General features: G+C 41.9%; 1 protein-coding gene and 1 pseudogene across 1 annotated transcript; both read left to right on the top strand.

The window, feature by feature from the left end:
• The first annotated feature begins 25,961 nt into the window (after nucleotides 1–25,961).
• LOC108111858 (scavenger receptor class B member 1-like) lies at nucleotides 25,962–31,615 on the top strand. Its single transcript, XM_041818056.1, has 3 exons — nucleotides 25,962–26,117; nucleotides 26,173–26,317; nucleotides 31,466–31,615. Exons 1-3 carry the CDS (start codon nucleotides 25,966–25,968, stop codon nucleotides 31,613–31,615), a joined length of 447 nt encoding a protein of 148 aa, XP_041673990.1. The 5' UTR covers nucleotides 25,962–25,965.
• A 20,399-nt stretch (nucleotides 31,616–52,014) lies between these two features.
• On the top strand, nucleotides 52,015–52,984 carry LOC108104238 (annotated as a pseudogene).
• Nucleotides 52,985–72,089: the final 19,105 nt, after the last annotated feature.

The following is a 72,089-nucleotide window of genomic DNA, read 5'->3' as shown; positions in this document are numbered from 1 at the left end:
GTTGTCACTGTAAAGGTGCTGAACCATCCCTCTCCTCCAGATGAATCTATCCAGCGCCAGTAAAAAATGTTCCGTGGTGAGGCTTGTCACCGCTTCCAAATGCACTGCTTTTGTTGCAAGGCAAATGAAAATGGCGATGTACCCCTTGTAGAAGCTGGTGCCTTGAGCTCTATAGCGCCTGTTTAGTCAACTCCCGTTTCAATGAATGGTCGACTAGGGGGTTCACTCGATTGGGATGGAGGTCTAGACTTCTACAAACATAAATAAGCCAAAAATTGAGCATGGTGTCGACAAGTAAAATAGCTGGATACTAAACCGGGTGAACGGAAGAATCAATTCGGGAAAAAAAGAAAAGAAATAATCCAGAGTTTACAGAAAAGAAGAGAGATGTTGATCATTTGCGATGTCACAAATGTAAATGGACTCGCGTATTGTCTACCCTACCTTTTGTTACATTCAGATAGAGCAGAGCTCTAGTAACCCCTTTGTACACCCTACAACAAGGGAGTCATCAGTTTAGTTCAAATAGGAGATAAATAAAGTTTCATAATTCAGTTTATTTGTAAAACAGTATGTACAGTTGTGTCCCCTTTTATTTGACTAACAAAGGGTCATTGTAAGAGGGCAATCCCTGGCAATGCAAAACACTAAAAGATAAATTCACAAAATTCACGTTTAATAATATAGATATAGTACATATGTAAATGGCCTCCTGATTTAGATGCGACGTGCGTGTTCTCCCGCTTGCCGAAGTCGACTGCCTTAGCCCTCTCCCCGCTTTCGTTCCCTCTTCCCAAAGTGCGAGAGCGTTCAGCTGATCGCTCCCCGCTCCCCGCTTCCAGCTTCCAGCACACTGGGACAAGCAGTAACCTTAACATGCCGCCCGCCAATGCTAGACCTAGCATAAGAAACTTTCACTTGTCCGGTCCATCCTGGTTGTGGGGTAGAAGCTGAAAACTCGAAAAAACGCATCCGTCCCCGGGTGTAGCTCGATGACGCGCACCAGTCGCCATTGCGACGGCGGAAAACGGTCGTCCTTGATGATGACGAGGTAGCCCAGCTGGAGTCCTTCAGCCTCGCGGCACCACTGGGGCCTCTGCTGTAGATGTGCTAGCCAGTTCCGACTCCAAGCCTTCCAGAAATGTCGTACCATAACCTGCTGGATCAGGAACTGCTCCGCGAAGGACCTAGATTGTGGGCGCAACTCTGGAGGAGCATGCAGCGAGTCACCAATCAAGAAATGAGCCGGCGTGAGCACCTCTAGGTCGTCTGCGTCCGCTGTGATAGGACAAATCGGCCGCGAGTTAAGACATGCTTATAAGCACCGTACTCAACTCCTCATAGGTGAGCCGTCGATCCGCAATCACCCCCTGCAGGTGATGTTTCACCGACTTCACGTTAGACTCCCACAGCCCGCCAAAATTCGGCGACTGAGGAGGATTGAAGCTATAACTGGTCGTAATCTTCTTAAAGCTTACCCTAGAACTTCTTCATTAGATTGTCCGCCCCCACAAAATTGGTCTTGTTGTCACTGTAAAGGTGCTGAACCATCCCTCTCCTCCAGATGAATCTATCCAGCGCCAGTAAAAAATGTTCCGTGGTGAGGCTTGTCACCGCTTCCAAATGCACTGCTTTTGTTGCAAGGCAAATGAAAATGGCGATGTACCCCTTGTAGAAGCTGGTGCCTTGAGCTCTATAGCGCCTGTTTAGTCAACTCCCGTTTCAATGAATGGTCGACTAGGGGGTTCACTCGATAAAGCGGCAAGTCTCCCATAAGCTGAGCCGAAGCGGAGGGCTGTGCCCGGAAAAACTGGACACATTTCCGTACAACTCTTCGAACTGCCTGCCTTCCTATCACTATCCAGAACCGATGGCGTGTATGCGCTAAAGTCAGCCGCGTACCTCCCTGCAGAGGAGAGAGACTTAAGAGTATTATCGGATGCCGGCGCTCATATTGCAAGTTAGTATGGCGTAGTCGCCCCCGCACTCGCAGGATGCCTCCCGACAAGATCGGAGACAAGCTCAAAAGCTTACTTCTCGCAGGTAGCCGTTTACTATCTCTTATTGCAGCCAAATCCATTGGGAACGATTCCCGGTGCACGATGCGCACTATAGCCCCTAAAGCAAAGTCGAGCTTTTCAATGGTTAGGGACCCGATGCGCCTCTCCCCCTTGCCAACATCATTATGCCTGAACCGCAACGCATAGGCCGTGACTAGTACAGCCCGGCTGAAAGTAGAAAATCTGCCAACGAACGTCAGGAAGCGGGACTGCGTGGTGAACTCGTACTTTGGCCGCCTTTGCCTCTAGTGCGGAATCGTTGGTGTCGACCTGATCGAACTCCATAGAAGGCCAGTCGGACTCCGTGTAAGCCACTCAGAGCCTCGCCACCTCAAGCCAAAGCCCTTCATTTCTCCCCTCGTTGCACAGTACGCTGGATTCTCAGCCGTGCCCACATGCCTCCATTGCGAGGGCGAAGAATGATCCAGAATGAACGCGACCCTGTTGGTCAGTGTAAAAGGATTGTGGCATCCGTCTGGTAGAAAGATTCAATGGGTAGGTCGCTTAGCCATTTAGCCGAAGTAGGCCATTTCACCAACTTGACGGCCAAAACTGCGCCACTCATCTCCGTTCTAGGTATAGTCAATGGCCTTGTGGGAGTCACCCTTGACTTCGAGGCCAACAGTGAGCTATAGCATGCTCCGTCCTCGCACTCGAGCCTTAGGTAGACAGAGGCCGCATAAGATGTCGATGAACCGTCGAAGAACGCGTGAAGCTGAGCTGACACTATATATCCAGGGGAATAATGAATCCATCGGTCTATGCTTATGTCGTCGATCCTCGTCAACCCGTCCCGAAACGTTCGCCACCGTTTTACGAGGGCGTCCGGAACCTCGTCGTCCCACTCCAGCGCCGACTGAGTGCCATCCGCATGCACTTTCTTTGCCATGGTTACCTCCTTTAAAATCAGCTTTCCCACGATGATGACTGGTGTGATGAGACCCAGTGGATCAAACAGCCTAGCTATGCTCGATAGAATCATCCGTTTGGTAAACCTAGCTGGAATCTCAAAATTGACTTGAAATTTAAAACAGTCCTTATTCGGGAGCCAATACATCCCTAACGCCTTGATACGATCCGTTGTGTCCCAGTTTAAAGGAGTCCGGTTGTACTGATGCTCCGCAGGAATCGAGAGCAAGAGACTGGACTCGCAACTCCATGCACGCGGATTTTATCGCCCCCGATGTCCGCTTATCCTTTGCTTCCTCCAACGTGTGAATATCATCCACATATATTTCGCTCATCAACACCTCTTCCGCCTTGGGAAACGAACGGCGCTCGTCCTTCGCCAACTGCTGGATGACCCTGACCCTGTACCAAAGGTTAACGTTGACAACGCGAAAACGCTGATGGTCCCATCCGCCGCCCACCATAAAATCCGCTTGTATTGGGCGTCTTCCGGATGAACATCTATACAACGATACATCTTCTGGATATCCGCTGCAAAAACGAAACGATACTTCCGCCAATTCAGTATGACGTGCGACATGTCGTTCTGAAGGGCTGCCCCAGTCCACAACACGTCGTTTAGAGATCTTCCGTTGCTAGTCCTTGCGGAGGCGTCAAAAACGATTCATTGTTTAAGCGACTGCGGGTCTTTCTTAAAAACCGCATGATGCGGCAGCACGCAGGAAACTCGCAGAAACGCTTGAGCAATGTCTCGGTGTCCAAGACCACCCGATGACAGCGTACCTGGGTCGCTGCCCTCACTCCGTCCGCCAAGCCAGATAGGATCCACCCAAGATGAGTGTCCTGAGCTATAGGCTCGCCGGGCAGCCCGATTCTGGTGTGCGGCAATATGATTTGCGTCAAAGGGTCCACACCCAAGATGAGGTCGACTTGCTTCGATCATGAGAAGTTCGGATCCGCCAGCGGGAGCCCTCGTATATGGTCCCAACGCTGAGGCATGAAGCTGCGACCCGGAAGACAGGAAGTAACCGAACTGAGGACATACGCGGAATCAACGTCTACTGAAAAGTCAGGGTTAACATTACTATGGATTTCAAAATTGACAGTATACTTGCCCCGACGACCGCCCCAAGACCCATCCCAAAAACAGATGTTCGGGTGCTAGATCGCTTCAGATGCAAGGACTGTACCACATGCTCCGAGACAATGGTTGCCTCCGATCCTTGGTCGACCAGGGCGTTTGTGACAGCGTGCAGTCCGTTGACCGGGTTCCGCACGGTGATACGAGCAGTGGCGAGAAGGACATTTCTCAGATCCGATGACGTTGCTAAATATCATCTGTAAGATGTGCCGGGGTTCTGGTCTTTTGTTGGCCGCCTGCGCCGTTGAGATACGCTCTCCCTGTCTGCAGGTGCACTAGGAGTCGGCGCCACAGGCCGGCGGCACACCGCTCGGCGACTGGCTATGAGCCAGTGTGCGTTAGTGTGCTATGCAACCACAAACTTGACAGCCCTTATTACTCGTGCAGCGCGAAAGAGCATGTGCCTTACTTAGACAATTGATACATAATTTAGCCCTGCTTACTATGTCTCTCCTCTGGTAGCTTTCTAAGGCCAAAAACATTGAGCAACGACGCAGGCGACCATACGCCGCCGCAGTGGTAACAGGCGCCGCTAGGGCGCCTAGCGTGCTCCTGTGCACTGTGCACTCGCACTCGTTTGGTACGGTCTGAAGATCCTGGGCCAGCAGCGGAGTCGAAAATACTGACGGTAAGTGAAACGATTCTTTATACGCACGTCTCTTAATATTAATAAAAAAAAATGAATAAAGTAGAAATTAACTTACAAAAAAAGCAGAAAACTGTTGTTAAATTCCCTGATTCGACCAAGAACAAAAAAGAAGAAAAAAAACTCCTGTGGAAATTTAATCTAAAAAATGGAGGAAAGGAAAGAAGTTTTGAACCGTCTTGATGCTACCATTTCGGCCTTAACCACTCAGATGGTGGGCATGAAGGAAGAGGTTAGGAAAATAGGAAATAGAGTGAACGTTTTAGAAACTGACTTCGCAACCCGGTACCAGAGATACCGCTACCACTAATGCGTCCGCGTACAGAGTACGAACTCAAGGAGTCTTCGGCCGTACCGGATTGCGTAAGGGAGGTTGTGACTTTCGAGGGAGATTCCGAGAAATACAACTCTTGGATTAATAGGGCTCAATCCATTGTTAACGATTTCGAGGTCGTTCGGGAGAAACCCCTATATAGGTCAGTCCTTATTCAAATTAGTCAAAAAAATAGGGGCAACGCTGACATGGCACTCAGTGCCTATAACGTGCGGGATGACGATTGGGCAGAGGTCAAACGGGTATTGGCATTACACTTTGCCGATAAACGAGATGTTGGTACGCTTGAGTACGAACTAGCTCATATGACCCAGGGAAGCCAAAAACTCGACGACTTCTACCTTAGGATCAATAATCATGTCTCGCTCATAATGAATAAAATTAAGAGCATGAATTATTCTACGGAGATAACCGATGCTTTTCTTGCCGGTCAAAGGGACAAAGCCCTTAATGCCTTTATAAGGGGAGTAAACGGCGACGCTTCTAGGCTACTGATAGCGTGCGGACAACGACGAGGCATACTCTATTTGCCTAGAATTACAAAAGATAGAACCGAGGAACCCTGCGCCAAGGGCGCCCTTCTTTAGACAGGCCTTTAGCCAAAGTCACCAGAATTATAGACCTATCGCACCAAGGTTCCCCCAGACGAATCAGTTTAACAATAACCATCTAAACCATAAGGTACAGATTAATTCGGGGCACAACTTTGCTCCCAGCGGAAGCCCGCAGAGCCCCCCACGATTCCAGGGAGCTAGAGCAATCAAGCATGAGTCAAGCCATTCAGGCCAAAGTTATAGATCAAATTTTAACTCGCAACAGGGAGAGGCCGGTGGCATCAAACTAAGCCCGAGCGCTAATTCCAATTTAAATCCCTTCCGTAAAGCCCAAAGGCTTTACCATATCCAGTCCACTTCATCATCAGACCCCGTTCCCAATGAGTGTTATTAACAACATTCTGGTAATGAGGGGGAGGAGCTAGAACACCCATCGCAAGGGGTAGAACATTGCTCTCCCTTGGAGGAGATACAGTGTATTGGCGATGGTGAACAAAATTTTATGACCGATGCCTCTCTAGTATACCATACATAGAGTATGGGACTAAAACAGGCGCCAAGCTGCGATTTCTATTAGACACCGGCGCTAACAATAATTTTATAAGCCCCAAGAACTCTGCCGGCTCTGTAGCATTACCCTACTGTTAGATAAAAAGCACCCTGAGTCTGCAAAGGAAGCTTTAAACGCTCTTATTAGAGAGTATTTCAAAATCTTCGAGCCACTCTCACAAGGAGGGGCCGTACACACAAGCGTTAGGGCTGAGATTCGTACGAGCACCTCAGACCCTATATACACAAAGAGCTATCCCTACCCTACCAACATGAGAGGGGAAGCGGATAGACAGATAGAAGAACTCTTGCGAAATGGGATCATCAAACCATCTTAAAGTCCCTATAACTCCCCGGTCTAGGTAGTACCAAAGAAACCCAAACCGAACGGAGAGAAGCAATACCGCATGGTCATCGATTTTAAGCGCTTGAATGCTGTTACGATTGCAGACACTTATCCTATACCGAACACAAACAAATCTTAACAAATAATGGGCGCAGTAAAAATAGAGGCGACCCAAGTTCCTATGAACAAGGTGACACCGTGTATGTCGCCAATAAACAGATTAAAACCAAAGAAAAGCAGCGATTCAAGGCGGAGAAGGTTGAAGATGACCGAAAGGTCACTATCAAAACAAGGTCGGGAAAAATCTTTCATAAGTCCCATCTAAGAAATTAATTTTTTTTTTATCAACAGTGTAGTTTATATTTTTCTCAACAGGGAAGACTGGCAACAGAATAACATATTTTCTCAAAATATTGAAATTTGTCTAAACAAAAGTGCGTACTGAACGTTTCACTGACTCATAACCTCCTTCAAACACAAACAACCAAACAAATAAACACTAGACATAAACAAAAAAATTCAATATTTCAATTCCTAGTTTAAGTTAAGCAAAATCAAAAACCTCTCATAACAGGGGAACATTTAATCAGAATGACTTTGAACCACACCAAATAAAAATTTTGTTAGACGTTACACGTCCACAATCCACGTGGCGACAACCCTCCCCATTTTCGAATATGATGCACCGGTTGTCCCCTTACAACAAGGTACCGTCTGGAGGACCAATGGCGTTTTCAAACATCACATCAACAACCAGGCCACATGCAGCAACTCATCGACCAGGTGGCAAACGAGGCTATGGTGGTAACCGACCAACGTATCAACCTAGTGCGACCTAGTGTGACCACTATCTGCAACACGCTTCAGAAGGAATATCGCGCATGGTTGGCGCACCTACACGAAGACAACGCTCAATCGACTGGATAGGATCAGCCTGGAAATGGGTCGCGGGATCGCCGGACAAATCGGATTGGAATGCCATCTTGAAAGAGGAGGACAGCATGGCAAGAAACAACAATCAGCAGATTCGCATCAATACTAGGTTGTTCGACACAACACACGAGTCGCTCCAGAAGTTGAACGACGTCATCGGCAGAGTCAACGCAATAGATGGGGACTTCCACGTGACGACGGCCGTTCTCCATAAAGCAATTATTATAGCGGACCAGGTCAATGAAATACTGAGGGCCTGCCAACTTGGAAAAACTGGAGTGGTCAACACGAATCTCCTGGACCACGACGAGGTCGACACAATACTAGCGGAGGTGGACAGCCTCCCTTAACAAAACGTTGTCGAGGCGGTCGAATTCTCTAAACCAACAATCCTGACAAACGGCACTGCTCTCTTGTACATCCTGGCTATGCCCAAGGTAGTGCATAGGAGGTACAGACTAATGAGGATCTACCCAACGATATCCGATGGGAAACAAGTTGTTCTGAAGTACAACACATTGGCGATGGACCGCCTGGAAACATATGCCCTCCTCGGAAAGTGCATATCCATCGGCAACACAACGGTCTGCCGAGAAAAGGACTTGTTGAAATTGGAGGAAGACGGTTGCATACCCAGACTGTTAAAAGGAGGTCAGGCCGAATGCGACTATCTGATGATCAACCAGGAAAAGTTGGACCTAATCGATGACGGCACACTCTTCCTAACCAACTTCAATGGAACAATATCCACACCAGCCTAGAAGTACAAATTGGAGGGATCGTATGTCATACAATTTGACAACGAAACAATCTCAATCGGCGACCGGAACTACAGCAGCTACTCTTCAACACACCTTATGGCAATGCCCGCCGTGCTAACCCAGGTAAAGACAACGGGTTACGAGCTCTCGCTAAAATATGTCCACGAATTCAGCATGGAGAACCTAAAGAAGTTATCTGTGATGTCAGATGAGATTTGGATATCCTTTTCAGTGGAGATAGTCATAGCCCTCTCCATTATGACAACGGTATTCATCGTTTGGAAGAAGACAACGTCGACCAAAGGAATCCCTAAACTTCGAGACCCGCCTGCAAACCTGGAAGCGCAGGATACTCTGGAACCCGCAACCAAAGCCTAATAATCTGTGGGACACAGATCTTGTGGTGGGGAGGAGTTAACACCGGCCAAATGCCCCCTTCCCTTCACCACCTCTCGACCCGGATACCAGACACCGCGACTTCCCTCATCACCCCACTCAGCCAACCCGACGACCAGCAGAGACACACCAGCGGTAGTGCAAACACCAAACGTCAGCAGCGTCAGAGCGACAGCGCAGCGACAGAACGTCAACGGCAGAATTGCACGGGCAGAATTGCAACGGCAGTAGCGTGAGAATGGAAGAGCACTGACCGCCCGCTAGCTGCCTCAGCAATACCTGACGTTACCCCTTCCCATCGCTGCGGCCAACCCAAAATGCAGAACTAGCACCTGGAGGTTAGCAACTCGTTGGCCCAAATATCCAGAACCGCTGCTATCAGCAGCGCGACAATGGAAGAGCACTGACCGATCGCTAGCTGTCTCAGCCATAGCTTCCCCTACCCATGCACACGGACGGAAATGCAACACCAGCACCTGGAGCATAGCAACACTTTGGCCCAAAACCCCCAATACCGCTGCTGTCAGCATCGGACCGCTGCAACCGCTCTGCCAGCGTTATGCAGCCAACAAGCCAGCCAAACTTATGTTTTAGATTTACTTCGATTTGTACCCCCAAAGCCAGCACACCTTGATCAATTGTTAATAAATCCATTGTAACGTGTAAACACGATTTACTGTTTTATTTTAAAGTAGCATCGTTGAAATTAATTTGCAATTATCTGCAAAACGCTTCAGAGGGAATCTCGCGCATGGTTGGCGGACCAACACGAAGACAACGCTCAATCGACTGGCTAGGATCAACCGGACAAATCGGATTTGAATGCCATCTTGAAAGAGGAGAACAGCTTGGCGAGAAACAACAATCAGCAGACTCGCATCAATACTAAGTTGTTTGACACAACACACGAGTCGCTCCAGAAGTTTAACGACGTTATCGGGAGAGTCAACGCAATAGATGGGGACTTCCACGTGACGACGGCCGTTCTCCACAAAGCAATTATAATAGCGGACCAGGTCAATGAAATACTGCGGGCCTGCCAACTAGGAAAGACTGGAGTGGTCAACACGAATCTCCTGGACCACGACGAGTTCGACACAATACTGGCGGAGGTGGACAGCATCCCTTATCAAAACGTTCTTGAGGCCGTCGAATTTTCTAAACCTACAATCCTGACAAACGGGACTGCTCTTTTGTACATCTTGGCTATGCCCAAGGTAGTGGATAGGAGGTACAGATTAATGAGGATCTACCCGACGATATCCTATGGGAAACAAGTTGTTCTTAAATACAACACATTGGCGATAGACGGGCTGGAAACATACGCCCTCCTCGGAAAGTGTGTATCCATCGGCAACACAACGGTCTGCCGAGAAAAAGACTTGTTTAAATTGGAGGAGGACAGTTGCATACCTAGACTGTTAAAAGGAATGCGACTATCTGATGATCATCCAGGAAAAGGTAGATCGATTACGGCACACTCTTCTTAACCAACTTCAATGGAACGATATCCACACCAGCCAAAAAGTACAAATTAGAGGGCTCATACGTCATACAATTTGACAACGAAACAACCTCAATCGGCGACCGGAACTACAGCAGCTTCTCATCAACACACCTTATGGCAATGCCCGCCGTGCTAACCCAGCTAAAAACAACGGGTTACGAGCTATCGCTGAAATATGACCATGAATTCAGCATGGAAAACCTAAAGAAGTTATCTGTCTTGTCAGATGAGATTTGGATATCCTTTTCAGTGGAGATAGTCATAGCCCTCCCCATTATGACAACGGTATTCATCGTTTGGAAGAAGATAACGTCGACCAAAGGAATCCCTAAATTGCGAGGACCCGCCTGCAAACCTGGAAGCGCAGAATACTCTGGAACCCGCAACCAAAGAACAATAATCTGTGAGACACAGATTTTGTGGTGGCCCCCTTCCCTTCACCGCCTCTCGACCCGGATACCACACACCGCGACTTCCCTCATCACCCCACTCAGCCAACCCAACGACCAGCAGAGACACAGCAGCGGTAGTGCAGACACCAAACGTCAGCGGCGTCAGAGCGACAGCGCAGCGACAGAACGTCAACGGCAGAATTTCACCGGCAGAATTGCAACGGCAGTAGCGTGGAAGAATGGAATGGAAGAGCAGTGACCGTCGCTAGCTGCCTCAGCAATAGCTGCCGCTACCCCTTCCCATCGCCGCGGCCAACTGCAAACGGACGGAAATGCAACACCAGCACCTGGAGGTTAGCAACACTTTGGCCCAAAATCCCCAAAACCGCTGCTGTCAGCATCAGACGGCTGCAACCGATTTACTTCGATTTGTACCCCCAAACCCAGCAGACCATTATTATTTGCAACAATAAAACCATTGTAACGTATAAAAGCGATTAGTGTTTTATTTTAACGTAGCTTCGTGGAAAATAAAGACTGAGCTTGGAAGGAGAAGGACGAAGGGACCTGAAATTGGAAAGGCGAGGATGCAGATAACATTAACTAGGTAATATCCGTGGGAATACTCCCCCCTCTGGCCATTTCCGGCCATAACTTATATATATATATATATATATTTAAATTTACCAATAATTCCCCCACTCCCAGTTCCTCTATTATTGACAAAATATATTTAAATGGGCATGTGTTTCGTCTTTTTTTTTCTTTTTCAAAACCATTTGTTTTTGGAAAGAAATCATTATACGAATCACTGTCATTTGTAGATCGGTACTGAGATAAGTTTCGTCATGTCTGGTGTTCTCTCCCATTGGTTGTATAGTACATGCCATCGACATCTGTCATGTCACTCTCATACTTTTCATTTTGGTGGTAACCTTGGCTCCCTCGTTTGTTTTTAAAAATGTCTCCTTTTTATTTTCGTTAGCAAGTTCATGTAAAGGTTCTGTAATATATTTAAATGTTTCCCCAACTCTATAACCCTTTGATTTTTAACATGTTTGAGGTCATCAAACTTTCTCTTCAAGGCAGATCTCGCTTTTGTTAGCTGAGTTAACACTTTCATTATTTTCACCTTTATAAATTGAAAATTGAAAAAGTGTATTTTTAAAAATATATGATAATTAAATTTATACCCGTTACTCGTGGAGTAAAACGGTATACTAAAAAAGTATGTAACATGTAGAAGGAAGCGTCTTTGCGATACATGACAACAGTACGTCTTTCCCTTTGAATTTACCAGTCAAAATTCTTGTTTATAACATTGTTCATTAGATCTTGACTAAGAGCATGGTTCCATTGCAAAGTCGATGGGTATTTATATTTTGAAGGAAAATTATGGACACGCCAATTCTTAATGTAAGATCGTGCGGAGCCAGCCTGTCAAATCAAGCTAATTCAAGAATTCAGATGGACTTCGTCCGGATTTATTACAGTATCGATGGATTTATAGGTAGTCATTTCGCTAGGAATTCCATTCAGAATCGTGATGTTGATGGTGTTGGCATCAGCGTTTTTGGGCGCCAATATAGCATGCGTACTGAGCAACTGATGATTTTCGTAATTCTGTGCAATGTTCGGAAAAACTTTTAGCACCAATTCGTGTAAGCTTTCTATGATCTTATAGAAGTTTATTGCTCACTCGATTGGTTTAATTGCGAAAAATATTATATGTGGTTATTCTTAGATCAGCAGAACGGCATTTCTCTGCATTGCTCTGCTTATAATAAGAGTATAAGAGATAAAATATAAGAATATAAGAGATAAGTAAGCGAAAGCGGATCGAAAGGTCCGATAGGCAAAGCTAAGTCTCCGTGTTCAACTTACTTGTTAACATTTATTTATCAAAGCAAAGAATAGCCGATGCCGTTTACAATTTGAGATTTTTTGGAATTGCTGCTTTGAACATCCTTCCTCAGTTGAAAGGGATCAACCACCACGATTCAATAGGGATATGCCCTTTTGCCCTTCGATATGCAAAATTTCTGATCTGGCTTGTTTCAAGCCTCCGCCTTGTGATAAAAGGGTCCGCAAGTCCCGGCCAAAATATTTGTCGTCCATCGTTTCCGTTTCTGTTATTCAGAGAGCGCCATTGGCTCCCGTTTGGTACGGGCCTGTTAGCGTTGAGAGCGCCGATCTCTCCAGTAAAATGTCAAAGCTGAATTTCTTTTACTGACGTACGAGAGCTATCAATTAAATCCTCTAAAGTGAGAGGACCAACACGTCGAGGAAAATCCTTACCGCAAAGGGAAATGCAGCACTGTATATGAGCAAAATAGACGCTGAACCTTTCCATAAAAATATTGATACCTGCTGTTGCTAGAGAGATCAACTGCAGCTGAACCGAACAATGTGACGTGTCTGAGCTCCGGAATATCGCAAAGAAGCTCTACCCTAGACGACCAAGTTGCAGAGTCCCAAAGCTGGGATGGTGGTCCAGTTTTCCAGAGCTTTGAGACCAGTAGCACACAGGGAGAGGATCGTCGAGATATTAGATCTTCAGGGCTTAAGTCACACAGAAGGAATGAAGGCTGACCATATAGAAAAATGCCCTTTCCAACATGAAGTTTAGTAAGTTTCCACTTGTCCTTCTCCGATTATTTCTTTGCTTGTCTTTTTAGGAATATCCCACCATAGATAGAGTCTTGACTCTGAACGATAACGTTAACTTCCTTCTCAGAGCTATGTGCAGCCCTATTCCAGATATTGATATGAAAGGCGAGCGAGTCTTGAGCTGAACCTAGCCCGCAAGAGGAGACGAAACGAAATTGAGCTGCGATGCTGAACCGAGTATAGCATGACATGGAATCAAGGAGCCAGTGCGATTCTTGATAAGGAAAACAGCCGTGGCAAGCAACACGTATTGAAAAGACATTGGGCGCTATCTATGATTGGTCAAAGGTGTGAAGATGTGGATGAGCATGCAATAAGGATGGATACTTGAGCAGGTGGGGCGCTGGCGCCTGATGATTTTAATGTTAGTGACGCTTTTCTAGAAATAGAGCCATAGTGGACAGGATGCTGGATGACAATTCTTCTTCTCAGCGCTTCAGACTCCTAGAATCCAACTTTGACGTTGATTTTGACCAAAAATCCATAAAGAATTGGTTTCGATTATATCGATTTTATCGCTTAGCTCGCGAAGGCTTGCCGGCGATCCCATCTGAACACCCTTCAACCCAAATATCGACCTTACGTGTGGCTGATTATGAAAATGTATTTTAAAAATCGAATAATGAGGATTGGCCGGATGGCTCTACGGAACTTATGGTATCCAATGCTACGCCATCTAGGCTAGCACGGCGATATTGAACTTTTTCGATTTTACTTAGTTTATTATCATTGTCCAACACGGTTGAGAACATCGCGAAGTGGACCGGCCAGTCTGCATAATCTCCCGCAAATCGAGGCAGTTCCAGCTGCAGCAGTTTTGATTTCCTAGCTGCCATCTCCCAGAAAATGATCGTGCATGCCAGTTGAGTTCAGATTGCTGTTGCGCCTTTGCTGAACCAGTAACTCTCGATAGAGTTTTGACTTGGTGTCGAAATATATTTTAGAAAAATAAGACCGGGCATCAACAGATAACTCGACCAAATCTAATAATTCTAACTTGGCCTGCGCAGCTTGAAATCCGTATTCAGAGTTTCCGCATATGTTAGCCGAACTTTCATCAAGTTTTTGCAAAACTTCTTTGGTTAAATAAGAATTGGTTGCAGAAAGTTTCCGCTCAATATGGTATATTTTGTGCTTGCAAAAGTCGATTTCACTTGGTGCGTTTTTATCCATTTTATAATAATTTATGCACAACCAAATACATTAACGGAGAATAGAAAAACCTTGTGTTTCCTAAACGCCAAATTTTTGCATCACAGAACTGAACGGTTTTCACTAATCACATTTATGTTATGCAACCGACACAAAATGTAAGAGTAATTTTTTCGAACGAAAAAATGTCATGGAGAAGAAAACGACGACCTTGCCACCCTTAATCAAGAAAATGTAATTAAGCACACGATAAGTGTGGAGCAACTAAGAGTTTTTAATTACTGTAAAAACAAATAAACCGTGGCAGTTCAATATCCAAATTTTATTCCGAAATCAAATCCAAACCATCTTTGCAACAAAGCCACGCCGAATGCAAGAGGTACAGCTTGACAACTGGAAGATCCAAAACAAAATAGAAACTGCTGATAAGCACGCCGCTGTTCATCCGTCTTTGCTTTGGCTGCTTGGCCCAACATCCTCCCTCCGTTCAAGGCTGGCCCTTAAACAAAGTCCTTGAGGGGCAGCAGACACAGCCTAGACACTAGTTACCGCTTATGTTATGCATATGATATCACCTCCACCCATACCGCCTCGGACATTGTCCCACTAACGGCGGTGCCGTTAAACCCTGATATAGAACCAGCAATGCAGCGGAATCCCAAAGCTGAGTCTTGTAAACAACTGGCTCCCAGGGCATTCGGCCGAAAGCGCTGACCTACGCTAAAGTGCGGACACAGCATATGTACTTAGTTGTGTTTTATTCAAAGTTACAAGTTGTGCTTCCCACCAAAGGACCAACCAAAGTACCAGACGAAGGACCCAATGGAGTGCAACATATCCCGGATCAAGGACTCATTTAGAAGACAGCCAATCCAAGTCAGTAAGGCCTAATAAAAAAAAGTGTGTGCTTTTTACCAACTTACCCCTAATAGATATCTATATTAACTGTGACCATCAACATCGATTGGCACTGAATGCATCGCGCATTAAAATATGGATATGTAAAAAAAAAATTAATCAAAATTATGAACTACAATTTTCTCACAAGAATCTATATTTACTGTGACCATCATCGCGATTGGCACAGACTGCATCGCGCATTAAATATGGTTATCTAAATCAAAAAAATATATATGTATCTATACCAACTGTGACCCTCATCGCGATCGGCGCAGAATGCATCGCTCATTATTATAGATATATTAAGCTAAATATTCAGTTAAAATTATGCATTACAATTGTGTCACAAGAATCTATATTTACTGTGACCATAATCGCGATAGGCGCAGAATGCATCGCTTCTATTGGCTCCCGTTTGGTACAGGCCTGTTAGCGTTGAGAGCGCCGATCTCTCCAGTAAAATGGCAAAGCTGAATTTCTTTTACTGACGTACGAGAGCTATCAATTAAATCCTCTAAAGTGAGAGCACCAACTCGTCGAGGAAAATCCTTAACCCAAAGGGAAATGAAGCACTGTATATGAGCAAAAAATGCGCTGAACCTTTCCATAGAAATATTGATACCTGCTGTTGCTAGAGAGATCAACCGCAGCTGAACTGAACAAAGTGACGTGTCTGAGCTCCGGAATATCGCAAAGAAGCTCTACCCTAGACAACCAAGTTGCAGAGTCCCAAAGCTGGGATGGTGGTCTTTTCCAGAGCTTTGAGACCAGTAGCACACAGGGAGAGGATCGTCGAGATATTAGATCTTCAGGGTTTAAGTCACACAGAAGGAATGAAGGCTGACCATATAGAAAAATGCCCTTTCCAACGTGAAGTTTAGTAAGTTTCCTTCTCAGATTCTTTCTTTGTGGGTCTTTTTAGGAATGTGTCACAATAGTTAGAGTCTTGACTCTGAACGATAACGTTAACTTCCTTCTCAGAGCTATGTGCAGCCCTATTCCAGATATTGATATAAAAGGCGATCGAGTCTTGAGCTGAACCTAGACCGCAAGACGAGACGAAACGAAATTGAGCTGCGATGCTGAATCGAGTATGGCGTGACATGGAATCAAGGTGCCAGTGCGATTCTTGATAAAGACAACAGCCGTGGCAAGCAACACGTATTTATAGGGACATTGGGCGCTATCTATGATTGGTCAAAGGTGTGAAGATGTGGAAGAGCATGCAATAAGGATGGATACTTGAGCAGGTGGGGCGCTGGCGCCTGATGATTTTAATGTTAGTGACGCTTTTCTAGAAATAGAGCCATAGTGGACAGGACTTAGTTTACTTAGTTTACTTAGTTTACTGGCCAGTCTGCATAATCTCCCGCAAATCGAGGCAGTTCCAGCTGCAGCAGTTTTGATTTACTAGCTGCCATCTCCCAGAAAATGATCGTGCATGCCAGTTGAGTTCAGATTGCTGTTGCGCCTTTGCTGAACCAGTAACTCTCGATAGAGTTTCGACTTGGTGTCGAAATATATTTTAGAAAAATAAGACCGGGCATCAACAGATACTTCGACCAAATCTAATAATTCTAACTTGGCCTGCGCAGCTTGAAATCCGTATTCAGAGTTTCCGCATATGTTAGCCGAACTTTCGTCAAGTTTTTGCAAAACTTCTTTGGTTAAATAAGAATTGGTTGCAGAAAGTTTCCGCTCAATATGGTATATTTTGGGCTTGCAAAAGTCGATTTCACTTGGTGCGTTTTTATCCATTTTATAATAATTTATGCACAACCAAATACATAAACGGAGAATAGAAACACCCTGTGTTTCCTAAACGCCAAATTTTTCCATCACAAAATTGAATGGTTTTCTGTTTTCGTTTATTTTCTGTTCTAGTATTCGAAAGGTCTTTGCACTTTGCACTAATCACATTTATGTTATGCAATCGGCACAAAATGTAAGAGTAATTTTTTCGAATGAAAAAATGTCATGGAGAAGAAAATGAAGACCTTGCAACCCTTAATTAAGAAAATTTAATTAAGCACACGATAAGTGTTGAGCCACTAAGAGTTTTTAATTGCTGTAGAAACAAAACAACCGTGGTAGTTCAATATACAAATTTTATTCCGAAATCAAATCCAAACCATCTTTGCAACAAAACCACGCCGAATGCAAGAGGTACAGCTTGAAAACAAAAGCAGCGGAGTACAGCCGTTCTACCATAATCTCCCAAAAGTGCATGACCTACAAAATAACAGTAAAGCGCATGCGAAACTGGAAGATCCAAAACAAAATAGAAACTGCTGATAAGCACGCCGCTGTTCATCCGTCTTTGCTTTGGCTGCTTGGCCCAACATCCTCCCCCCGTTTAAGGCTGGCCCTTAAACAAAGACCTTGAGGGGCAGCAGACACAGCATAGACACCGCATGAGTTACCGCTGATGTCATGCATAAGACATCACCTCCGCCCAAGCCGCATCGGACATTGTCCCACTAACGGCGGTGCCGTTCAACCCGGACATCGAACTAGCAATTCAGCGGAATTCCAAAGCTGAGTCTTATAAACAACTGGTTTCCGGAAACGCTGACCTACGCTAAAGCGCAGACACGGCATATGTACTCCCACTCTAAAGATAGATTTCATTATGTACTCAAAGCTAGAATAAAAATCAGTCTTAGATCGACACCAAAAGAAGTCAGTTGTGTTTTATTCAAAGTTAAAAGTAGTGTTTCCCACCAAAGGACCAACCAAAGGACCAACCGAAAGACCCAACGGAGGACAACCTATCCTGGATCAAGGACTCATTTAGAAGACAGCCTATGGCGGACCACGGACATAATTGGCGCAGCCTGTATCTAAAAGGACAGAAGGATGGAAATCACTAGGGTAATCGCATTCATCGCTCTGTAATAATAGGGTAAGTCAAGGGACAAAGTGAAAATGAGAAAAAAGAAAAAAAAACTTGTGTGTCGAAGAAAAAAAAATTAAAAATGAAATACAATCCAAGTCAGCAAGTTAGTGAGGCCTAATAAATAAAAAGTCTGTGCTTTGTACCAACTAAACCCTAACAGATATCTATATTAACTGTGACAATCAGCATCGATTGGCATTAAATGCTTCGCGCATTAAAATATGGATATCTAAATCAAACAAATGTATATGCATATATATCAATTGTGACCGTCATCACTGACTGGCACAAAATTAATGATTAATAATTAACAAAATTATGCACTATAATCTATATTTACTGTGACCATCATCGCGATTGGCACAGAATGCTTCGCGCATTAAATATGGATATCTACAAAATATATATGTATCTATACCAACTGTGACCCTAATCGCGATCGGCGCAGAATGCATCGCGCATTACAGATATATAAAGCTAAATATTCAATCAAAATTATGCATTACAATTTTTTCACAAGAATCTATATTTACTGTGACCATCATCGCGATTGCCGCAGAATGCATCGCGCATTAAATATGGTTATCTTAATAAAAAAAAATGTATATATGTATCTATACTAACTGTGACCCTCATCGCGATCGGCGCAGAATGCATCCCGCATTTTTATAGATATATAAAGCAAAATATTCAATAAAAATTATGCATTAGAATTTTTTCACAAAAATCTATATTTACCGTGACCCTCATCGCGATCGGCGCAGAATGCATCGCGCATTAATATAGATTATCAAATTAAAATTATCCCAAAACAAAATCATACAATGAAACTAATAGCTGGACTAATTTAATGCATACTTTCAATTTTCTGAAGCCTCCACAAACCCTAAATTAACATTCACAACTTACACTCACACAAATATATAAGTTATTTTTTTGTGGCCGAGTACTCCATTTACATGGTGGAGGGGGAGAGGGGCTACCACTGGCGTAGGCCTTGCTCAGGGCTTTTTGTTCTTTTATGTATATATTAATATGTATATGCGGGAGCGTGAAGCCGGGAGCCGACGACGACTCGATGGATTGTTTTTGTTTCTCTTTCTCCCCTCCCCTTTGATCTCTGCTCTTGCCACGGAACTTGATACGTTGGGTCTCAGACTCGACAAGAGCAACTACATTGTTGCGAGGAAAGAAAAACACAAACTCAGAACTCGCTGACTAAAAGGAATAACAAGTCGTCAACATTATCTATCAAGACTACCGATAAAAATTACATTGTGCCGTTGGCATTAGGCTTTAAAGAAAACTCGAATTAAAATTTTCAAAGTTCAAAAAAATTTACATGCAAACTTTTTATAAAAGTACTTCTTATTGCCCAGCTCACCGACCAAACACTTCGTCCCATGGTTACCGGGATTTTAGTTTTTCGCGATTTGTGGGCGTTAGAGTGGGCGCAGCAGGATGCTGTAATAAACTTGCGCTGCGTAGGGACCTCAAGAATCTTCATGGTTAATCTCAAATTTGTATTTTTCATAGTTCCTGAGATCTCAGCGTTCATTTGGATAGATGGACAGACAGACGGACATGGCTCATTCGTCTTTGCTATTCATCCTGATCAAGAATATATATACTTTATAGGGTCGGAAACACTTCCTTCTACCTGTTACATACTTTTCAACAAATCTATATATATTACCCTATTACTCTACGAGTAACGGGTATAAAAACTATTATACAAAAAAAAATAGTCTACGTTGCAGTGGCATCTCTATAATACATATTCTTAAGCCTAATTTTTTAGCTTTTTTAGTTCCTGAGATTTTTGCATTTTTGGTTTTTTGGGTTTTGTGGGCGTTAGGGTAGGCGTGGCTTGATAGGAAACAAACAATTCGCATTTCTGGTATCATAAAAACCTACATGCTTAATCCGAACTTTCTATCACTTATAGTTACCGAGATATTAGGTTTTCTTGAAAATGCGAAAACCATCTTTTAAGCTTCGTGGTCGTATGGGGTGTGGCCGGATAATAGTACCACTAGAAGATGCGCTGGAACCAAAGTTTATACATACTTAATTTTAACTTTCTAGCTTTTAGCGGTTTTGTTTTTCGTGATTTGTGGGCGTTAGAGTGGGCGTGGCAGGATGCTGAAATAAGCTTGCGCTGTCCCGGGACCTCAATAACCTCCATGACTAATCTCAACTTTGTATCTTCTATAGTTCCTGAGATCTCAGCAGCCATACAGACGGACGGACGGACGGACAGACGGACATGGCTCAATCGACTTCGCTATTCATCCTGATCAAGAATATACATACTTTATAGGGTCGGAAACGCTTCCTTCTATCTGTTACATACTTTTCAACGAATCTATCTATATTACCCTATTACGAGTAACGGGTAGAAAAACTATTATACAAAAAACCAGATCCAGACTAGGTCTCAGAAGTAGTACTAGCTTACCTGAAATTAGAGAGTAAGCATTTTTGGGCATGGATTCCAGACACGTATTACAGAACCTTATACCGTAGAATAAGCGACAGATATTTGAAAATCCATTTTAACACTAAACAAGCCCTCGCCCAACTATTCGACTGACAAAATTTTCGAGGTAATACCTGAAATATTTCGCAGACTCACAGCTGTATGATTCACAGATGTCTCATTTCTCTACGCGAACCTGTTGACCCTGACGAGACCGTTCATTTGATAAGAATATAACAATAATCATACTCAAAAAATCATCAAACTCAAAAAATAACAACTATAACTTAACAATCATAGATAAATTCTCGAAATTCGCTCAGGCCTACCCACTGTCCAACAGAAATTCCATTTTTGTTGTTAAAGCTTTCAAAACTTTTGGAGTACCCAAAAAAATAACACTCGATCAAGGGGCCGAGTTTTCGGGAGCCGTTCTTAAAGAATTTCTGACACAATATGAAAAATAAGTACACGTTACTTCTTCAATATTTGCGTTCCACTCTGAAATCTATAGAATAATTGAGAGCAAAAGGAAGGAATTAAAACTAACCTTGAACACGAGAAACTTTTCGAAACTTTAATAACCTAAAACAATGCGATTAACTGTAGTACAAATCTAACCCCATTCGAACTCGTCAGTAGTCGCACTCAAATTTTTGAGAAAACAGTTAAATTTGATAACAAATACGACTATTTACTAAAGTTGAACGAATTCCAAACTACACTATACCCCACTTTGAAACAACATATGGAGGAGGCAACAAGAAAACGAACAGACCGCCTTAACGAGAATATCCCTCAGGTTTAGAGGCTGGCACTTCAATCTTTCGCATAGAAAATAGGAGAAATAAAATTACAACTCGATTTAGTAAACACAAGGTTTAACGAGATGGCGGGGTAACTTTACGCACTACGAGAAGCTACACAAACAAAATGTGAGGAGGGCCATATTGCAAACAAACCACACATAAACATACTTAAAAGACATGGACAGTCACACCTATGATGTAATTTTTACAGATTAACCTTGGAAACAACTCAAAGGCTCGTTAGCGAAACTTTCGATAGAGATCAACCCCTTATACAATTCAACATGGGAACAGCGAGAGTGACTCAGCGGCTAAAATACACGAGGTGATAGGGAATTTACTTAGCGAAAATGGGTTCGAGTGGCTCAAACTCACTCTACAGCGGAAGCTATTCCAAGTCCAGCAAAGGTTAAGCTCCTTACTCCTCAACAATGAGAGAAGTAGGTTGAGAAGGGGACTAATTAACGGATAAGGCCTCATAGTAAAAATAGTTTCAGGAAACATGGACGCCAACGACGAAGCGAAGATTTATAAGGATCTGGAAACGTTACACGTAAATTCCGAAACGAAAGTTATTTTCAAAAATGAAACCCGCATAAGATTCGGGGAATTAACCGAACATATAAACCAGGAACAGGAACTTATAGGCAACTTTATGAATTCTTACCAGACCAAAATTTTTAATCAAATGGACGATGAACATAGAAACATTCAGCTTATCCAATATACAGACAGGATTAACTTTAACATAGACTTACTTTATAACCTCATAACTAATACTGCAGAAAGCCTATTATTTGCCAACTTGAAAATTGTCCCAAAATATTTACTAAATTCAGTCGAAATGGAAAAGATAAGAAAGTTTCTAACAGATAAAAGTTGGTGGTACACATGTTTGCGAAACTTCTTTAACATCGAATATCACTGAATGCGTCCACAACCTGATGGACGACAAGGAAGCTTCCTGCAGCACAATACAATGAGAACATTCACCACAGATCTTCGTCCCTATAAAGGGAATGATGGTGATCCTCAACGTGAAAAATTTGAGCATTACCTTCAATTGCATCTCGAGCAAGATCTTCAGTGGATCCATGCTTATTAAATATGATAATTACTCTATCTCCGCGAATGGGACCAAATACATCGATGCCGCCACTACAGTAATCGACGACATCGAAATAAACCTGCCATACATCCAGAATTTGACAACGATTCCAATAGACGAACCCATAAGCCTCCAAGTACCTCCAAGTACCTGGAAAATGGATTGGCAGTTACCAGCATAGTGGAACGTGGCACCACTCACCTGTCAATCTTATACATGCTCGTCACGTTATCAATTCTGATTACAACCGTTGCTTGGACCATTAGTAGGAGGATAATTTTTTCACCGCCAGCTGTGGACCCTATCGTCACTTCCGCCATTCCTTCCCTATGGCCATCGTTCCGAGTTAAGTGGGAAGCGAAATCCCAAAGCTGAGTCTTGTAAACAACTGGGCCACAGGGCATCCGGAAACGCTGACCTACGCTAAAGCGCAGACACGGCATATGTACTCCCACTCTAAAGATAGATTTCATTATGTACTCAGAGCTAGAATAAAAATTAGTCTTAGATCGACACCAAAAGAAGTCAGTTGTGTTTTATTCAAAGTTAAAAGTAGTGCTTCCCACCAAAGGACCAACCAAAGGACCAACCGAAAACCCAACGGAGGACAACCTATCCTGGATCAAGGACTCATTTAGAAGACAGCCTATCGTGGATATCTAAATCAAAAATATATATATATGTATCTATACCAACTGTGACCCTCATCGCGATCGGCGCGGAATCCATCTCACATTATTATAGATATATAAAGCTAAATATTCAATCAAAATTATGCATTACAATTTTTTCACAAGAATCTATATTTACTGTGACCATCATCGCAATTGGCACAGATTGCATCGCGCATTAAATAAATAGATACATAAATATATCTAAATCAAAAAAATATATAGACACATACCAACTGCGAAAAATATTTAGATTATTTTTAAATTACCAGAGTTGACCTTAAAAAGGGCACGCAAAAGCCGTCGGCATTTCGATCGCTCTGCTTAAAAGAATCGACGAATATAAGAGATAAGTAATCGAGTGAGGATCGAAAGGTCCGCCAGGCAAATCTTTATGCTTCCGTGGTCAACTTTTTGGTCATTTTTTGTTTACAAATGGTTATCAAAGCAAACAATATCCGATGGCATTTAAAATTTAAGATTTTTTGGTATTACTGCTCTGAACAGACGCCATAAAATGGATGATGTGTTATACGCATTCAGTTGTTCTGCAAGTGTTGAACATGGTATAACAGGGTTTGTCAAAAATTACCAGACAATAAAATTAGTGCTTCCAATGCTTTCTTATGAGAAATTGTGCATATACAAATTTGACACGTTTTAAGAACATAATTCCTCCACCATCCAAAAAAATTTCCGCAATTTCAGATAAAGCAATAAATAGGCAAGATTATTTTGTCATCGTATGGTTGCCGAAATGAGCGATAGAAGAAAATGCGGATCAATGAAAAATAGTCCACCGCTTTATTCTGTGATCTGGAACCACCTGCGGAAGATTTTTTGAAGGAATGTCTTGAGTTCTACAGAATCAAAATTTGGTTCTCGTTGCAATTCATAATCATGCAGGTCACTTGCTGGTCGGCTTGGAGCTCACATTAGCAGTTGCACCAGTGTCTTGTTAGCGATTGCCAAGCATATGTCATCAACAAAAATCAATGCCTCGCTACGAACGTTTGGTGTGAATAGATAACATAAATTTACATAAACTCTATTTCTTCTTATTTTTTAGCTCCTTTAGTTCTTGAAATTTTTGCATTTTTGGTTTTCGGGTTTTGTGGGCGTTAGGGTGGGCGTGGCTTGATAGGAAAAAAACAATTCGCATTTGGGGCATCATAAAAACCTACATGCTTAGTCCGAAATTTCTATCACTTATAGTTACCGAGATATCACTTTTTCTTGAAAATGCGAAAACCATCGTTTAAGCTTGGATAATAGTACCACTAGAAGATGCGCTGGCATCCAAAGTTTATACATACTGAATTTCAACTTTCTAGCTCTAATAGCTCCCGAGATTTCAGCGGTTTTGTTTTTCGTGATTTGTCGGCGTTAGAGTGGGCGTGGCAGGATGCTGAAATAAACTTGCGCTGTCCCGGGACCTCAAGAATCTTCATGCTTAATCTCAACTTTGTATCTGTTATAGTTCCTAAGATCTCAGCGTTCATACGGACGGACGGACAGACGGACATGGGTCAATCGACTTCGCTATTCATCCTGATCAAGACTATATATACTTTATTGGGTCGGAAACGCTTCCTACTATCTGTTACATACTTTTCAACGAATCTAGTATACCCTTTCACTCCACGAGTAAAATTATGAACTGCATATAATATTAAAGATAGGAACTGGAAGACAAAATTACTAATTATAGTTGACCAATTTACAAAATTTGCTAAGCCAAAAAAAAATTAAAATCTACAACGAAGTTAGAGCAGAACAGCTAGCACGTTTTCTAAACAAACAGTTTTCACATGCAGAATTGCAGACATAGAAAGGCTTCATTTAAATTGCAATGGAAACAACAAATACAGATTGCAGGAGGAGCTTATAATTAAAGATATCCACACAATCAACTGTTCGCAAATACTTTGTCCATAACCTATTAGGTAACTTCTGAAAAGACACAGAAACCCAACTTAAGCCACACTTAGCACTTAAGGCAGTCCCCTAAATAACGGTACAATATATAAGAGACAAGCATCATAGTTCTTGTTCTTCCATCATATCAGTGAGACCATTTTCATAATAAAATCCAAAACCAGATGTGTACTGTGTTTCATTAATATCTATTTAGTCAAACTGAACTGAATTAAAGTGAATAAACTGAGTAACTGAATCAAGTGTCGTTGGGAGAAATGTTACGTAATCGTGATAATCTTGCTTGTAGTCACATTCATCACGCGGAAAGGATATCTGATTTGAAAATTTAGGAAAGTAGACGTCCAAGCAATGGAAGACAACGGTACAACCCATCCAGCCTCCAGTCCACGGAACTTTCAGTTCGATGTCAATAAGAGTTAAACAACTGTGCATCAGGTTAAAAACTTTTGGTATTATAGCATTGAGAAAAGTAGAAGAAAACTTAATATCAAAACAAAGATAAGTTTGTTCAATAAAGACAGTATCAGTCTAAGAGCATTCAAGAACTGTTTCTCATTCATTCACGCAGTTATCAGAGGCTGTCGCCGTGTCTTTAGATGCTCATATTGCTATAATCCCTCCGCTGTCCACCTGGTTACACTTGCCAGCTGCGACAGATAGTCTATGTGCATATACCAACAGATACATATTGTCTGTCACCTAAGGATTAACTTTTTCGGCACATTGAATCGACTGCCATTTCGAAGGCTACAGATAAACAGACTGCATATTGTTCAACAAAATTTTTTCCTTGCAGAAGTTAATAATGACGGAGGGAGGCGAAATATTTAATCTTTGGGCGCAGCCACCGGTCGATCTATACATCAAGATATACATATTTAACATATCCAATGCCCAGGAATTTTTAGCGGGTCGAGAACGCCTTCGTGTGGAACAAGTTGGTCCTTATGTATACAAGTATGTTAGATATTTCATCAAATTTTAATTTCTGATGCTCACCTTACGCCTTTAGGGAGATTATGACTCACGAAAATGTGACGTTCAATCAAAATAACACTATGTCCAGCACACCCAGTCATCCCTTAGTCTGGCAAGAGCAAATGTCGCAGGGTTGTCATGAAAACGATGAAGTTGTTATGCTGAATATTGCCATGTTGGTAAGTGATTTTAGGTAATTTAATGTAAAATGTATGAAATACAAATACAGCATAAGCATTTCTAATTCTACATATAAGGGTACAATTGCAGCTCTTTAAGATGTATTTCTTAAACAGAATCAATATTCGGATTCAATATTCGGAATCAATATTTGTCAGTCTTTCAGTCTTTCAGTCTGTCAGTCTGTCAGTCTGTCAGTCTGTCAGTCTGTCAGTCTGTCAGTCTGTCAGTCTGTCAGTCTGTCAGTCTGTCAGTCTGTCAGTCTGTCAGTCTGTCAGTCTGTCAGTCTGTCAGTCTGTCAGTCTGTCAGTCTGTCAGTCTGTCAGTCTGTCAGTCTGTCAGTCTGTCAGTCTGTCAGTCTGTCAGTCTGTCAGTCTGTCAGTCTGTCAGTCTGTCAGTCTGTCAGTCTGTCAGTCTGTCAGTCTGTCAGTCTGTCAGTCTGTCAGTCTGTCAGTCTGTCAGTCTGTCAGTCTGTCAGTCTGTCAGTCTGTCAGTCTGTCAGTCAGTCTGTCAGTCTGTCAGTCTGTCAGTCTGTCAGTCTGTCAGTCTGTCAGTCTGTCAGTCTGTCAGTCTGTCAGTCTGTCAGTCTGTCAGTCTGTCAGTCTGTCAGTGTCAGTCTGTCAGTCTGTCAGTCTGTCAGTCTGTCAGTCTGTCAGTCTGTCAGTCTGTCAGTCTGTCAGTCTGTCAGTCTGTCAGTCTGTCAGTCTGTCAGTCTGTCAGTCTGTCAGTCTGTCAGTCTGTCAGTCTGTCAGTCTGTCAGTCTGTGTCTGTCAGTCTGTCAGTCTGTCAGTCTGTCAGTCTGTCAGTCTGTCAGTCTGTCAGTCTGTCAGTCTGTCAGTCTGTCAGTCTGTCAGTCTGTCAGTCTGTCAGTCTGTCAGTCTGTCAGTCTGTCAGTCTGTCAGTCTGTCAGTCTGTCAGTCTGTCAGTCTGTCAGTCTGTCAGTCTGTCAGTCTGTCAGTCTGTCAGTCTGTCAGTCTGTCAGTCTGTCAGTCTGTCAGTCTGTCAGTCTGTCAGTCTGTCAGTCTGTCAGTCTGTCAGTCTGTCAGTCTGTCAGTCTGTCAGTCTGTCAGTCTGTCAGTCTGTCAGTCTGTCAGTCTGTCAGTCTGTCAGTCTGTCAGTCTGTCAGTCTGTCAGTCTGTCAGTCTGTCAGTCTGTCAGTCTGTCAGTCTGTCAGTCTGTCAGTCTGTCAGTCTGTCAGTCTGTCAGTCTGTCAGTCTGTCAGTCTGTCAGTCTGTCAGTCTGTCAGTCTGTCAGTCTGTCAGTCTGTCAGTCTGTCAGTCTGTCAGTCTGTCAGTCTGTCAGTCTGTCAGTCTGTCAGTCTGTCAGTCTGTCAGTCTGTCAGTCTGTCAGTCTGTCAGTCTGTCAGTCTGTCAGTCTGTCAGTCTGTCAGTCTGTCAGTCTGTCAGTCTGTCAGTCTGTCAGTCTGTCAGTCTGTCAGTCTGTCAGTCTGTCAGTCTGTCAGTCTGTCAGTCTGTCAGTCTGTCAGTCTGTCAGTCTGTCAGTCTGTCAGTCTGTCAGTCTGTCAGTCTGTCAGTCTGTCAGTCTGTCAGTCTGTCAGTCTGTCAGTCTGTCAGTCTGTCAGTCTGTCAGTCTGTCAGTCTGTCAGTCTGTCAGTCTGTCAGTCTGTCAGTCTGTCAGTCTGTCAGTCTGTCAGTCTGTCAGTCTGTCAGTCTGTCAGTCTGTCAGTCTGTCAGTCTGTCAGTCTGTCAGTCTGTCAGTCTGTCAGTCTGTCAGTCTGTCAGTCTGTCAGTCTGTCAGTCTGTCAGTCTGTCAGTCTGTCAGTCTGTCAGTCTGTCAGTCTGTCAGTCTGTCAGTCTGTCAGTCTGTCAGTCTGTCAGTCTGTCAGTCTGTCAGTCTGTCAGTCTGTCAGTCTGTCAGTCTGTCAGTCTGTCAGTCTGTCAGTCTGTCAGTCTGTCAGTCTGTCAGTCTGTCAGTCTGTCAGTCTGTCAGTCTGTCAGTCAGTCTGTCAGTCTGTCAGTCTGTCAGTCTGTCAGTCTGTCAGTCTGTCAGTCTGTCAGTCTGTCAGTCTGTCAGTCTGTCAGTCTGTCAGTCTGTCAGTCTGTCAGTCAGTCTGTCAGTCTGTCAGTCTGTCAGTCTGTCAGTCTGTCTGTCAGTCTGTCAGTCTGTCAGTCTGTCAGTCTGTCAGTCTGTCAGTCTGTCAGTCTGTCAGTCTGTCAGTCTGTCAGTCTGTCAGTCTGTCAGTCTGTCAGTCTGTCAGTCTGTCAGTCTGTCAGTCTGTCAGTCTGTCAGTCTTGTCAGTCTGTCAGCCTGTCAGTCTGTCAGTCTGTCAGTCTGTCAGTCTGTCAGTCTGTCAGTCTGTCAGTCTGTCAGTCTGTCAGTCTGTCAGTCTGTCAGTCCCAGTCTGTCAGTCTGTCAGTCTGTCAGTCTGTCAGTCTGTCAGTCTGTCAGTCTGTCAGTCTGTCAGTCTGTCAGTCTGTCAGTCTGTCAGTCTGTCAGTCTGTCAGTCTGTCAGTCTGTCAGTCTGTCAGTCTGTCAGTCTGTCAGTCTGTCAGTCTGTCAGCCCGTCAGTCTGTCAGTCTGTCAGTCTGTCAGTCTGTCAGTCTGTCAGTCTGTCAGTCTGTCAGTCTGTCAGTCTGTCAGTCTGTCAGTCTGTCAGTCTGTCAGTCTGTCAGTCTGTCAGTCTGTCAGTCTGTCAGTCTGTCAGTCTGTCAGTCTGTCAGTCTGTCAGTCTGTCAGTCTGTCAGTCTGTCAGTCTGTCAGTCTGTCAGTCTGTCAGTCTGTCAGTCTGTCAGTCAGTCTGTCAGTCTGTCAGTCTGTCAGTCTGTCATCCTGTCAGTCTGTCAGTCTGTCAGTCTGTCAGTCTGTCAGTCTGTCAGTCTGTCAGTCTGTCAGTCTGTCAGTCTGTCAGTCTGTCAGTCTGTCAGTCTGTCAGTCTGTCAGTCTGTCAGTCTGTCAGTCTGTCAGTCTGTCAGTCTGTCAGTCTGTCAGTCTGTCAGTCTGTCAGTCTGTCAGTCTGTCAGTCTGTCAGTCTGTCAGTCTGTCAGCCTGTCAGTCTGTCAGTCTGTCAGTCTGTCAGTCTGTCAGTCTGTCAGTCTGTCATCCGTCTGTCCGTCTGTCAGTCTGTCAGTCTGTCAGTCTGTCAGTCTGTCAGTCTGTCAGTCTGTCAGTCTGTCAGTCTGTCAGTCTGTCAGTCTGTCAGTCTGTCAGTCTGTCAGTCTGTCAGTGTGTATGTCTGTATGTCTGTATGTGTGTTAATCTATAAGTCTGCATGTCTGTATGTCTTTATGGCTGTATATCTGTATATCTGTATGTCTGTATGGCCGTATGTCTACTGTCCGTGTGTCTAAGTAGCTGCCGGTATATCCATCTGCTTGTTAACCTGCTTAGCTGTGTATATGTTTTTTGTCTGTCTGCTTGAAAGTTTATTTGTTTGTCTGTCTGTTCTGTTTTCTGTTTTCTGTCTGTCTGTTTATCGGTATTTATGGAACCTAAGATGCATCTAAGAAATTCTGACATCCCCATATAGTCGATGGCAGTGGTGTACTTAGAACTATTTACGTGGCGTGTAGTGGCGCCGATAATACCATCCGGTAATACCATTCCGGTAATACCAAGCACCTTTGTTAGACACGTTTATCAAAATTACATTATTTGGAAAAGCTCTATACAGTTTTTAATATTATTTGTATATTCTGTGATTATTCTTTTTTTGTTTTATTGGCGTTAATTGTACATGATATAATATTTTTTATGGCATAAATGTACATAAATATAACCGTATTTATTATTTATTGCAGGCGCATTTCTGCTGCTTGCCCTTGGATTTTTGGCGATAGCAGCAGCTTCCCTGGTTAAAGTTTTTGAGCCTTATGACTTAATATTTAGATGGGTAAGTTCTTATAAACACATTTAACACTTGATATTAAATAACCAATGAAAGTCTTTGAAACTTGTGTTCGTTAATATAATATAATATTATAAAATATATATAATATAATATAATATAATAAAATATTATATAATATAATATAATATAATATAATATAATATAATATAATATAATATAATATAATATAATATAATATAATATAATATAATATAATATAATATAATATAGTGTAATATAATATAATATAATATAATATATATTGTATTAATATAATATTACATAATATAATATAATATAATATAATAAAATATAATAATAATAATCATATATAGGGCTGTGCACTCTGTAATTTACCAACTGACTCCGCTTGCAAAATATACTTTTTTTGTTTCTTTATATCTAGTTTTGTTTACTTCATCATTTTGTCCTTATAAATACTATTAAGTTTGTTCAAAAAGTCAGTATTAGCAAATCATTTAAGAACTGTCTCTCATTCAGTATAACAATAATCGGAGACTTTCGCCGTGTCTTCAGTTTCTCTTCTTGCGATAATCTTTCACTCGCTCACCTGGTTACAAGTGCCAGCAGCGAGACCACCCAGCTTATAGTTTATGTGCTATATGCTCAAAAGTGAACCTACCACCATAACATTTGTTTTAAAGGCTCGCCTAACTTCGCAGCTCAAGGAGAGGTTCGTAGCCTGTTGACGCTAAAAGTAGTGATAAACGGTTATCCTCGCTATGTCGCCGACAATCAGAGGTAACAGATTCCCTACTAGACGCGCTAAAGAAACATGCGTTGCTTAAGTTCAGGCCAATGAAATCATGAACTCGCTGTGGGCACATGTACAAGAGGTGCACTTAAAGATTTATGGAGGGTTTCATGAATCAATTGAAAAAAGTGTACAAAAATAGTCTTACGGTAACCCAAGGAAGAAAACCATATACAGGCCTGGGAACTACGATAGAGTCTGCCTCTTCTTTAAAGGATCTGAACATTAACGAATTAACGTGGGATCCGTTCCTGGTCGTTTTACTAACAGAGAAGATAGAACTAACAGTAAGATCCCCCGCTGCGGTCACGGTGACCACCAGGATGATTAGGATGGAAGGGGAACTGCCCTTTAATTACTGATGGCCTAGAGACTCAGACATTATGATTCTACTTTATGAGAGTTAACGGCTGTTTGCCGGAGTTTCATTCAGAGAGCTTATGGTCTTTATTGTTTGAATGTCAAAAATGAACTGAACTTAAGGGCTAACATAAATAACATCATAGCGGCCTCACCAATGTGTAGAGCTTGCCGGCTATGCACGAGATTCCAGCCAGACGCTGTGTCAGCAGTTTTGCCGGTGGCGGTCATCGTACGATCGGTCATTGCCGTCATCTGGTTAACTTAGATAACTACTTCCCTCTTGGAATTAAGGCCGCCCCCTGCCGACCCTAAATTAGCTATCACTTCCCTCAACTGGACCGCAGAACTTCTGGCCCTCATGACTCGTTGGCAAGTTAGGCCGGTACAGACTAAAGCACAACAAAATGCTCCTGCAATTACAGCTATCTGACTCACTCGATAATTGCCAATGTTCTCTCGGAACTCCTTGATATGGTCCAGGCTGCGTTCACTCAAGCTGAGGCTTAGTTTTAAATGGAGATGTTCAGGACAGGTGAGATGGCCACCCCTAAGGGCCTCTTGGAAACTATATTTACTTTAGCGAGAGCTGAGGAGTGTTTGGTTTTGCAATTCTATGATTATGACTTTTTTACGAGTTAACAATATCGAGTATAAACGACCTGAATCTATTTGTGTACTTTCGGATGCTTTCAAAATCTGATTGACTGTTTTAATAATTTCGTTGATTTAATGCTAAATGTTGGTATTTATGTTAATTTGTCGTTTGATTGAATTAATGAGTTTTGCTTCTGTGAATTAAATTTTCTCTAAGTTCTCCGAGTCAGGTGTCCCTGCGACAACTTTTAGCGTGGTCCCTAAGAAATCTAGGCTTCTAGCTTGACTGTTGTGGTGATTTCGTTGATTTGATCCTGCATTTTGGTGTTTATGTTAAATTGCGTATTGCTTAAATTAATGAGTTGCGCTTCTGTGCATTAGATTCTCTTTAAGCCCTGTGACAACTTCTAGCGCGGTCCCTAATAATACTAGGCTCCTAGCTACCCGGTGATAAATGCCCAACGATCCCAGCATGTCGCGAAGATGAGCAGTGTCGATGATCAGAAGCTTTCTCATGTGGGAATGAGGAAACAGTCGACAATGTTGTTGGTTAAAAAGAATTAAAGAAAATTAAGGGGAAACGGAAACCTGCTTGGCTTATTTTAGATTGTCTTTGTGGACCACCCTCCCCTTAATTTGGTACCCATATCCGCCTCGATGGCTTTCTCCTCGCACAATGGTCTGAGTTTGTTGCCTTGTCTCCTGTTTGATTTCTCTAGGACTTTATTCCCGACCCTGTATACTCTGTTCGGGCGAAAAGCGTTTTCTCGTGCTCTGATCGCGTTTTGGGCATGACCAAATGGATATATTTGTTATATCTGGCCCTGGCCAGTAATATCAGTTCTAACGTGTCGCGTATGCCTTTGTCGATTTTCAGGCATCTTACTAGCTCTATTAGCGTGTTATGAAAGCGTCCCACTTGTCCGTTGGAGACGTTATGGAGGGGCGGAACATTCGAGATGCTGATGCCAAAATGATTTTTTAGCTCGGCTGTGATCGTATGCGAGTTCATCGTTGTCGCAATAGATGGTATTGGCTTTGGGGCAAAAAATCATTAGTTGTAGCAGGGGTGATTTTGGATCCTCTAGACGGAATCGGGGGCACCACAGCAAATTTTGAAAATTTGTCGAAGCAGGTGAGGAAGTACTTCTTGTCCGTGGACATAGGCAGGGATTTGTGTTTCGCCAAGCTCCTGTTTTTTCGGATGTCTGTCGCACTTCGCTTTGGCACATGTTTTGCAAATAGCGACGATTTCGCTTGCTAACTTTGCCATCTTCGGGTAGTATTACGCGGAGAGTACCTGCTTCACGTTTTCTTCGGCCAACCTGTGAGCTCTGCTATGCTGGGCGATGAGGATTTCTTACCTCTATTCGGCTGCAAAGATGTCGGTGAAAGTCATTTACACCATTAGGGATGATGGTGTTGGTAAGTCCTTCTAGCTCTTTTACCGCCTAGACGTAGTGCTATAACTTAGCTAGTGCCCATACTATAACTAACAGCTCTGGTAGCATAGTTAACCTCCCTGTCACTCAATGTCCTAGAGATCATTGTGATGGGGCATCCCTCTTGGGACAGCACTGCACCGATGCCGTAGGCTGAAGCATCTGTCATTCGATCAAAACACTGATCTGAGGATGACGTCCTCAGTTACGCAGTTTCTCGAAGGCCCGTCGTTGTGCTTTTGATAACTGCACCTGGATGCTCCTTAACATTTTCGTGTATGTCTGAAACGGGTCTCGCTATTGATGAAAAATCTTTGATAAAGCCTCTATAATAGTTTGCCAGACCTATGAATGATCTCACATCGAACACATTTTTTGGTTCCGGGAATTCTCTAAGGGCCTTGACCTTCTCTGGGTCTGTCGCGGCAGCGTTATTGGTTACGATGAACCCTAGGAAACTGACGTGTTTCTTGGAGAAACTAGATTTCTGCGCCGATATCCTCATGTTCGCATCGTATAGGCTCTTTAGAACTAAATCTACGTGCTTTACATTGTCATTCTCGTTTTCGGCAAAGACGATTACATCATCTATATACACGTAGTAGAACTTGCCGACCTGCTCTCGCAGGATGTCATCAATAGTTTTCTGGTAAATGCGTGCTGCATTTCTGGGTCCAAATGGAAGCCTTTGGAACTCATACTTCCCTCCGTTTACCGAGAATGAAGTTTTATCACGGTCGTTTTTTGCCAAGGTTCCCTAGTATCTTAGAGAGATTTGGCATTGGGGGCGTTGCACTCTTTAATACGTATTCTTAAGCACAACTTTCTAGCCCTTATAGTTCTCGAGATTTTCGCATTTTTGTGTTTTTGGGTTTTGTGAGCGTGGCTTGATCGGAAGAAGACTTCGCATAAGGGGCATCAAAAAAACCCAACATCCTTAATAAGAACTTTTTATCACTTATAGTTACCGAGATATCAGCTTTTTACAAACTGCGATCTACACTTTGCATCTCTTATAGTTCCTAAGATCTTTAGGTTTGCAAGACGGCTCTGCGAATCACTGAAAATGAGGACGGCGATACATAGGCAGAACAACGGCATCTCGAACTTTAGAGAAGTTCTCTTATCTTCATTTCATCTTTGGATGAATTTTTGTATGCATAAAGGAATAGTGGAATGTTGTGTGATAAGACTTTGCTGAGTTCCTCATTGCATAATTATTTGGTCTAATGAGTTGCGAGAGTCATGGCATGGGAGCAGAATAGTTATGCCTTTTTTCTTTGAGCTTTCAAATCATAATGCTTTATTACTTAGCACGAGGTATACGTCAAACCTCCGCTGCACGAAAATGGTTCTAGAATACAATGTTAAGAAAATATGTTAATATATATGTATAAATGTTTTTAGTCGTTTTGTCGGCTGACGAGTGTTGCAAGAGCAACATCCTGCTAATTGCTGATCATGCACTTTTCGTAGGGGAGTGGGGACCGCTAACCGATTGCTATGGAGTCGCTAAATTCTTCTGACTGCTGATGTTGCAACTTGTTGTTGTTTTAGTGAGCGGCCGTTGACCGCTTGCTGCCGATCTGTAGGGTAGCACGAGGTGGCTTTGTTGGGGGGTCCACCGGTGTTGTAAATTTCTCCTCCGCTGGCTTGAAGTGACGGCGAGAGAGGAGGAATGGAACGAAACTGCTTGGAGGTTCTGCTGGGATGATGTACGTTGTTTTCCTCCTCAGAAACATTTCTAACGCTATTTCGGTTGTCAAGATCCCTATCCAAATATATGTAAAAGTGAGGTGTGGAGACTCTGATTTTTCAACCTTTAAAATCTTTCCAAAAAAAGAAATAAGATGTACGGTATGCAGGCTAAGTTGTCGGATTGTTTTGTTGACCAGGATTAGTGTCTTTGCAGACAAAACTATGCTAAAGTCGTCTCTGAATTCTCCTATGTCTTCGCCATAAGTTAGATTGTTAATTGTGTTGGCATTGATTATATGGAATAATGGAGACATTTGCAATGTTAATTTAGATAAACTTTTCCGTCATCCGATGAAATGATCAATAAGTCCAATCCGATTTATTTTACTTCGCATATCGCTGATTTTCCTTTTAGAACACTAAACATTTTTACTGTACTTGTTATTATTAGAGATTGCGTTTTCGTGGCACAAATACCGATCTTTCATTTTAGTAAATCCGTTGTCTACGTTAACAATATTGTGTTCTTTGTGAATAATATATTGAGGCAATTTCAAGAATGTGGTTTCATTTTGGCAAGGTCGATTCCGTTCCGGACCGCTCATTAGCGTAGGATAGGTATGTCGCCTACTTCAGTGCCCAGCTCACCAAGGACTGGTAAACGGTTACACGCTACCGATCACGCTTTGGATCTCATGGTGTTCGTTTGCGAATAGAACAAGGCGATGGTTCGCAGCAAGGAAGCGGTAAACAAGACGTTAACTGTATCCGCCCATTTTATGGACATGTGGAGCGGGGTTCTAAGTGAAGTTGAAAGCTATCTCGAGATGTGGCAAAGACCAAGAACGATTTGAACTGGTCGAAGAAAGCTGAACAAAACGTAGCCAAAAACGTCTGCAGCCAAATATCTTTACAGAACACTTTGTTATAAAACAATCAAGGGAACGCCATTTCTGGATGTCTTGGAGTCGAGACGGCCAGAGAACCAATTTTAAATCTGAACATTGAACGCATAACAGCTTAAGCGCAATAAATTCCATTCGCTAAACTATCGATTTAATTGAAAACAAGAGGAAACGCTATAGTCGAGTGCCGCGACTATAAGATACCCGTTACTGTTTTACAAAATTTTAAAATATTATTTTGCTAGTGAAAATTCACAAGGCGCCACCTATTGTCAGAGGAAGTATGTTGAGTATGCTTATAGTGACGTCACTTCCCATGTGAGGCCTTATAACTTTAATTTCTTCATAAATAGCGAAATAATGTTCCGATTTGAAAAACCTTTGGTAAATCGATAGATATTAACAGAAATAAGTTATACAAGGTCAAACAAAGGCATTCATAATAATATTATAGACGCCACAGTTTTCCGCGGTTTGTAGGCGTTAGAGTGGGCGTGTTCAAATGCAACTTCGTGGCAAGTTGCAGAGGCATCCACTAAATATGTGCTTCTAAGCAAAATTGTGAAGCTCTTATAGTTTTTGAGATTTTTGCATTTTTGGTTTTTCGGGTTTTGTGGGCGTTAGAGTGGGCGTGGCTTGACCGGAAAAAAACAGTTCGCATTGGGAGCATCATAGAAACCTACATGCTTAATCCGAACTTTCTATTACGAATAGTTACAGAGATATATCAGCTTTTCTAGAAAATCCAAAACCCGTCTTTTGAGCCTTGTGGGCGTATGGGTAGGTGAGGCCGCATAGTAGTACTACTATAAGATGCGCTGTCATCTTTAGATTATACTTTCTGAATTTCAACTTTCTAACTGCAATAGTTCCTGAGATTTCAGCAATTTTAGTTTTTTGCGATTTGTGGGCGTTAGAGTGGGCGTGGCAGGATGCTGTAATAAACTTGCACTGTCCCGGGACCTCAAGAATCTTCATGCTTAATCTCAACTTTGTATCTGCTATAGTTCCTGAGATCTCAGCGTTCATACGGACGGACGGACGGACGGACGGACGGACGGACGGACGGACGGACGGACGGACAGACGGACATGGCTCAATCGACTTCGCTATTGATCCTGATCAAGAATATATATACTTTATAGGGTCGCAAAAGCTTCCTTCTATCTGTTACATACTTTTTAACGAATCTAGTATACCCTTTTACTCTACGAGTAACGGGTATAAATACTGAGCGTTGGAAAACATTTAGCATCGGAGCACGAGAGGCAGATGGCAGCAGATGGCAAGTTTTTTGCAACACTCCCATTTTCTGAAAACTCGTTTGCCTGAACGATTCAAAAGAAATTTCAAAAGAAAAGAAAATTTCTTCCATTGTAACGCAGATGGAATGCTGACGTTTTGTAAAATTACTCTGAGTTCATAGAATGAGATACTGCTTGCCGGAGCACTAGTTCAAACCGGAATTTTTTCGATATTACTGAGCTAAGGACTCACAAATATGTAGAAAAAATGCAAGTATAGATTACTTTAGATGATCAGTATAAGATCAAAAATACTTCCACCACTACTACATCAGCGCAGTTCATGTCAACAAAATATTTGAATCACTTAGCTCTTCTGACAAAAAATAAGTATTTCAGTAGTTATAAAATGCTGGTTCTGGCACAGATTTATGGGCTATTCACATGTAAAATTAGCGATAAAAACATGGTTTCCCCACCCCGAAATCCATTATCTGTTGTCTCGTGTCATTCGAATTTCCCCTCACCACCCGCAGGTCCCTTTAATCAGTATAGACTCTGGCACAGCAAACATAAACCTTTAATTTATAGTTTATTGTTTATTTTAATATGAGTGCACGTGTTCAACGAAGTAATAAAATGTCAGGTTTAAGGGACTTCCCCTTCCCCTTTCCCCATAATTTATAGTTTATTGTTTATTTTAATAGTGCACGTGTTCAACGATGTAATAAAATGTCAGGTTTAAAGAACTTCCGATCACCACCCGCAGGTCCTTTAAATCGGTATGGATTCTGAAACAGAAATCACAAACCCATAAATAATAGTTTTTGTTTATTCCTGACCCTAATTAGGAGGATTGGGAACGTCTTAGGAGGATTGGGAACGTCTTAAGGAATGTTTTAAGTTGTTTATCAAAATTTCAGAGTTTTTTAGATTTCTGTATTTCAACACAAAGGGGTACACAATAAAAAAGAACCGATATGCGTCCACAAAAAAATGTGTTTATTTCATTATTTTTTATTTATTTCAGTGTTTCTGTTTTTGTGTCTTTTCTTAAATTTTTAAAATATGATGAAATCATTAATTATTTATCTGAAAACAGCTATCTGAGGTTTTTTCTGTTTCCTCAATCTACCATAAAGTTATACAGTCTAAAGTCCTTTTTGTGTTTTTTATTGTCTGCTCATTATTTTTCCTAGATTACAATATATATTTATAATGTTCGCTTTGTTTTGTATTCAAAATTTTTATGACAACCACAAGTGTCGATTCCTTCCGTGGCTGAGTCCTTACTCCAGATATAGGTTTCTCGGTGTACGCCATGGATAGAAGTTTTCATTTTAACTTCTTCAAACTCACGTAGTTTTGTATTTATAAAAAGAAGTCGCAGATAGTGAGAATTTAGTAGAACTCTATCAATCCACCTATTGTCAGAGAATGTATGTTGAGTAACTGATAGTGACGTCACTGGCCATGTGAGGCCTTATAATCTTAGTTTCTTTATTAATAGCGAAAAAATGATCCGATTTGAAAAATCTTCGGTAATTCGATAGAAATTTGTCGATATTGACAAAAATATTTTAACGAAGACGATTCATTATAATAATATGGACGCCATAGTTTTCTGCGGTTTGTGGGCATTAGAGTGGGCGTGGAAATATGCTGAAATAAGCTTGCGTATGGACCTCAAGATTCTGTCTGCTTAATCTCAACTTTTTATCTCTTATAGTTCTTGATATCTCAGCGTTCATACGGACAGACGGACGGATGGACAGACGGACATGGCTCAATCGACTTCGCTATTTATAGTGATCAAGAATATACATACTTTATAGGGTCGAAAACGATTCCTTCTTCCCGTTGCAGCGCTCTAGATATAAAGCTGGCAGCCCTTTTTTAAATAGTTTTTGGGCCAAGCACCCAAAGACGGATGAGTAGCGGCGGGCTTATCAACAGTTTCTATTTTGTTTTTTCTCAGTTTCGCTTGCGCTGTTACTGTTACTTTGTAGCGCACGCGCTTCTGGGAGCTTTTGTAGAAATGCTGTAGCTCGAAGATTTTGTTGCTAAGCTGTACTTCTTGCATTCAGCGTGGTTTTGTTGCGGAGTTGATTTAATTTTATTTGAACTCGGTATATATTTTTATTTATTTTACAGCAATTAAAAACTTTTAAATGCTCAACATTTTTGTGACCCCGACGTGATCACAACGCGTTTTGATTATTGTGATCAGATTAAAAACGTCTTTTGTTTTTGTTTTTGTTGTAATAGCCATGCATTTAAATTACAAAATGCAGTCTGGAGCTAAAGCTCCTAAAAAGCTAAAGAAGGGAGAGAATGCTGCGGAGTAATTGGAGGGGCTAAATATAGCCAAATCGGAAGCTCCATTACAGTTGCTGCCCATACTACGCCATTGGATGTTAGCAGTGGTGCTGGGATTTCACCCACTCCCTACGCGCCTGCTCCCTCGTTGCCCCCGTTTCCGATGCCAACAGTCAGCGGTGGCTATGCCGAGTGGCCGGATTTTTGCGCCCTGTTCAAGACGACGATTGACAGCCGTCCTCAATTGACCAAGATGGAGAAGCTCAGGTGGCTCATTTCATGTCTGCGGGAGTCAGTATTGGAGACTGTGAGAGCGTTGAATTATGATATTGCCCTTACCTTTTGCGCAACCGTTTTAAGTAGCTAGAACATAGGACATAGGCTGATAATAATACATCAGTTTTACATTTAGCTGACTAGATTTTAAAATTGTAAATACTTGTATACACGGATATTCGATATGTATGTGTGCGCCTGAGTCAGGTATTCTATAAGATCTTCCCTCCATTGGTTTTCTGGAAGACGTGACCCTTTGATATCTCTTGAATGAGTCCACCTGAGAACTCACCCCAACCCTCAAGTGTGTGCTGATATCTGCTTGTGCGCGGAGGTGTGAAAATTTAATTTTAAGCGTTTTAATGAAAAGTTGCAGTTTTAACTTACAATCGTATTATGCATACCACTGAAAAGGGCTTGAAAAATGCTTTCCAATTTGTATGTTGTCTTCCTTATCCTTCAATACCATATGACTGGCGTCCGGGGCTCCTATGTATACTCAAAACCAATACGATTGGTTCTAGGAGTAAAACATACCTGTATGCACTCCCTATTGGTAACATTAGGTGAATATATTCTAGAGACTATATAAATGACACCACTCAAATTGCTCAGAATCAGTTACTCAAAGGCCCCAGAAATACATAACTATGGATCTTACTGTTGAATTTTATAATTCTTTTGAGGCTGATAAGACTAACGAGGGTAACCAACCTTTCGGTATAAACGTTAAAGTGATCGGGTCAGATGAAATCGATGACCAGGACTCCGATGTGGAAATTATTGAAGATTCTGAGCCGGACTGCGCATTGGATCTCGACGATGAAGACACCGTGGACCGATACCTACGAGAAGTATTTGAATAACCCTCAACGTCAACTCAAACCATTTCATCAGAATTGTATTCTTTAGGGTTTGAAGACCCAGTAAGTTCTAAGAAAACTTATTCAGCTTGAACAAAGCGAAGAGCAATATAAGAATATGCAGTGTGCTCAAACGTTTGATTTGGATGAGTCTGAGCCTAGCCTGTTTCCAACTGATGATCACATTTTTAATGAGACAATTGAAAATGAACCACAGACAAAATATCAACAACTTATGGATGACGGACAGGATAGTGTTTTAATGGATGTTCTTTTAAGATTAGATTCCTAATATTTGTATACTCGTCTAAAAACATTATGAAATAAAAACACGTTATATAAATTCAATATTTAAAGTTCTTGTTCTTTATTAGACATTTCTCTTTCGTTTTATTTATACTTTTTAATTCAGCATCGTGCATCAATATCATGTGCATATTAAAATCGTCTCGCAGTCAAAATTTCCGAACATCAGTACAGAAATAACAGTAGTAATAAAAGGACTTTGATTTTGTATAGCTAAAGTTGTGTACTTTTAAGGTATGAATTTTTAGACTGTTGCGCGTAGTAAAAGATTTTGATTCTGAGCATAACTCACAATGAATCTTGCCCATTTTGATGTGAAACTGAACTGAGTTTTTTTATAAAAAATACATCTATTTTAAAGGTTTTTAAATGAAAAATTGTATATTATATACTTTAACTGTGTTGTGGTACACCTGTATATATAATATATACATATATAATGTGTACATAAAAGAGTGAAATAGGTATATTCTTTCATGTATGAAATACCATGTAATTCATGTAACAAATTAGTATTCAACGACTAGTGACTAGAACACTACGACTCCAATCTCTAACCAATCAAAAATGGTATATAAACACTTCTTTATGTATATAATCCTTCCTAATCTACTTATTCCTTATAGGATTTCTTAGAGACACTAAATGAATAAAAACCTGTTATTGGTTATACGAAAATTGAAGATCTATGTATTGGGTTTGATTATAAGATCACCGGATGTAAATTAAGGAAATCACCTTATGGAACTAAAATATGCCTTTATTTAGCCAATAAGGAAATTGAGGATATTTGGATATTTCTACCAAAAAGTTATGTAAACAAATTTTCTACTAAGACACCATTTAAGAAATTGATTGAGAACGGAATTTCTTATATGGTATATAACGGAAAGGATCCAAATAGATAAAGCTGTGCTCAAACTGAATTTATCAGAAAATAAATGAAGTAAATATATGAAGTAAATAAGAAATTCCCCTTATAAAAGATAGAATTTCTTATTTCAAAATCAGTCTTAGTTCAACCTTAACAATTTACAAGTCTTACAAAAATACACGCTAAACAAATTGAAGTCTTCTTGATGCAGTTTGAAGACATATTATTCGAGCAACACCTCAGGAGGCTTGAATATTTAAAAGCCACCCTTAAGGACTTAGCGGAAAAGGCGTTAATACATTCAAAGTTTGGATTCCAATACAAACTTTGTCCTTGGAGTGATGGAGATGGTTGATCTGGACCAGACACATGTCAGTGTCATATGCTGCCCTTAATATTATGCTTAAATATTATAAGTAAAACCAGAGATTGTATCGCTCAGAAACATTAAATAAACTCAACTTATAATAAAAAAAATTTTTTTTACTTTTTGAAATTTTTCTTAAACATTTTAAGTATTTGTTTATCATTATAAGTAAAGTCGTTTTTCTTGAAAATTTTTCAGGAAGCACTTAAGTGATTTATTTCTACATTTAAAAAGTCCGAACAACATACAATAATGACCACAGGTGTTAAAAAAATATCCTTATAGTTGGTGTTTATTAAAAAAATATTTATGGGCGTTTGATCTTAAAAATGTTATGAATTCCTTTTTCTGCGGATATTGACCATATGAATCGAAAAATTAAGCTGACTTAGGGCTATCAAAATAGAAGGCAATCCAATGAGTTCCAGGTTTATCTGATGGATCGGTATTCGCAATAATAAGAGCCGGATACTTTTTTATAGTTTCAGGTAACTGGTCCGAAAGGAAAACTCCTTTAAAAATCAATCGTGTTTTTGCATGCTTTATAGCAAATATTTAATTTGTAATGTATTCATGTTAAAGGAGTAATCGTATGTTTCTATGCTTATCATTATCAATCATGGAATCGTATTCGCAGTACACCAGACAAGTGACTGCTTCACTAAGTGGTTCTGAGAATCTTCCATCGATTCGTATAGTTCGCACAAACACTCGAATTTGAATGATCGGCAGTTAGGTCAAAAGCCAATATAAAACTGTTTGTGTCAAACATTTCCTTTTTTAATTTGCAGACCACATCAAAATGTTTTATCCCACTAGATCTGAATAGCATATTATAGCCCCTTGAGCTCTGAACATTTTCACCATTCGAGTAATCAAACTCAAGAGCTTGAGAAGGAACTTGAACTCCATTCACCAATAAGTTAAATCGTTGAGTTTTAAAATGTTCAAAATGAAATGGATCTAAACCACGGTTTCCTGAGTATGAACGGTTTTTAACCATACAAAAGGCTAGAAAATTGGGTAGCTGTCTATAGATAATGTATTATTTCCTGGGTATATTGTGACAGATTTTACTTTAACCTTATTGAAAGGGTATATAGCATTTTTGGTCTGAAAAACTCGATGGTGATCCAATAAAATGCTTGGGTTAACTGTTATATGATTCATGAAAATTTGAGCTTCCAGTATCTTTAAACTCAGTTCCAGTTTCCATTAAATAAAATGCAGTCTTTTCAATATTAAAATGAATTCTTAAATCAACATTATTTACTAGCAGTTTTGGTTGATTAAATATATCGCCGTGGATTTTTCCGAAAAGTTCCACCTGATTACTATTTTGAAATAAATTTTTAAGCTTTTGATTGGTATCTGGGGAATTGGTATTCGTGAAAAATCCTTGGGAGGCTAAGTGACTTTCTGAGGCATCACTTCCATAGTTTAAAAATGTTTGCAAATACGATCTATAATGATAATTATTATCACTCTGCGATACTAATATATTATTTAAATAAGCTGAGGAACTTCTAAGTATAGAGTGTAAGATATTGTTCACTACACCGACATCGTTTCCTACAATGCCGGTGCTATCACTTTTTCTAAGTTGCACAACAAGTTTCACCATTTCCTAAACAGACAAATTCGATTGATGATGCTCCGTCTAAAGAAGCAATTGGGTTATATGAAACTTCTTCAGTTCCTATAATGGAACTTTGCGTTGGATGTGGTGCAAACAAATCCAGTTCACTCTTCATGCATTCGATATGGTTTCTCATTTTGTCTTAGAAAAAATTTCGCTAATATTTAATTTTTTTATAGTTCTTTTTCGTTTATGATGCGGTTTGGTTTGTTTACGCTGTTGGATGTTTTGGAATCGGGTTATTTTATCAATTGCTCTATCTGATAAATTTTTCAAAGCAATTTTGCTCTGTTCTTGCAGGATATTTCTTAAGGGCTTTCTCCCGATTTCATTGATTACAGCCTTTCCAGTAACAGTAGCCTGACTTTTTATAGCAGTTATACCCGAAAGAAAAAGTGGTTTGATATAATTAAAAAGACCCATAAAAAAGTTCCCGATTCCTCGTCCTTGTTGAACTATTCGTGGTGATACATAAAGACTTCCAATATTGCTTAAACCGCCACCACATTGGTTTAAATAATATTCGTGATGAGATTTTACCATGATGACCGTTTTTATTATGAGTAAATAATTCTTAAGCTCGTATTATATATAGACTTTACAACGTCCTTCTTCTGAAATGTAGAGTAACAAAAATCGGAACTGTTGACGTTTCAAATGGAACCTTATATCCGTTTGAATCAGTAATTATTTATTATTAATTAGTATTGAGATTTCATTTGGTGACCACATATCCAAAGGATAATATTCAACATTTTTAAATTGAATATTTTTTTCTTTTCCATTATAATACATTACTCGAAGACAACGAGGCTTTTTACAGCCTACAGATCTAGGTTCAATTAGGTCAATATAAATAAAAATCAACCCATTTTCAGGTGTTTTTAAAACAATCAACGCTTACATTTTTATATCTAAATGTTTTAGCATTTACTAAGCTAACAAATTCCGTTTCTTCACGTATTGGAATTTCTTTATTGGAAGTTTGATTAATATAGTTATTGAGATACATGTCTATAATACCAACTTCCCAATCATCGTTCATGTCTTGTGGGATATTTACAATGTTTGTAAATGCACACTTAACGTTATCAGGAAATACATGCAATAAATCATTACTGAGCAATGTGATAAACATTTCATCTAAATTCCCCATTTTTATTATTTAAATTAAGCACTATTGATAAGAAATCCAATTGATTTTGTTTTTTCCTATTTGGTTTTTAGCACGAACCGATCTTTACCCTTAATTTACGGTGTTGATCATTAAGCTTCACTTTTGTCACTGCTTTTCTTTTAATATCTTCTTTATCGAATAAAAAAGAAGTCTCACTTAATTTTCGCTTATCGTTTAACAACTTGGTCCGTTCCTCGGTCTTAAGTTCTCCTTCATCACTATCAGTGGTTAAATTTGTAAGGACGTCATTTTTTGGTAATTTTTCTTCATATTTTATTATTGATTCTGAAGTATTTGGTTTTTCATTATTCCAATCTAATATTTGAGTTTCATTAATTCTGCTAGATATAGGGGTTGATTTTGAATCAATATTTCGAAAGTTAAATAATTTATTACGTTTTTTGTTTTGGTAGTAGCATAATTCTTGCCGTATTTTTATCCATTTGTCATAATCACTTATTTTATTGTTATTCAAAATTGGTAAAAATTTTATATCTATTAGTTCACTACCCCGGTCATTGTTTACCAGTTTTTGGTATGCGTTGGGATGCATTAGAACTACTTTGCTTAAGTTATGTTTATTTTTAATCATCTTTTAAAATTTTTCCAAAAATTCCGGAAAGCAATGAACTAATTTGAATAGGTTGGAAACCACCCTTCTGAATAAGAACTTTTCTCTTGGGAGATATCGCAATGCATTTTTATACTTTTTAAGAGCATTTAGATTTGATTTTGTAACTTTATGATTGCCTTGTAATGTGTTTAAAATAATCTCTACTAATGTTTTTACGAGGTCACTATCACTATTACTTATTATTGTCTTTCGAAGTTTATTGTTGGCCTTTTTGAGCACATACAATAAATGTTTGTTCGGTTTCAAGCGATTTAGATTCTTTTTGAAAAGCACACGGTATATTCGGAATTAAAAATATCCGTTCTAAATCTTAAAAGATCGTTGATTCCTTGAGTAAGATCAATAAGTAAATATCCGTGTAGTTGTTCCGTTACTTCCTTATATATTCTAAATAACTCAGTTGGATTTTCAGGATAAATTTGTCTTGCTAAACATTGAAATTGTAGTTTATCATGAGGGTTTTTAAACATCACCATCTATTTTGTGTTTAATGATATGTATCGGGTATGCGATGACTTATGGAATATATTTTGAGTTACAACTATTACGGATAAATTCCTATGATGTGATCCTTTTGTAAAGAGCTCAAATACATTTTTATTAAAAGCCCCCATCATCAAGTCATCCAATATTAAAAGAATGGGTTCATTAGTTTCGTTTTCAATTACATCATTAACACCTATATAGTACTCAACATTATTAAAGTTTGGCTTAGCACTCTCCTCTCCATAACACCAAACATTTCGATTTATTGAAGTATTTAGCAAATCATTCTTCTTGTTTATTAAGTTTTCAAGAAAAGTGGTTTTTCCTGATCCTGATGGTCCGCAAATCAACATTGTAAAGGGATGTATACACAGCGTAAAAATATTTATTTTTATTTTATATTTATATTTATTTTTATTTTTATTTTTTTATTATATTTGAAATAGAATTTTTTATCTTATCCTTAAACTACATTAGGTTTATTTATGTTTTTCCTGATCGCGTTTTTTAGAGCAGTTCTTCTCGAAGTGAGTATCAGATCCACAATAATTACAATAAATCAGTTGTGTGTATCCCCTTTTGCGCGGATCATTATCAAACAAACCCTTAAATGACTCCATTGTATAAGACAACTTGTAGGTTCAACTATTTATTTATTACTGAAGCTTAAACATACGTTATAGTATTACAATATACTTCGTAATTTGAGCTTTCCAATATTACAAATAGCTTAAACAAATTATTTAGGGAACACCGTAGAGGAAATTTTGTCTTATATATTTTACAATTGGTGAAAAAATTGGGTAGTTGGGTTAAGCTTCTTCCGATATCTATATCGATTATGGTCGCTGACAAATACTTTGATAAAATTTTTTTTTTAATTTCACCATGAACAATAATTGAACTATACTTATTGAGTGGGGAGAGAAATTTCTTCTAGGGCTGTATATGGTATATCTCCAGCGGACCATTCCAAACCATTTATATTTTGTTAATTTAAATGTTGCTGCTAAAGTGTTTCGTTATCCAATTCTTTTATGTTGAATGGCGGTTTGAAATGAAAGAAATTTGGGATAACCTGCTGGCATGAATGCAAGCTCCTTGACAAAAACTGGTTTGTTGTTTCCAAATAAATATTGAAAATCAATAATAACGCTTGAATTACGATCTACAGTGTTCATGATATATATATATATATACAAGACAGATTAGAATAAAGTTTTAGTTAAAATAAAGTGCTCTAACCTAATAGACATGTGTGTACCGAAAGGAGTCTGTATCCATATATATTATTTTCGTAGATGGACTTTTAACTAATAGGAAGTTGCAATAAAATTCATACATAAACCACTTTGATAATTTTAAAACTGCTACTCCTATGTATATTGGCTTATCATACATTATTTGTGATGGTGTCGATTCAATTGCCGCTAAATCGGTTCCAAATAACTCAACGCTATGGAAATCATTTCTAGCTATACGTTGCCTAAAGCCTGGAGAATTTTGTCTAGACTCATAATGTTTTATTAGAACTACTTTACGACGCTTTTCAACATTTTCCATAGTTTTTCCGTATACGGCATTATTATTAACTTATAAAAATTTGTTTCTTTGATTAGTATTTAAATCAATACAGGGTTTTAACCGGCATGATTGAGTAAATGACAAAATCCTATGAATTTTTCGCAAAATCAAACCAAGCTGTAAACAAAGCTGAAGCTGTTTTAAATGAATTATGTACCCACTTTTGTTAGTTAACTCTGCTATCAGTTTGGCCTGCTTGCGTCCTGGGGTAACTTTAATTTCAGGACAAGAAGGCAAATAATTATGAGAGTCATGTTGATTAGGAGGGTATTCCAGGTCAACTTCTAACATATATCCTACATCACCATCAGATAATATATTTTTATAGTCAAATAATGCGATTTCTTCCCTAGTTAAAAATGTAAACCCTGAAAGTGGTAAGGGCTGACTCATAGCCCATCCATATAAATTATTTGCGTCAATGTAACTTAAGAAATTATTTCGTTTGCTAGAATCAAAGTTATTTAAGTACTTATTATTTGCTATGAAAATTCTCTGACTGCATTGAGTTAAGCCCCCTCTTACAGCTCTTTTTAAAAAGTTATACATATCATCATCACTTATTAATTCTAAGTGTACGTTGGTGAACTTTAACATTGCGTCCCATGATATTGAGGGAGCAGTTACATAGTTTATTGGGTCTAACTTATAAATTCTACCACAAATATTTCGAAAGTTTTCAAAGACATCGGCTAAAATTAAAATGTCACTTTCTAAGTAAACCTTTAAGTAATCCCTTTTAGTATTACAATTAAATGTGTCCCAAACTTTCTGTGCAAAACTATGATCTTCAACACTACAATTTTCATCGCTAAGAGAATTATAAAAACTATCAATGTTAGGAAGCTGGGTTTCGTTAAACTTTTCAAAGCTATTCAAGTAATCAGAAGGAAATACACCCTTCCTACGCATTTTTCTCCTTGAAATTTTGTTGCTAGAATTTTAAAATCCCTATCTTCCATATAGCTTGATAATTTTTCCAAGCTAGAATTTAGAAACCGTACTGAATCTATATACCTAATTTTATATCTATTTAATGCATTTAGTTTTATAGCTTGTGTAAGAGCTATGTACAATTATGTATATCATACTTAGATAAATTATGAAAAACTACAGGAAAAAATTGATCTCTTAATTTATATTTCGGCTTACAGTTCTTATGAATAGGACCTACGTATTTCCCAGAAAATTGGTCGAAGTGTTTGTCTAGGTCGCCATCGTTGATTACCTTTTCACAGGCACAGCAACTTCCTTCTTAGTCAAAGTCATCGATTGGATCTGTACTGGGACTTTTGCTGTGGCCCAATATTTGTAAAATAAACTCAAAGTCCTTTCTTTGAGAGTTTTACAAAATTGCTTAATGCAATCTTCACCTGTAATTTTATAAAATTTAAATTATTTCAAATTTATTAACTTAATTTTTTTAATTTACCTTCATATGTCCATAACTCATTCAGAGTTGGATCATATTTGTGTGCAATGTAGAAGGATACCGCACACGCTGAATGTTTTTGCACCTTTGTTGTTGCCGATGTAGCCGGATTATTTAAGCAGATCTCATAGTTTTCAAGGACCGCCTCTATGTCTGCATATACGTATAACTACTGGAGGTGATAGCTTCTTATGATATCCATTGAAAGGAGTGTTCGTATTCGGTTCAGGATAGTACGAAGCCACTTTTCCATATTCAAGCTTATTGTGGGTAGTGTTCGTTGTTGTATAAAACTGCAGGCAGGTATCACAAAAATATTTTGCTGCGTGCGATATTGAATGCTGTGAGCCGCATAATCTTTTGATGCACGTAATATAGGCATAGTGCATATTTTGACGGTTATTAATTCCTAATATATTTACGTGGTTTGGTAGAATCTCTTGAGTTTTAACTGTGGGTCTCACATTTTGTTTACCGCCATTATCAATTTCATACACAGTGAACTGACTTATTCCTTTTTTGGTAATTGGAAACTCAATTCCTGAAAAATCCAGTCTCATTCCTTCATAAACAATGACTTCTGCATTGATATTTATGTGGTAGTTTGCGGGTTTCGTTAATTTCTCCCGTGAATATTTCTTTTGTTGTGGCGTTGCTAAAGTAGCATTCTGAAATCGCTTGCTAGCTAAAAATGCTAAAATTGCCCACTTAAAACAAAATACGTCTGTGTTTTGAATATTTATTATCGCATTTCGCGATCTTATGCTATTCGGAGCTGGTATGAAACCGCTTGCAGGAATGTTTTTTAGTTTAACTATAGTGGCTTCAAAATAATCAAAGTTCTTGATAGCCCAACCAGAATCCTTTTCCTGGAACTCACTGCTCGATGTTATTAGAGATTATATTGCGGCATTTAATTCTACAGTAATATTTTCAACTTGATATACCGATCTATACGCCGTTCCAAAGTGTTTCCTGGTTTCAACGGTTTCTCCGTCATCTATTTGTTTCATATAAGTCCCGTACACTCTTAACGAGAATTTGATTGCTCTATATTCTGACATGCCATCCTTAATTATTTTAAGTAGATTTGATTGACAAAATTGATAAAAATCATTTAAGTCAATTACATTTTCTTGGTACATTTAATTCTATATGTTTTTACAGGAAACTTGGAGTTACTCACAATTTGTGAAATATTTTTATAATTTACATCTTCTCGGACCGAAGCATTCTTATGGTAATCGGTTAGCATATGCTGACGTTTCCTTGACTCAAGATACCACAAGTATGACATAAAATTTCTCTTTTTTGCTCTTGTGTATTTCCCGAAATCTTAAGCTTTTTCGTAGGAATATTTGGTTCCTTACCCTCATCCATTCTTATCCGCTTGAGGGCATTTGCTGATGTTGAGGGAATATGGTCTCGAACAATAGCTAGTTCCTGTTGTTTTCCTTTATCCTTCTTGTTCATTAAAATGCTGAATGCATTTTGGGGTCCTTCACAATTCTTATAGTGCTCGTCAAATTTATATTCGGGGACTATACGGTAGCACAAGTCACATCTTATTTTAGAACTTGCTATTAAAACCTCGAAGGCATTCCAAGGTTTCGAACACTTGGCATAGTGATCACTAAACTCACACATCTTCACAACCATAGCACAAAAATAACATGCAATTGTAGACTCAACTTTTGATTTAAACGATAAAGTTTTTAAGTTATTATAATATTTGAAATGTATTTGTATATATATATATATATATATATACTATTTGTAAAAATTGTTTATAATTTTTAAAGCACCGACGAAAATGACGAAGATAATCACAATAAAGCACCGAGACTTTTAATGTTGTTCTGAGGCCTTTGAGTAACTGATTCTAGTTACTAGTTCTAGTCTCTAGACTATGTTCACCTAATGTTACCAATAGGGAGTGCATACAGGTATGTTTTCCTCCTAGAACCAATCGTATTGGTTTTGAGTATACATAGGACCCCCGGACGCCAGTCATATGGTATTGAAGGATAAGGAAGACAAGGATGGCGAACAAATTAAAGGATGATGATAATGAGGCCTGAGAGTTCAGTGAAAGTAAATATCGGTGTGTGCGGAAGACTGATCAGGAAAATGACAGGTGTAATAAATATTCCATTAAATGGTTTCTACGGACAGTGGGATAGTTCCTGCACAATCTCCGTGTAAGAAAGATTTTCCCTTTCTATGTTCACTTGATAAGAACGATGCCCAATGGTTCCACGAATGTAAATACAGGTGTGTGGGAAATAACGGTCAGATAAACATTTTACCTTTATATATATATTTATTTGTAACCACGTTGTCAGCACTTGCAATCGATCGTGAACCAATTTAAAATTTCTAGCCTTAAGCTGAAAGTAGCTAGAACATAGGACAAAGGCTGATTATAATACATCAGTTTTACATTTAGCTGACTTGATTTTAAAATTTTAAATACTTGTATGCACGGATGCTCGGTATGTATGTGTGCGCCTGAGTCAGGTATTCTAGATCCTCCCTCTATTGGTTTTCTGGAAGACGTGACCCTTTGCTAGGGACTGTGGATTTGGCCTTAGCTCTGCATTTGGCAGCAGATCAAGTGAGCCGACGTAGGCCATTTAATAATCGTTCCTGCATGCTCCTTAATGCGCTGTCTGCAGATCCCAGCTTCCACAGAGCACAGCGAGTGGATTTGCTGATTGGAGCCAGCCTGCTCTGCTCTCAGTTGGGAAAATCCAACTAGGAGACAGTCTGCCACTTGTGCAGAATACGCGCTTTGGGTGGGTAGTTTCTGTGGATGGCTGCACCTCAAAGAAATCTTGTGTGGCCGCTTCATCAGCGGTCTCCATCCCCATGGGCCCAACCTTTCACTTTCTCGTGGCTGAGGAGGTTAAGATGCAGAACCTGAACGATCGTCTGGCCACCTATATAGACAGTGTGCGTAACTTGGAAGACAGAGAATTCCCGCCTTAGCATCTAGGTGAAGACCACCAGGGACACGATCACCGGCGAGTGGACCAATATCAAGAACATGTTCGGGGCCGAACTGCTGGAGACGCGTCGTCTTCTGGATGATACGGCCAATGATTGTGCCGAGATCAATAGCAAGAGTCTATGGGAAAAGAACGAGGAGCTGAAGGACCGTCTGGACAAGAAAACCAAGGGAAGGGAAATGCCCGCTTGTACGAGTCGCGTTCCAATGAGATGAGCTAATTCAATCTGCCCAATGCCGATCGGAAGAACATTACTGATGAATTGATTGATATGACCAAGGAGTTGGATCGTCTGTAGACACTGTCGCAATTTGATTAGAAAAATACCATTCAGAGCCTGCGTGAGGAGTTGTCATTTAAGGATCAGATTCACTCACAGGGAATCGCGCCACATCCGCCAGACAGAGAATAGCGAAATCGACGGATGCCTAAGCTTCGAGTATGATGCCAAGCTGAAGGAGTCGCTACAGGAGCTGCGCCCCCAGTATGAAAAGCAGATGCGAATTATTGAGTCGGTGTACAAGGATAAAGTCCGTCGTCTGCAAGAAGCCGCGCTCGCACATCAAACTCTGCGCACAAGTCCATCAAAGAGTTGCGCCCGACTCGTGTTCGTATCAACGGTCTAAATGCCAAAACTCACGATTTTGAGCTCGTAAATGAATTGGATCAGGAACTAGATAGCACTCGCGAGCGTCACGGACATGACGGTGGCTCAGCTCGAAAAGGAGCTTACTCGTCTGCGGGAGGAGATGACCCATCAACTGCAGGAGTACCAGGACATCGCGGTCTCACTGGATTTGGAAATTGCTGACTACGACAAGGACTACTAGGTGTCAAGGAGATCGATCCCGAGGGCTAGTTCGTGAAGCATAAGGGATCAATAAGGGCAACGAGGTTGGAGGTTGGCAGCTGCAGCTTTTTGATCTATAAAACTGAACCTTTTTTCCGTACTAAAGACAGCTGTTGGAACAACAACGCGTGCGGTGTCTAGGCTGTGTCTGCTGCCCCTCAAGGACTTTGTTGAAGGGCCAGTCTTCAAGGGGGAGAATGTTGGGCGAAGCAGCCAAAGCAAAGATGGATGAGCAGGGGCGGGTTTATAAGCAGTTTTTAGTTTGTTTTATTTATGAGTAGCAACCAAAGCAAAGATGGATGAGCAGGGGCGGGTTTATCAGCAGTTTCTTGTTTGTTTTGGTTATCTCAATTTCGTATGCGCTTTTGGGTGCTGTAGCTCGAAGCTTTTTTAGATAAGCTGTGCTTCCTTTTTTTACTTAAGAATTTATGTAAATTGTGAAGTTTATGTCATCTATTCACACCAAATGTGAATAACGAGCCATTGATTTTAGTTGACAACACGACGCTGATGCAACTGGGAATACCTGCTCCAAGCCGACCAGCAAATGACCTGATTGATAATGAATTGCAACGAGAAACAAACTTTGATTCTCAGGACTTCCGTTCAAAGAAATCTTCCGCGGTTCGTTCCAGAACAACGCACTGCGTATGAGAGAATAATGCGGGCAGTCACAGATCAAAGCGGTTGACTGTTTTTCATTGATGCGACCGGTGGTACCGGCAAGACTTTTCTTCTATCGCACATATTGGCAACCATACGATCATTAAATAATATTGCACTGGCCATTGCATCATATGGAATTGCGTAAACTCTTTTGGATGGTGGACGAACAGCGCATTCAGCATTGAAGCTACCATTGAATTTACAAAACACTGAGGCTTCAGTATGCAATATCAACAAAACCTCTGGAATGGGCAAGGTTCTCGAAATGTGTCAAATTACTATATGGGATGAATGCACAATGTCTCAGTAGAAAACATTGGAAGCGCTTGATTGCACACTGCGAGATATAAGAGGAAACGCACGGAGTTGTTGTGGAACACTCATTTCCATGTCTATTGATACACAACCACGTTCAATACCTTCTGAACAACTTAATGCATGTATCAAACCATTTTACCATTATATGGCTTCTGTTCATAGCAGCAATAACAAAAATCTTAAATTGTAAATTCCATTGTTTTCTTTGATAAACATTTGTAAACAAAAAATGGAGACTTATATTCGTCTTATATTCGTCGAGTCTTTTAAGCAGAGCGATTAACATACCGTCGTCTTTTCCGTGCCTATTTCTAGCCAACCTATTGCGTGTTTAATTAAATTTTGTTAATTAAGGGTGGCAATTTCGTGGTCTTTCCCAAAAAAGTTGTTTAGAACTTTTGAAAATAAAGAAACAATAAAATAATAGTGCAGTGAAGGTGTGTTAAATACATATATATCACACCTGAAAAAAATAGATTAAAAGAAAAATCAAATAAAAAACCAAAATTAATTATCAATTCGAAATTTGTCATTCGTGCCAATTATTTGTTATTAAAAACAAGTAGACAAACGATGTCCGCACGGAGATGCATAAGAAGAATGCAATTCAACCTGTCGCCTCCAAAAATTCTTAGCTTCAAAGAATGCTATTATTAACGTATGTAATGAAAACAAGAAGAAACGCTATAGTCGAATGCCGGGACTTTAAGATACCCGTTATTGTTTTACAAAATTTTAGTAAATAGAGTCACTGATAGTGACGTCACTGCCCACGTAAGGCCTTATAACCTAAAGTCCTTTATAAATAGCGAAATATTGTTCCGATTTAAAAATCTTCGGTAAATCGATAGAGATTGAAATAAATAAGTTATACAAGGTCAAACGAAGGCATTCATAATAATATTATGGACGCCACATTTTTCCGCGGTTTGTGGGCGTTAGAGTGGGTGCGGCCAAATAAAAACTGGTGGCAAGCCTAACTTTCTAGTTTTATAGGTCCCGAGATTTTTGCATTTTTGGTTTTCCGGGTTTAGTGGGCGTTAGGGTGGGCGTGGCTAGATAACAATTCGCATTTGGGGCATCATAAAAGCCTACATGCTTATTCCGAACTTTCTATAGCTTATAGTTACTAAGATATCAGCGTTTCTACAAAATGCAAAAACCGTCTTTTGAGCTTGGTGGGCGTAATTGAGGGAGTGGCCGGATAATGGTATTACCATAAAATCCGCTGGCATCCCAAGATTGTATATACTGAATTTCAAATTTCGAACTCTAATAGTTTCTGAGGTTTCACTGATTTTGGTTTTTCGTGATTTGTGGGCGTTAGAGCGGGCGTGGCAGGATGCTGAAAACTTGCGCTGCGTATGGACCTCAAGAATCTTCATGCTTTTTCTCAACTTCTTATCTCTTGTGGTTCCTTAGATCTCAGCGTTCATACGGACAGACGGACAGACGGACATGGCAAAATCGTCTTTGCTATTGATCCAGATCAAGAATATATATACTTTATAGGGAGGGAACGCTTCTCTACCTGTTACATACTTTTTAACAAATCTAGTATACCCTTTTACTCTACGAGTAACGGGTGTAATGATGCATACTGTTTTAAATGGTCCTATATATAGGCTTTAATAAATGTAAAAAAAACCCAAAGATGTAGTTCATATAATATTAATATATCCACTGATAAAATATATTTGAGTAGTAGCCTAATACTGGATTTCACCAATCTAAATTTCCCTATGCAAATAAAATGTGTGGGAACATTTTAAATAATAATCTTAACATGACTATAAACATCTTTGGGTTGGACAACTTTTTCAATCAGAGATTGAGAAACCATGTCATATAAACATGCTGTCTTTGGAAGATGGAGGAAATGGACATTATATGTTCAATAAAAATATTTCTATGTATGTATCATACAATATAATATAAATAACTATATAACATACTAAATAAAACCTTCATTGTTTTTCTATATATTATTAACAACACAAAAGGCGTTTTAGAAGAGATCACAATGTAATTATGTTTGTCTGAATTTATCTGGATCTGAGGATGCTGCTCTAAAATATAAAACTGCTTGTAGCGGAAAAGTGTCCAGGCTACCGGATTTGCACAAACAAACTCTGGAGTTTACCCAATACCGCAAACAGCTTCAGGTTCCGTTCGTCATGTACGCTTACTTTGAATGTGTACTTGAAAATATGGAAGTAAGCCCAAAACTTTTTAATTTAAACTACGAGGATACGAGGAAAGTTAGTTTTGTGCTAAATGGATTAGTATCGAAACTTTTAAGGTGTTAGGAGAAGAGTTAGAAGTAATGTTATAAAGATCATTGTAGTTTGAACATAGTACCCGAAATGATTCATGTTGGGCAAAGTTTGAACTACAATGCTCTGAGGATAGAGGAATATAGTTTCTAGTAATCCTAAGGGGTACATGGATATTCAAGCGGCCTAGAAGGGCCTGGCTATCAATTTCACCCTTAAGAAGATTATGGATAAAGACGACACCAAGCATCGTCCTACGATTTGCGAGGGATGGCAAATTGATTAGTAAGAGTCTACGTTTATAAGAGGGAAGGTGTATGTTTGCATCCCAGTTGAGACCGCGGAGAGCACATATTAAAAAATTATTTTGGATGGATTCTATATGGCACTGGTGAACCTCATACTGGGGGTCCCAGATACATGATCCATATTCCAGAATCGGACGAACTAAAGAAATGAAAAGTGTTTTGGTAACATAGGGGTCGTTAAATTCCTTCGACCACCTTGTAATGAAACCAAGCATTCCTCTAGCTTTATTAACCATAGAGGAAATATGGTCGGAAAACTTAAGTTTTGCATCGAGTAAGATGCCAAGATCTTCAACTACATTAATTCTTTTCAGAGCTACACCATGCAGAGTATAAGTGGCAACTTTAGGTCTTAGGCGACAGAAGGCACTTAGAGCCATTAAGATTTAATAAGTTTGTAGAGCACCAGTTTTGAAAATTATTAAGGTCAGATTGCAGTTTCACCTGGTAGGAGGCATCGTTATATTGCAGACAGATTTTGACATCATCTGCATACATAAGTACTAGGGAGTCATTAACAACCAAGGGAAGGTCGTTAATGAATAATGTAAAAGTAACGGACCAAGGTGGCTCCCCTGAGGGACCCCGGAGGAAGAATAGACTAAAGCAGACACTGAATTTTTAAAAAGAACTCGTTGCGTTCTACCTGTGAGGTAACTGCTAATCCAACCCAGGAGATCAGTAGAAAAACCGATAAGATCGAGTTTTTCTAAAAGAAGGCCGTGATTCAAGGAGTCAAATGCTTTACTGAAGTCAGTGTAAATGACATCCGTCTGAAGTTTATTTTGGAAACCAGTGATCACGAAGGATGTTAGTTCCAGAAGATTGGTAGTGGTAGACCGTTGTTTCATAAAGCCATGCTGGCATGGCGATATGACAGATCTACACTGGTGCTGCAAGTGAGGCACAAGAATTTTTTCGAATAGTTTCGGAATTGCTGATACTTTAGATATACCTCTATAATTTTCAGCATCCGATTTTTTCCCTTTCTTGTGAAGGGGAATGATAAGGGACTCTTTCCAGATAGCGGGAAACGTGGACGTTTCCAGGGAAAGGTTAAATAATTTTAAAAGAGGTTTGGCCAGGGTTGCAGAGCAGTACCTAAGCACACAGCCCGGTGCTTAGTGTTAACAAAACTATAGAACTGTTTCGGATCCAGAGCAAACTGGTTCTTACAACGAGCTAAATAGTTCTTATAACACTGAGTGTATGCAGTAAATTACCGAGCCACCATATAATGCAATAACAGTCATTGCTATTAGTTCTAAGTATTTTTAAAGAATCTTAATGATATTCTTAGATTAAAGGGTTACGGGGATCCGCCATAGCCGGATACCCGCCATAACCGGAACAAAGCGATCAAAAATTAGGTTTAATATACTATAAAATATATCTAGAGCAGTCGACATATCGATACATGCGTACAAATCGGACCAGTCAAATTCTGAAATAAAGTTATTCATTTTTTTAAAGTCGGCTTTACGAAAACATCGAATTTTCTTATAAGCGTAATTGTTCTTAGGCTTAGTGCATAGCCCCGTATCGATCGTAAGATCTAATGTTGGATGATAAGGATCTTCAGGGTGTGTGAGAAGTGGAGCTCTGTATATGGATACAGTGTCCCTATATGATTAATTTGAGTCAGTGACATGTCTAACATGCCAGCCGTAAAGTCGTGATGCGACGTAGGTGTTAAAGCTAAGATGTTATCGTTCATGGACCAAGCCACCTGGGGTAGGTTGAAATCACCCAACACCACCAGCTGATCCATGTCCGATAACATTGAGAAGACAGACTGAATGGCTGCTAGCTCCCGCTCATATGTCAAGGAATCGGACTTAGGCGGAATATAAGAGCAAGTGATATATAAGTTTAACCTAGACAATGAAATTTTAACTGTGATAAATTGTAAGTCTCCATTTTGAAGATTTATCACCTCGGAAACGAGATTAGAGTCCACTGAAACTAGGACTCCATCACCATTTCCGAGGGATAGGTCAAGCCTATATATTGTGTACCTACTGGGGAAAACTTCAGAATTAAGAATTTCTGGAGTTAGCCAGGTTTCGGTAAACACAATGACCTGGGATGCAAACGAGAAGCTTACCGAGAACAAATTAGAAAGTTTAGAGCGTAAGCCTCTTGTGTTCTGGTACGAAAGAATAATGGATGATGTTAGTTTTTTAGGTTGGCAGGAACGTTTACTTGTGGTAGCTTTACTCCTAAAGGGCGACTTTTTTTCTTCTTTTTATTTTTAAGCTGATGTTCTTGAATGAAAATATGTTGCGCCCAGAAATTGGTCAAACAGATATCGTCAAAAGCCATCGGAGGAACACGGATCTTGAAAGATGCCACGTTCCTAGCGTAGGAATATTTATACTTAGTGATATTTTCCACCCTCATATCGACTTTAAGTTTTGCTTGAATGTAAGCTATGATGTCCGATTCGGACGTATCAGGGGAAAGCCGGGAAACAAAAATGTGTTTCTCTAGAGGAATACCAATCAAGGGCTTTGGCGGTGCGGGTGGTTTACCCACGCTACCAGTGGGTGACGGTAAACCGGAAGTTCGTCTAGTGAGTCAAGGGTAAATTCTTATGGGCGTGTAGAATATTTGGCACGGGAGGGTCCAATGCGACTACCTCGGACTGCTCATCGGACAAATGCCTACGCACCTTAGCAACATTTTCGGGATCCGAATTATGGGCTGTTACATTCAACAGTTGTAAATTGTTGAACTGAGTGTCCAGCGCAGAAAACAGGTTGTCAGCTTTTCCAAAAGCAACCAATACCTGACCGAACCCATTTTTATTCTGCCGCATAAAAGATCTAATTTCCTTCTGGGCCTCACGACATCTGTCACAATAGTAGTGTAAGCCAGAGTCGGAACGACCCAAAGCATCCGGAATGGTGGCTGACTTAATCCCTGCACACTTGGAGTGCGCAATGTTATCACACAGCCAACAGTGGACGCTTACTTGGTCAACCGACACAATTTAATTGCATTTTTTAATGCAGCAGATAATATCGGACATTTTGGCAAATAATTAGTAAAATGTAAAACACTGTGCAAGAAAAAATGTTATAGGGAAGAAGAAAGGGAGTTTGAGAAAAACAGTTAGGGGCAATAGAGTAAGCAAGAGAGTGTTAGCGAGAGAGAGGCGCTATAAGAGAGTACAAGTTGTATAAGAGAGGGAGAGAGTGTGCTTTCGAGAGCTACAAGCCGGTGGGAGATATAGAAAAGTGATCTACAGATGTTGTGCTGGAGAGGTAAGCGGTGAAAGTTCAGTTACTAATAGCACAAAGTAAAGTAAAACATATGTTAGAATACAGACCACTGGTGTTGATATTTGTTTGCAATAAATGCTTTATGCAAACAGATAACAATAAATGCACTGCACGACGCGAAATCGAAAGACGGATTTTTCAAGTAGATAAACGTTTGCAAAGAAGTAGCAAAAACGAGGTGATTCGGGAATAAATTCAAAGATTAAATCGCTCGAGAACACGAAAAAGCCAAAAACATTACCAATCGCTTGGAAAGAGAAGCTTTGCTTATTATAAAAAAGTGCCTTTGAATCTAAGTTAGATACATTTGTAGTAATAGACTTTCTTGTAGAAGATTTATCAAAATTGAATGATGAGTACTTGTATAAAATTAATCCAATCATAATGACTTGGCTAAAATTCCCTGTAGTATTACTGCAATTCCAGTAATTAAAAAACAACATATTTCGGTTTTCAAAACTATAAATAAAAACAATTTTGAGATTCGATTTCTTGACACATTCAGATTTATGCCATCAAGTTTAGATACCCTTGCTTTTAACTTAATTGATGATCAGTTAAATACAGTTAAAACATTTTTTAAAAATGAAACAGAATTAAGACTTTTGCGTAAAAATGGTACCTTTCCTTATGAATATGTAGATTCAGGTAGTGGACTTGAGGAAACTTCAATACTATCAAAAGCATCATTCTACAATAACTTGACAGAAAAGGAATGCTCTCAAGATGATTTTGAACACGCGCATTATGTCTGGTGACAATTTTTCTGTTCAAGTCTAAAGGATTATCTAGAGTTGAATTTAAAAACTTATATTTCCAAATATTCAACTAGAGCTATTAATAGATATCGTTATGTATAGATTTATTCAAAATAGCATTCGAGGGCGTTTAGTACAGTATTGCCATAGATACACAAAAACAAATATCAAGTACATAATAGATTATGATTCAACAAAAGAATCATCCTTTTTTATGTATTTGGATGCAAACAATTGTATATGGATGGGCAATGTCACAACGCCCTTAATATAAAAAATGTTGATAGTGAGTATGGATATTTTTTGGAAGTAGAACATAATGATCTTCAGATTCATTGGTCAAATAGTTATGCGTCTAAAGAGGATAAGGGTAAAACATTAATAGCTGTCCTCGGTAACAAAAAAAGTATGGAATTCATTATAGAAATTTGCAGCAATATATAAAAACAAAAAAAAAATTGGTTTATTTTAAAAGAGATTCACATAGTAGATTTTACAAAAACCTATGCTAAGGACTTTTATTGATTTAAATACTTTACATAGACAGAATGTTAAGAATAAAATGGGAGTCTACAGATGTCCATAAACTCGGTCGAAAAAAAAACTGTCCTAAAAATTGAATTTCAAAATTCAGTTTTGAATAGTATTTGATAAGCCTATGTATTTGCTGTATTGGACTTATCAAAATGGAAAATGTATGATTTGTATTACCAATACATGAATCCCAAGTTTCAAGGAAATTAATTTTTAAATTCTATGGATAGAGATTCATAAATATAAATATAATATAAATTTAATATATCAGATTATTCAGATGGAAGACTTGATTTATATAATTTAAAAATAAATAATAATAAAAAGCGGTTAGAAAATTTAAAAGATGATTTAAATGAAAACCCGTTGAATGAATTTATAGGTCCATGCTTTAAAGTTTATTTTTATAAAATAGATGAAGTTGCAAACTCTTATAAAAAAGCAAAAGGTGTGAGTTCCAGAATCATTATAAAAATGTATCATTCACTATATGGAGGTAAGACAATGTTTAGTGTGCCAAGAGCACAATATATCAACAAATAGGTTGGTATATAAGTATGTTCTTAATGCTAATGATAGTAAATAAAAGAATAAAACTAATGAAACTGAGTTTCGGAATCACGATGATCATGGCACACTATCAATAAAGCATCAAAGCCTAATGGAAGTGCATATTGTGGATGGTATCAATATCCTAGAACTTGAAAATATATTTTATATATACCAAAGTCAATACAGCACACAAAATATCAACAAATAGCGTATATAAGAATGTTCTTTGTGCCAATGATAGAAAAAGAAAGCGTAAACATAATGAAACAGAGTTTACAATATTAAATCACGATGATCATGGTAAATTATTAATAAAACAGCAAAGTTTAATGGAAAAGGATATTGCCAATAGTATCAATTTCCTAGAACTCGAAAATATATTTCTTAGAGATAAAAATATATGTAAATATATAATTAATGGAAGAATTACAGGTGACAATACTTTAATAAACTTAGATATTACCGAGAAAACATAAAAAAGAATTATATTATAAGTCAATTGAATTGGAAATGTTTTTACATATAGGTGTAGTTAAGACTAGTCAGTAAGCTAGGACTTAGGTTAGATTAAGGATTATTTAAAGACCCATGGAGGGCACTTATATTTAGGTACATCAGCTAAGACCCACGGAGGGCATTTAGATTTACGTTAGTTAGGACATAAGTTAGATACATATCTAAAGCATAGATCTCATCACAAACACCGCCTCGAACACATCAACGACACACAGCGCCAAAATATTATCGGCAGAGCCATCATACCGGCAAAGCCAACACCGCCTCGAACACATCAACGTCACACAGCGCCAAACTATTATCGGCAGAGCCATCATACCGGCAGAGCCAACACCGCCTCGAACACATCAACGTCACACAGCGCCAAACTATTATCGGCAGAGCCATCATACCGTCAGAGGAAACACCTCCTCGAACACATCAACGTCACACAGCGCCAAACTATTATCGGCAGAGCCATCATACAGAAAGCACAGAAAGCTGTAGCTTCTCTTTACACGGCGACGGCTCACACGACAGCAGCGGGGGAACTCCGTCTGCTCGCCGATCGAGGAGTCGGTTTGGAGAACTTTACAAGAACAGTCGTAATCACGGAAGAAACAAGGAGCAACTAAACGATCTGCAGCTCATTTCCTTCCTCCTAGTTTGTGCACCGGCACCTGGCTGACGGGGCCGGACAACCGATTCCCGGGTGATGGGATCGGCCGCCCACGAAACCCCGACTCTTCCTTGAAGCCCACCTCACTCAGCATACTTTTCCTGCCTGTCTCAGTACTTTACAAATATTTCTGTAGAGGACCCTGGGCTGACTAAAGCCTATATCCCGGCCCGTAATTAGCATCCTTACAGATGGCGCCCGAACAGGAACAAGGCAGGAAAATGCTAGGATAATTCCAGCTTTCGTGGCGTAAAGAACCATCAGGAAAATATGAATGAAAATTTGAGGTTACGGACGAAAGTTAGGGGAGCACGCACGTTTTTTTGCAACGGGGTGAAGCAAAACAAGAGAGGGAGAGATAGAGTAACCACGAGGAAATGTTGTCGCACACGACACGAAATAACGGCAAAGCAAGTACAGTCACACGCGAGAAAAACAGAACAAGGGGGAGACAGCCGAACCTAAGCCTTGTCGACGCCGCAGCCGGCATCCACGCCATCAGATATCTAGTTCCCCTATCCCTTTCGTACAACTGCTTTCTTTTCGAGTAGGATGCCCGCTGCCGGCAGAACCGGGGATATATAAGCCGCCACCGACACAGAATCGGGAGCAGTCAGTCAATCAACGCAGCCACGAGGGATCAGACAATCAACGGAGTCACGAGCAATCAGTCCCCAGAGTCCCGAGGCACAACATCGATGACCAACCTCTAGCAACAAGGACACTGCTGCACTCTAGCCAGGACCACCAAGGATACACATCCTCCCAGGAATCAACACATCGCAACTCCTGCACTCTATCCAGAAATATCAAGGATACACATCATCCTAGCAATCAACACATCGCCGCTCCTGTACTCTAGCCAGTACTATCAAGGATACACATCCTCCCAGGAATCAACACATCGCCGCTCCTGCACACTAGCCAGGAGCTTCAGGCCGCTTCTTCACACTAGCCAGGACCACCAAGGATACACAGCCAGGACACACACCGACGACTACATGGGAGTCTCTCGGATTTCCTACAAGAAGAAGTACGAACTCGAGGCTATCCTTGTCGAGCTTGGCCTGGAACAAAACGTTATGGTTGACGAGCAGCAGGCCCAACTGTACTCGTTCGCCAGACAAACAGAACACTCCGAGAATACCCTGATCCGGCTCGGAGAAATGGAACGCAAGTACGGAAACGCCAGGATTTCAAGACGCTGACCGAACTCATGCACCTGGTGGTCAACTTCGAAGTTGCCGCTGTAGCCGCTTAGGCCGAACCGTCGGTGTATACCCATCAAAAAGCCCAGACGCCGGTATCCGTCCCACAGCAGCGCACGACCCAGGGCGAACCCCCGCCCATACACCGCAGTTGCCGCACCCTAGGAACGCGACCAACGTCTCCACCAGCCGAGACGCCGGGGGAAACCCCAAACCAAGAGCCACGCCCACCAGATCAATCGATCCCAGCACCGCCTGCCGAAACTGCGGCCTGGCTGGTCACAACGCCACGGAATGGCAGAACCATCAAATCATGTTATGTTGAGATTACGGTCGCCAGGACATACGTACTATCGAGTGCTACCGGAACCAGACGCCGGGAAACGGGCAAGGGCCTCGGGTATCAGGGAGGTACCCGAGGAACCCACCAAATTCCCGCAGCCGTTAACCTACTCCATCCAGCAGGATCGAAACCGTATCCGCGCAGGTCATGGCTGAGGGGCGCCCTCTCACCGCTACCTGCGAACCACGAAACAGTTGGGGGAAGCTCGGGTCAGCGTCTCCGCTCTCATCATGCCGAACGTGCTGGATGACCTTCTGCTCGGCATGGACTTCCTGTGCTACGGCGGAGCCACACTGCAGTGCGGGTGCCCGACCTTCAAGCTCCAACCACCTACTTCGGCTCGACTCGCGAGAACCAGCTCGCCGACACCAACACGAGACGAACACGCCGCCTCACAGGCGCACGCAGAAGCCGCCTCACGGGCGCATACACCAGCCGCCTCACAGGCGCATACATCAGCCGCCTCACAGGCGCACCCAGAACCCGCCATCATCCCGGCAGTACGAGCACCCACCCCGACCGACAACACGGCAGTCGTTGCGGGAGTGGCCGCAGCGTCGACGGCCAGACCCATGCGGGGAGTAAGACCTCTGCCCGCCACCGACACGTGGCGCTGGCGGTTCCACCAACCGACAGGGGACGAACCCACAGAGACCAACACCGCCTCGAACACATCAACGTCACACAGCGCCAAACTATTATCGGCAGAGCCATCATACAGAAAGCACAGAAAGCTGTAGCTTCTCTTTACACGGCGACGGCTCACACGACAGCAGCGGGGGAACTCCGACTGCTCGCCGATCGAGGAGTCGGTTTGGAGAACTTAACAAGAACAGTCGTAATCACGGAAGAAACAAGGAGCAACTAAACGATCTGCAGCTCATTTCCTTCCTCCTAGTTTGTGCACCGGCACCTGGCTGACGGGGCCGGACAACCGATTCCCGGGTGATGGGATCGGTTTCCCATATCCTCCCTCGTAGCTTGGGCACCGGCACCCAGTTGACGGGGCCGGACAACCGATTCCCGGGTGACGGGATCGGCCGCCCACGAAACCCCGACTCTTCCTTGAAGCCCACCTCACTCAGCATACTTTTCCTGCCTGTCTCAGTACTTTACAAATATTTCTGTAGAGGACCCTGGGCTGACTAAAGCCTATGTCCCGGCCCGTAATTAGCATCCTTACAGATGGCGCCCGAACAGGAACAAGGCAGGAAAATGCTAGGATAATTCCAGCTTTCGTGGCGTAAAGAACCATCAGGAAAATATGAATGAAAATTTGAGGTTACGGACGAAAGTTAGGGGAGCACGCACGTTTTTTTGCAACGGGGTGAAGCAAAACAAGAGAGGGAGAGATAGAGTAACCACGAGGAAATGTTGTCGCACACGACACGAAATAACGGCAAGCAAGTACAGTCACACGCGAGAAAAACAGAACAAGGGGGAGACAGCCGAACCTAAGCCTTGTCGACGCCGCAGCCGGCATCCACGCCATCAGATATCTAGTTCCCCTATCCCTTTCGTACAACTGCTTTCTTTTCGAGTAGGATGCCCGCTGCCGGCAGAACCGGGGATATATAAGCCGCCACCGACACAGAATCGGGAGCAGTCAGTCAATCAACGCAGCCACGAGGGATCAGACAATCAACGGAGTCACGAGCAATCAGTCCCCAGAGTCCCGAGGCACAACATCGATGACCAACCTCTAGCAACAAGGACACTCCTGCACTCTAGCCAGGACCACCAAGGATACACATCCTCCCAGGAATCAACACATCGCAACTCCTGCACTCTATCCAGAAATACCAAGGATACACATCATCCTAGCAATCAACACATCGCCGCTCCTGTACTCTAGCCAGTACTATCAAGGATACACATCCTCCCAGGAATCAACACATCGCCGCTCCTGCACACTAGCCAGGAGCTTCAGGCCGCTTCTTCACACTAGCCAGGACCACCAAGGATACACAGCCAGGACACACACCGACGACTACATGGGAGTCTCTCGGATTTCCTACAAGAAGAAGTACGAACTCGAGGCTATCCTTGTCGAGCTTGGCCTGGAACAAAACGTTATGGTTGACGAGCAGCAGGCCCAACTGTACTCGTTCGCCAGACAAACAGAACACTCCGAGAATACCCTGATCCGGCTCGGAGAAATGGAACGCAAGTACGGAAACGCCAGGATTTCAAGACGCTGACCGAACTCATGCACCTGGTGGTCAACTTCGAAGTTGCCGCTGTAGCCGCTTAGGCCGAACCGTCGGTGTATACCCATCAACAAGCCCAGACGCCGGGCTTGGGCCACGCCCACCAGATCAATCGATCCCAGCACCGCCTGCCGAAACTGCGGCCTGGCTGGTCACAACGCCACGGAATGGCAGAACCATCAAATCATGTTATGTTGAGATTACGGTCGCCAGGGCATACGTACTATCGAGTGCTACCGGAACCAGACGCCGGGAAACGGGCAAGGGCCTCGGGTATCAGGGAGGTACCCGAGGAACCCACCAAATTCCCGCAGCCGTTAACCTACTCCATCCAGCAGGATCGAAACCGTATCCGCGCAGGTCATGGCTGAGGGGCGCCCTCTCACCGCTACCTGCGAACCACGAAACAGTTGGGGGAAGCTCGGGTCAGCGTCTCCGCTCTCATCATGCCGAACGTGCTGGATGACCTTCTGCTCGGCATGGACTTCCTGTGCTACGGCGGAGCCACACTGCAGTGCGGGTGCCCGACCTTCAAGCTCCAACCACCTACTTCGGCTCGACTCGCGAGAACCAGCTCGCCGACACCAACACGAGACGAACACGCCGCCTCACAGGCGCACGCAGAAGCCGCCTCACGGGCGCATACACCAGCCGCCTCACAGGCGCAATAACACGCCTCACAGGCGCACCCAGAACCCGCCATCATCCCGGCAGTACGAGCACCCACCCCGACCGACAACACGGCAGTCGTTGCGGGAGTGGCCGCAGCGTCGACGGCCAGACCCATGCGGGGAGTAAGACCTCTGCCCGCCACCGACACGTGGCGCTGGCGGTTCCACCAACCGACAGGGGACGAACCCACAGAGACCAACACCGCCTCGAACACATCAACGTCACACAGCGCCAAACTATTATCGGCAGAGCCATCATACAGAAAGCACAGAAAGCTGTAGCTTCTCTTTACACGGCGACGGCTCACACGACAGCAGCGGGGGAACTCCGACTGCTCGCCGATCGAGGAGTCGGTTTGGAGAACTTAACAAGAACAGTCGTAATCACGGAAGAAACAAGGAGCAACTAAACGATCTGCCGCTCATTTCCTTCCTCCTAGTTTGTGCACCGGCACCTGGCTGACGGGTTCGGTTTCCCATATCCTTCCTCGTAGCTTGGGCACCGGCACCCAGTTGACGGGGCCGGACAACCGATTCCCGGGTGACGGGATCGGCCGCCCACGAAACCCCGACTCTTCCTTGAAGCCCACCTCACTCAGCATACTTTTCCTGCCTGTCTCAGTACTTTACAAATATTTCTGTAGAGGACCCTGGGCTGACTAAAGCCTATATCCCGGCCCGTAATTAGCATCCTTACAGATGGCGCCCGAACAGGAACAAGGCAGGAAAATGCTAGGATAATTCCAGCTTTCGTGGCGTAAAGAACCATCAGGAAAATATGAATGAAAATTTGAGGTTACGGACGAAAGTTAGGGGAACACGCACGTTTTTTTGCAACGGGGTGAAGCAAAACAAGAGAGGGAGAGATAGAGTAACCACGAGGAAATGTTGTCGCACACGACACGAAATAACGGCAAGCAAGTACAGTCACACGCGAGAAAAACAGAACAAGGGGGAGACAGCCGAACCTAAGCCTTGTCGACGCCGCAGCCGGCATCCACGCCATCAGATATCTAGTTCCCCTATCCCTTTCGTACAACTGCTTTCTTTTCGAGTAGGATGCCCGCTGCCGGCAGAACCGGGGATATATAAGCCGCCACCGACACAGAATCGGGAGCAGTCAGTCAATCAACGCAGCCACGAGGGATCAGACAATCAACGGAGTCACGAGCAATCAGTCCCCAGAGTCCCGAGGCACAACATCGATGACCAACCTCTAGCAACAAGGACACTCCTGCACTCTAGCCAGGACCACCAAGGATACACATCCTCCCAGGAATCAACACATCGCAACTCCTGCACTCTATCCAGAAATACCAAGGATACACATCATCCTAGCAATCAACACATCGCCGCTCCTGTACTCTAGCCAGTACTATCAAGGATACACATCCTCCCAGGAATCAACACATCGCCGCTCCTGCACACTAGCCAGGAGCTTCAGGCCGCTTCTTCACACTAGCCAGGACCACCAAGGATACACAGCCAGGACACACACCGACGACTACATGGGAGTCTCTCGGATTTCCTACAAGAAGAAGTACGAACTCGAGGCTATCCTTGTCGAGCTTGGCCTGGAACAAAACGTTATGGTTGACGAGCAGCAGGCCCAACTGTACTCGTTCGCCAGACAAACAGAACACTCCGAGAATACCCTGATCCGGCTCGGAGAAATGGAACGCAAGTACGGAAACGCCAGGATTTCAAGACGCTGACCAAACTCATGCACCTGGTGGTCAACTTCGAAGTTGCCGCTGTAGCCGCTTAGGCCGAACCGTCGGTGTATACTCATCAACAAGCCCAGACGCCGGGTATCCGTCCCACAGCAGAGTCGCACGACCCAGGGCGAACCCTGCCCATACACCGCAGTTGCCGCACCCTAGGAACGCGACCAACGTCTCCACCAGCCGAGACGCAGGGGGAAACCCCAAACCAAGGGCCAAGCCCACCAGATCAATCGATCCCAGCACCGCCTGCCAAAACTGCGGCCTGGCTGGTCACAACGCCACGGAATGGCAGAACCATCAAATCATGTTATGTTGAGATTACGGTCGCCAGGGCATACGTACTATCGAGTGCTACCGGAACCAGACGCCGGGAAACGGGCAAGGGCCTCGGGTATCAGGGAGGTACCCGAGGAACCCACCAAATTCCCGCAGCCGTTAACCTACTCCATCCAGCAGGATCGAAACCGTATCCGCGCAGGTCATGGCTGAGGGGCGCCCTCTCACCACTACCAGCGAACCACGAAACAGTTGGGGGAAGCTCGGGTCAGCGTCTCCGCTCTCATCATGCCGAACGTGCTGGATGACCTTCTGCTCGGCATGGACTTCCTGTGCTACGGCGGAGCCACACTGCAGTGCGGGTGCCCGACCTTCAAGCTCCAACCACCTACTTCGGCTCGACTCGCGAGAACCAGCTCGCCGACACCAACACGAGACGAACACGCCGCCTCACAGGCGCACGCAGAAGCCGCCTCACAGGCGCACCCAGAACCCGCCATCATCCCGGCAGTACGAGCACCCACCCCGACCGACAACACGGCAGTCGTTGCGGGAGTGGCCGCAGCGTCGACGGCCAGACCCATGCGGGGAGTAAGACCTCTGCCCGCCACCGACACGTGGCGCTGGCGGTTCCACCAACCGACAGGGGACGAACCCACAGAGACCAACACCGCCTCGAACACATCAACGTCACACAGCGCCAAACTATTATCGGCAGAGCCATCATACAGAAAGCACAGAAAGCTGTAGCTTCTCTTTACACGGCGACGGCTCACACGACAGCAGCGGGGGAACTCCGACTGCTCGCCGATCGAGGAGTCGGTTTGGAGAACTTAACAAGAACAGTCGTAATCACGGAAGAAACAAGGAGCAACTAAACGATCTGCAGCTCATTTCCTTCCTCCTAGTTTGTGCACCGGCACGGACAACCGATTCCCGGGTGATGGGATCGGCCGCCCACGAAACCCCGACTCTTCCTTGAAGCCCACCTCACTCAGCATACTTTTCCTGCCTGTCTCAGTACTTTACAAATATTTCTGTAGAGGACCCTGGGCTGACTAAAGCCTATGTCCCGGCCCGTAATTAGCATCCTTACAGATGGCGCCCGAACAGGAACAAGGCAGGAAAATGCTAGGATAATTCCAGCTTTCGTGGCGTAAAGAACCATCAGGAAAATATGAATGAAAATTTGAGGTTACGGACGAAAGTTAGGGGAGCACGCACGTTTTTTTTGCAACGGGGTGAAGCAAAACAAGAGAGGGAGAGATAGAGTAACCACGAGGAAATGTTGTCGCACACGACACGAAATAACGGCAAGCAAGTACAGTCACACGCGAGAAAAACAGAACAAGGGGGGAGACAGCCGAACCTAAGCCTTGTCGACGCCGCAGCCGGCATCCACGCCATCAGATATCTAGTTCCCCTATCCCTTTCGTACAACTGCTTTCTTTTCGAGTAGGATGCCCGCTGCCGGCAGAACCGGGGATATATAAGCCGCCACCGACACAGAATCGGGAGCAGTCAGTCAATCAACGCAGCCACGAGGGATCAGACAATCAACGGAGTCACGAGCAATCAGTCCCCAGAGTCCCGAGGCACAACATCGATGACCAACCTCTAGCAACAAGGACACTCCTGCACTCTAGCCAGGACCACCAAGGATACACATCCTCCCAGGAATCAACACATCGCAACTCCTGCACTCTATCCAGAAATATCAAGGATACACATCATCCTAGCAATCAACACATCGCCGCTCCTGTACTCTAGCCAGTACTATCAAGGATACACATCCTCCCAGGAATCAACACATCGCCGCTCCTGCACACTAGCCAGGAGCTTCAGGCCGCTTCTTCACACTAGCCAGGACCACCAAGGATACACAGCCAGGACACACACCGACGACTACATGGGAGTCTCTCGGATTTCCTACAAGAAGAAGTACGAACTCGAGGCTATCCTTGTCGAGCTTGGCCTGGAACAAAACGTTATGGTTGACGAGCAGCAGGCCCAACTGTACTCGTTCGCCAGACAAACAGAACACTCCGAGAATACCCTGATCCGGCTCGGAGAAATGGAACGCAAGTACGAAAACGCCAGGATTTCAAGACGCTGACCGAACTCATGCACCTGGTGGTCAACTTCGAAGTTGCCGCTGTAGCCGCTTAGGCCGAACCGTCGGTGTATACCCATCAACAAGCCCAGACGCCGGGTATCCGTCCCACAGCAGAGTCGCACGACCCAGGGCGAACCCTGCCCATACACCGCAGTTGCCGCACCCTAGGAACGCGACCAACGTCTCCACCAGCCGAGACACCGGGGGAAACCCCAAACCAAGGGCCACGCCCACCAGGTCAATCGATCCCAGCACCGCCTGCCGAAACTGCGGCCTGGCTGGTCACAACGCCACGGAATGGCAGAACCATCAAATCATGTTATGTTGAGATTACGGTCGCCAGGGCATACGTACTATCGAGTGCTACCGGAACCAGACGCCGGGAAACGGGCAAGGGCCTCGGGTATCAGGGAGGTACCCGAGGAACACACCAAATTCCCGCAGCCGTTAACCTACTCCATCCAGCAGGATCGAAACCGTATCCGCGCAGGTCATGGCTGAGGGGCGCCCTCTCACCGCTACCTGCGAACCACGAAACAGTTGGGGGAAGCTCGGGTCAGCGTCTCCGCTCTCATCATGCCGAACGTGCTGGATGACCTTCTGCTCGGCATGGACTTCCTGTGCTACGGCGGAGCCACACTGCAGTGCGGGTGCCCGACCT

The sequence above is a fragment of the Drosophila eugracilis genome, unplaced genomic scaffold (genome assembly GCF_018153835.1).
Source record: "Drosophila eugracilis isolate 14026-0451.02 unplaced genomic scaffold, ASM1815383v1 contig_2146, whole genome shotgun sequence".
Classification (NCBI taxonomy): domain Eukaryota; kingdom Metazoa; phylum Arthropoda; class Insecta; order Diptera; family Drosophilidae; genus Drosophila; species Drosophila eugracilis.
Note: the sequence above shows the minus strand (reverse complement) of the source record. Positions and strands in the feature narration are given on the sequence as shown.

Bases quoted from the DNA above. Each gene is read 5' to 3' on its own strand.
- LOC108111858 (XM_041818056.1), top strand. From the start codon at position 25,966: ATGACGGAGGGAGGCGAAATATTTAATCTTTGGGCGCAGCCACCGGTC. The intron at 26,118-26,172 runs GTATGTTAGATA...TTACGCCTTTAG, and splicing joins GTTGGTCCTTATGTATACAA to GGAGATTATGACTCACGAAA. The intron at 26,318-31,465 runs GTAAGTGATTTT...ACCAATGTGTAG, and splicing joins TGCTGAATATTGCCATGTTG to AGCTTGCCGGCTATGCACGA.